Genomic DNA, 72,089 nt, shown 5'->3' on the forward strand with positions numbered 1-72,089 from the left:
CCTGTGAGTTATCTTTCTAGCCTCAAAACTTTGCTAGAAAGTAATAATATGTAGTTAATTTCCCCAAACAGTTAATGTATCTGAAATTGATGTTCCTGGCTCTAACCTGTACAGGTAACTAAAACACTAATGAATATTTTTGATAGACAAGTCAAGGTGTTGTCCAGGCTAAACCCTTTTGTTTGTTCTGATAGAGTTAGGCCATTGAATTAGTTGGATTTTCCTATCTGCTGAGTCACCATTCAATAGTTGGCTGAATGGCTCTATTCCAATTCGGACTAACCCAATAGGCCAATATTTTGAAAAATGCTATTTATTCAAACTTGCAGTGGGATCATGTTCATCTAGTAGTGTAAACAGTTCCAGTATATAGTATATTTAATCACCTACTAAAACACTTATCTCACTAAATTTTTATAGAACTATTTTCCGTTTTAACTGTCATGGCAACATCCTATGGGATTTTGGTGTCTGTAATTTAGTGAGGCCATGAGCTCTCTGGCTGAGAATTTTAAATACGATGTGTCCATAGCATATTGTATGAATATAGCACTATAACAATGCAGTGTGGTAACAGTCCTATGATCACAGTGTATGGAAGAGCTTAGTAATACACTGAGTCTACATATTATTGTTGGTATTGTTAGTTATTATTTACAATATTCCACAGCAATGATACAGTATACTGTGTGAAACTGCTGGTTCAGAAACTGTTTCTACTGATATCATGTAAGACAGAGCCCACTGAAGAAGTAGATTGGTCCATTAGGCGTCACCAAAAAAAAAAAAAAAAGGAAAATGCCTCTCCTGCATCAAAAAATAAGAAAATGGGAAAGTTATACTCGTGAAATGTACATATACTGATTTACAGATTCATACAAAAATAACTATCACCTTCCCAGTAAAATTCAGTATACTTCAACATAGTAAGAAGAAGCTGTGCCTGCTCAGACCACTTCCAGGGGTCAATAGTGGAAGAGCAACTTGAAGGCCAATGGTTTCTTTCTGTGTAGAATGCACCCTCCATCATTTCTCAGCTGAAAACTGGAATACATTTGACCAAGCAACATCAGAGTATGGTGAAGATGACAGGATTAACTTTGTTTTTTTGTTTTTTTGGGAGATGCCTTACAACAACCTTCTCCTTGTTGAATTGCATGAGTGCAAACTATGCTTGCAATTTGAATTCAGTTTGCAGTAATTAAAGGAAGCTGCAGATGAAGAAAGAAGGTGGGAAAGATTGGGGAGAGAAAAACTGGGAGATTGTAAAAAGCAGCGGAAAAGGTGAATGACAGAAGATTAATCAGGACTGTCCCTGTCAAACTGGAGCAGTTGGTAGTTAAATGTAACCTCAAATTTAATCAGACAGTCTTTCTAATAGAGCTGGGTGAGTAACTGTGGTCTTTCAAGTGGCTTTTGGCTTATAATTCACACATATCCAAATCAGTGGCTAGTGTACAAAGGGATACATAGCATCTTTGAGACTGAAATAAATAAATTTGAAACATAAGCTTTTGTAGACCATGAAAACTTATGCTGCAAACTTCTTTTTCTCAGTTATTAGGATCTCTTCATACGCACCGCTGGAATTGCCGAGTATTGCCGCAGATTGCTGCAATCATGGCAGCGCCCACCCAGGGGGTTGTGGGGACCTGGCACCCCATGCCCTGCACTATCACAGCTTTACCCCTACCTCATCACACAAGGGGAAACCTCAGGAAGCCAGCTAAACCCATTTTTCCCTATGGAAAGATGGGAAATCTCTCATCATACTCGCCAACTAGTTTTCAGTGACAGCTGGGGGGGGGGGGTGTTTTGGCACTTTTGCCATGGAGTTGCCCTGGAAGTACTTTTCTGATGTGTGATGGGAGCCAATGGGCTCCATGGCAAAACTGCAAAATATATATATATATAAAAAAACCCAAAAAACGCCACAACTGCCAATTTTTAGCCCATGTGTAGAGATCCTGAATCTCAAAGGTGCTACAAGATGTCTTTGCATACTGGTTCTGCTACAGTAGCTAGTGGTGATATATAGTCCAAAACATCTGGAGGACTACAGAGGATACATTCCATTATTATCCTTTGTACAATTGAGGAAATGGTCGTGTTAATAGGTAGAAAGGGACCTACAAAAATTATTTTCTGAGGCTCTACTCAAACTTGGGAATTATGGATACTGTGTTTGCCTTTAAAATAGTAACATTTGATTTTAAATATTCACTACATGGAATGAAATGCAAGTTTAGTCCTATCATATTACAAACAAATTGCTATCAGTTTTATGTGCTTAGTGTGTCCATTATCTGCTTCTCTTCATGTGTCATTCTTTTAAGACAAAGTTCTTGCTCTCCAGAGATCATTGGGTTCCAGGCCCCAGCATTCTTCACTTTTGCCTTTGGTCCTTAGGCCTGCTGGAAGCTGCTTTCCAAAAGATATCTCTGGTAAACCACAATTTGCTCATTCCTGTTTTAAAATAACAACACATAATCAGTTTTAGAGGAATTGCAAAAACCCAAAGGCTGGAAGACACCACAGTACTGGTCAGTCTGTAATTGTTCATAGCTTTCACTCATTGAGTTAATACTCTGTAAAATGTTGCAGGACAGTGCTTGCTGTGAGAAAGGGGAAATCTATAAATATAATTGTGATACCTTTTCTAAGTCAACCTAACACTCTACAAATGTCACATCTGTCATCACTTGTCTTATTTCGGTTTCACTGTATGAATGCACTAATGTCTGGCAAGCCTTGATGAAATACTGTCTCTGGGATGTTTTGGTAGGGAAAGCCATATCTCAAGGCAACAATTAAACTTTCCAATTGAATATACACTGAAAAAGCAAGCAGTGTAGGTGGGGAGAGGGAAACATCAAGTTGTCCTTGATTTATGTTGACCCGATTAATTTTAAAGCCTTTTCTTAAGCAAAGAGTACTCAGAGGTGAGTTTGCCAGTGTTTTCCTCTGGATATAGGCTATAATATCTGGCATTCCTTGACAATCATCCATTCAACCAGGCTTAGCCCATGTTAGCTTTAAAGATTAAATGGGAGGTGGTACAGATATCATGATAATAATCTGTATGTGCATGTGTGTGCTGCATATATGTATAGTATATATATGTATCACTGACCATTGTGTATACAGTAGAGTCTCACTTATCCAACATAAACGGGCCGGCAGAATGTTGGATAAGCGAATATGTTGGATAATAAGGAGGGATGAAGGAAAAGCCTATTAAACATCAAATTAGATTATGATTTTACAAATTAAGCACCCAAACATCATGTTATACAACAAATTTGACAGAAAAAGTAGTTCAATACACAGTAATGCTATGTAGTAATTACTGTATTTACAAATTTGGCACCAAAATATCACAATGTATTGAAAACATTGACTACAAATATGTGTTGGATAATCCAGAACGTTGGATAAGTGAATGTTGGATAAGTGAGACTCTACTGTATGTATTATCGGTACAATGGGGGAGCCAATATGGTGTAGCAGTTTGAGTGTTGGGCTATGACTTTGGAATCCAGGATTTGATTCTCTACTGGGCTATGGAAATCTACTGGCTGACCTTGGGCAAGTCACGCACTCTCAGTCCCAGAAAACTATGTGATAGGGTTCTCTTAGGTTCACTATATCTCCAGTGCCCAAAATGACTTGAACACATATAAGAACAACAACAATAACAAAAACAATGTAAATAAAATAATATTACAGTTACAACAGTATACCTAAACAGGTATATAATCTTATATCATCAAAGTTGTGACTTATAGTTGAAGACTTAATAATTTAATGGGAAGAAAATCCTTTTTATAGCATTCCAAACATGAAATACACTGTTCTGCAAAATCCACTGTTTAAAAGCTCTGCATGGAAAACTTTTATGCATTTTCCCAGTAATGTCACCTACACATTTTCATTTAAATTTTTTCATATAAAGTGAACAGAAAACAGAACACCCTAAATATTATTTTTCACTCACTGTACCTATAAATGTGGAAAATTACTTTACTTCCTAAGCACCACCATTCAGTGGGGTTTTGAGTCCATTCCCGGTTTTAGTCTGAACTAAAGGGTTTATTCCAGGTGCTAAGCCTATGATGTAATACAATGTAATAATAATTATAATTCACTATTATAGTTGTATATTTATATTACATGCAATATTACTAATAATATTGCGATATAGTTGTAAAATATAATATATTGTATGTATATATACTTGTAAACCGCCCTGAGTCCCCTTCGGGGTGAGAAGGGCGGTATATAAATGTCGCAAATAAATAAATAAATAAATAAATAGTTCAGGACACCATTTTAGATAGTTCCTATAGAGTAGAACCCAGAACTGATTTATTGCCTCTTATTGTTGTGTGCCTGCAAGGTGTTTTATTACTTATGACAACGCCATCATGGGAGTTTCTGGGCAGAATTTGTTTAGAAATTGTTTGCTCTTGTCTTCTTCTGAAGCTGAAAGAGTGTGACTTACCCAAGGCCATCCATGGCTGAGCAGGGATCATCTCCCAGTGCCATAGTTGAAAACTTAAACCACTACACTGTACTGGCTAGAATTACAGAATCATAAAACTATAGAAAAGTTCACAAGAGCTACTAGTTCAACCCCCTTTTGACCTGCAGAAATACACACTCCCCAAATCTGGACACCCAACCTCTGCTTCAAGACCTCCAGCTGCTATTGTACAGGTTAACAATAAAATACAATGGGCTGGACTTGAGCAAGCGTGTTAGTTCCACTCTGAAATCCAATTCAATGGCACCTAGAGCAAACTTCCCAAACCTTTTCTTCCAAAACAATGGAGGCTTCTGGTTCCCCAGAACTACTTTGTGATGTGCTTAATTTTCATGTTAATTATCCCACAGAGAGAGACGCAAGACATGTCAAAATGGGAAGAAAAGCAAAAGTTTTTCCCACCCATCCCACAAAATAATTCACTGTTAATGCAGCACCTACATTTCTCTGTCTGAATCTTTTTCAAGTTTCATCCTCTCAGAAGGAGAGACGATTTTATTGTTGCTGCTACTCCTCCTCCTACTACTACTACTATTACTACTACTACTACTACTACTACTACAATATCTGGCTTGTGCTCTGCATATTTCATCCATTTTTGTCAGAGAGAGAGAGAGAAGAAAATTTATAAGGTCTTCATTGATTCCCCAATAGAGCAAATAACATTTCCCTGAGATAAATCAATGCCCTTTCCAAATTTCCAAAAACTGGGACCAAACCAAACTTTCAGGACAGTGGATACCTCTACTGTACTTATATGTGACTTTTTCATAGAAATATCAATAATATCATATGAATGTCCACACAAACAGACCCCTTATTCCTATGACCTTCTAAATTATGTTTTTGAGAAAGAGAAAAACTGTGATGTGTGTCTGCTTAAAAACATACACACACACACACACACACACACACACACACACACACACGATACTGTGGATTCCATTGCACTGAACCTAATGCTATGCTAAATCCCTGAGTTTTATGGTGCAAGAAAATTCTCTGCTGCATCAAATTAAAAATGGCATGGGGTTTTGGCAGGAAAATATCACTCTATTATGAACATCACTGGACTTAGATGGTGAGCAGGGAATTTTGGTGACTTTAATGTGAGTATGTTGTAAATCTGCTCCACATTGTTCCACATCTAACTGCATCCTCCACTACACAGAAGACAGGATTTTAAGCAGAATCATGAGGAGTACGTATGGCAACCATGTTAACCTCCTGCTTGGTGCAAGGCATCAGTGCAATGCAACATGTGTGCTTTGTTGTACATTATATGGCCCACAATCCACAATACAGGATCAGGGGATTTAAAAAAATCCTTATGGTGCTCACATCTACTTAAGTTTGATCAAGTACATAAAGATGGGGGTTCGTATTGCTCCAAAGGCATAGTATTTAGTCAGTTCCCACTATTTAAAGAATGCCTCCAGAAAGTAGGCTATTCACACAGATAACCCATGGATGATCCATTTAGTAATCCAGCTTCCCACTCTCTTCTTCAGTCATTTAAATAGATAGTAACTTTTGTAGAGTTATATGTACTTACTGTTTACTTTGGGCTCTCTGGTAAATTATACAGATTGAGGCAACAGTCTCAGGCATCAGATGCTAGGAGCAATTCTCCAACTCTTCTTGCTGATTCATTATTTTCCTTCTCCAGCTAATATCTTCTGTTGCTGGAGAGAACTGTGTATCATGTCACATACTCTGGGATCTCTAAAGCCATTTGTCAGATCATGTGCTTTGAAGGATACTATCTCATTTGTTAAAGTAAGAGTCAATCAGTGTCACTGGGTTGGTGAAATTACTCCATGTATTAGTTCCACTTCGAAAGGAACTATCCAATGTGCTGAATTCTATCCCCCAAGTAGAAGCAACTGTATGTGTGAGAAATTTGTCTGCAGGCATCTTTTTGTTGTTCATTTTTTCAATTCTCCTTCCCAATATTTTAGGACAACATATACACCCTGCTGTTAAACATCACAACAACCATGTGAAATAGGTCAAGAGAAGTGATAGGAAACAGAATTGTGTGGCTGTCCTCCCATTTATTCTGAAAATATGTGTGAGTTTTTTTATATCCCATCAAAACACAAAGGAACTACTGGTGGTTTTTGTATGCTGATGGCTGTCTGGACATTGAAAGAGAGAAACAGAGAAACTATATGATTTTTTTTTTCTAATAGTGCTCTTTAACCTTGCATAAAATAATAAGTTGTTAGCTGATAGCACTTCATAAAGGGGAAAACATCTTGTTTTTTCCAGACCACCAGAGGTTAAGAAATACACTAACATATATTATTTTTTATTCTGTAACAGCAACATAATAAATAAATTTATGATTTCATATGGCCTTTACAAAAAGACAGAAAAGATATTGCACCAAGTTTAGGTACTGGCTATTTTGGCGGAATATTCGCTAAACAGATGAGACACTGTCTGTCAAAAGTTACCCCACCTATGTCCAACCGATGTCAGTCAAATCCTCTTTTATTCCCACTGAAATCAGTAGGACTTTAGGATTGCAATCCTATACACACGATACCTGGAAGAAAGACCCATTGAACCAGAAGGACTTGCTTCTGAGTAGACATGCATAGGATTGTACTCTATAGTGCTTAACTTGGTCTGGACAAAGCCTACAATATCTACCTTCTTTATATACATTTGTGGAGTTAAGGCAAAACCAGATGACACCTCACACACAACAGAAGGCTGGAGAAACAGACATAATTAAAAACAGGAGGGCAGAATTTCCATCTCTGACTAATGAATTAGCCGTGTCTAAGGAATGAATCCCTTTGAGTTGTTTTTTTTTTTTTAACAAAGTCGTTATTATCAATCATGTTAATTAAAGGTAAAGAACAAGCATATTTTTTCTATGGAGCAAAGCCATTCCACCGAGGTTTGCCAAAATGATCCCATTTAACCTTGGTAAACAATTTTTCCTTACCACAATAATCTCTTCTCATTACTAGAAAATACTTTCTGTAGAATATAAATTTGTTCAGTGTGCAAATAACATCCAGCCATGGCCCACAGACTTTCAGTAGGGTGATTTTCATTTGCTATTAACTAGCTGAAGGAGAACTTCTAAACGATTCACCCAATACACTCTATAAAGAAGAGTAATGAACTCAATCCTTTATCAATAACTATTATCTCTTCCTTCCCAACTGAACGGAATGAATTTATGTTAATTTTTAGAGTGAGGGAAACAAAGACATCATATAACTAATAGATCAATGAATAGTTCTTTGGCAGCTATGTATTAATCTTGATTGAAGACAGAACTCAAAGCTTCTTAAATTATAGACCTGGTTGCCAGTCTTTTAAAAAATATAATCAGGGTAGGGGGAGGTAATAATTATCCACATCTCCCAAAAATCCAACAGTCCAGTAAGGGAACTCGGAATAAATCTTGCAGGCAGCTTTATTCTGTAACATCAAGCATAGATATTTATTGTCTGCTTTAAAGTCTTAATCCAAACACACATACGTTGGTGCAATCCTAGAGGAGTTCGGATAGGGTCAAATGTCGGACAATAAAATCCATATTCACCCATGAGAAACCAAGAAAGAAAACATCAATCCAAAAGATGAGAAGATGATCTTCAAAGAACAGAAGTAATGACTGGTCCACACCTGGGCGAATGCCACAGGAAAACTGACCTTACAGGGGAAAAACCAGGAAGCCAGAAAATGTAGAGTACTGCCATCCACCAACCAGATTACCTTTCTCCAGTTTCAGGTAAACCTTGTCTTCCTTGTCTAGATAGAGTAAGACTCCATTTGTGGCCGCTTCACGAGTGACATCTTTGTCCCCGGCAAAAGCAGAAATGACTGGTTTTCCATTTAGCATCAGGTTAACCTGAAAAAAGAAAAGCACTGAAAAAGCTCAAGTTAACAAAGAACCATACAACATGAATGAATTTAGATCTGTCAGAAGTCTCCTGGTGCCTGGGGACTGCAGACTGTTTGCCACTCTTTCAACAGTAGTACTTTTAAAAATAGTAGTGATAAAAAATACAGTGCCTTCCATTTGAAATAAAGATGGACAGCACAAAAATGTATTAGTCTACAGGCTACCCACAATTTAGAAAATGTACTGGGTTTGGGGACAGCTCCCAGGATTCTGCCAATGGCAAGACCATCAGATCTGTTAATGTAGGGATTCTTGGATTTGTAATCTAAGAAAGGAAATTTTCTAAGCTCTCCATAAACAACAGGTTTTCACTTCATTTTGGTACCATCCATGTGTTGGCATGTCTTGGGATATTCTAGTTTAATTTAGAGTTTTTACCAGAGAAGCAATACTTTCACAAATTGCCAGAGTTAATCTGCCTTCCCCCGGTACAGACACAGAATGCTTTATAAGTTACTGGTGCACTGTTTATGCGTAACAGTCATGCTTAAAGCCCTATATTTACATGTGAGATCAAAATAGGGTAGGCAAATATATTTCAAAGGGATAGGGAGTCATAGTTCCAGATTTTTCCAGTCTATACTACCAATTTTCTTGAGTTAAGCAGGGAAGCAGAGATGGTGTATTGAGCTTTATTCAGTTGTACTCAGCAAATGTATTCAGCAAGGTCTACTTGCCCAACAGCACAGTATAAGAATGTACTGTATGGTGATACATTGAATACCAAGATCCCATTTTGCTTTATGTTTTTGACTATATACATGCCCATTTAAGGACATTCCTGAACAATAAAAGTGGGCAAATGAGGGAGAAACTCTAAATCGCTCTCAGTCAGTTTAAAGGTCTCTGCTAAAACAGGGGGTTTTAAAATTAAAAAATGATGAATAGATTACTAATCTGGTAGTCATCTTCCATGAACAATTTAGACAGTCTGGAAGATCCATTTTTTCCAATGTTGATAGTCTCTAGCCTGCATGATGTGTGATCCATCAAACCTAGCAAGCCAACAGGTAAGGCAAACCATTTACAGAAATCTGCCTGTATTTTCTAAAATATATTATCCCCTTCAGCTCTGGAGCTGCACAAAAATGGGAAAACAGGGGTGCATAAGGCCCTGACAGGTCACACTAATTAGTTAAAGACTGGAGTTCACAACAGCCTTTTGGAATAATAGGTGATGCTCTTCCAGATAATGATGGACTTCAAAGAGCTTTCTAATCCACACAAAGTTGATAAGTGTTTACTCTTCTGGAATCATAGAGCTTTTGTTTGAGTAGCTGATGCATTTAATAGGTAGCCAATGCAATATCAGGAGTGTGTGTTTTAGCATACATATATCATGTGACTTCTCATAGTTTGAGTATGGATGCCAGCATAATGTAATGAGTCATAGGTTATTGGATAAACTAACATCATTGTGACATGTCATCTTAAAATTCTTTAGCAAATGTTACAAAGGCTTTAGTTTTCCCTGGTTATCAGTTTTTAAGAGCCAGTTGTTTCTAAGAGGAAATAGTCTTTTTTTTTACAACAGTTTTCTGATCTTGTTATTAATACTTTGATTTTTGTGACGGGTATATTGTTAATTTTTTAAAAGTGTGGATTTAATTGATATGAGATATCTTTCATTTTGTACATGTATTGAAATGGTGGTATACTTTGATGTATGAATAAAATAAATTGAGATAATGAGAGATACTGTGCTCTTTCTCTTATGTTTCATATGATATGACAGAGTCACATCTGCAGGCCACACTTAACCATTCTTCAATTCTATTTCATCTAAATCATATCATTGTCACATTGGAAGGAACCTGAGCTTTTTGGTTAAATCTTTCACCAATGCAGTCAATCCACATTTAAAGTATCCTTGACAAATGGCCATCCAACCTCAGTTTGAAAATCTCCAGTAAAGGAGACTCATCACCCTCTTTTGAGTTTTTGATCCCTCCACTGTAAAATGTCTCTTATCATCAGAAAGTTTTTCCTAATTTTAAGTTGAAATTTCCTTCCATGTTGGCATAATTCTTTGATTTGAGCTCTACTTTCTATAACAATAGAAAACAAGCTTGCTCTGTTCTCACATGACAGACCTCGAAACATTTGAAGATAGTTCTCATATGTTCTTTCAGTTTTCCCTTTCCCAGGATAAACATTCCTAGAGGACATGAATATTCATAAGGCCTGGTATCCAGATTCTTGCAGTCATGGTGTGTATCCACATGGTACAATTATAGTAGTATAATACCATTTTAACAATCATGGTCTTCTCCTGTGGAATCCTGGGATCTATAATTTGATTTAATCATTTTTTTCTTTTAGTGAGAGTTCAGTCTTTATTGTCTCAATTAAAACATAACACTTAACAACCACCAAGAGGTTGGCAATTCCATAATCATAAATTCATAGGCATATGTCAGAAGTTGTAAAAATTACATTTTGGACCACAGCTCTCCAAATCTCTGGGGATTAGGGGAGTTGTAGTCCAAATACATAAGTTCTGTGCGGATCAGTCCTTATTTCCAACAGAAATTAGAACAGTTGCCTCCAAAAATACTTAGATTATACAATCTGAGATTATACAAGTGTAAATAGCGTCCGTCAGCTCACGCCCAGCAAAATTGTTCAAAATAATTCGATCTTTAACTACGGTTCCTACCAACCCAAAAAGTGATGATCAGGCCCCTTCAGCCGAGGCTTTTCAAAGCTATTTTGCTGACAAGATCTCCCTACTACGCCAGGACCTCCCCGCCACAATTGATACAGTGAGAGAACTTGAGACTCTGGCCACTTGCTGGGCCCACCCTCGACTGGTTCATCCCACTGGACGCAGAGGCTGTTGATAGGCTCATAGCTGCAGCTAGACCAACCACTTGCCAACCGGACTCTGTACCCGACAACTTTCATCAATGCCTCGAGGCTGTTACTGGATGGCTGCGTGCCAGCAGTTTGAGGGTGAATCCAGCAAAGACGGAGATCCTATGGCTGGGTCGACCGGGCAGTGGGGATATCCAGTTGCCTACCCTGGATGGCAAGGCGCTATGCCCGTCATCATTGGTAAAGAGTCTGGGAGTCCTGCTGACGATGGAAGCCCAGGTCTCCGCCATTAGTAGAACCGCCTTCTTTCACCTGCGGCAGGCTAGACGGCTGGCCCCCTATCTGTCAAGGGACGACCTAGCTACGGTGATCCAGGCCATGGTCATCTCAAGACTGGACTACTGTAATGCCCTCTACATTGGCCTTCCTTTGTCGGTGATCCGGACTCAAGTTGGTACAAAATGCAGCTGCTCGACTTCTTGCGGGAGTCCCGATGAGATGTCATATAACACCAATCTTACTGCTGCTGCACTGGTTACCAATTGAGCACTGGATCACTTTCAAAGTGATGGTGCTTACCTAAGGCCTTACAAGGTCTAGGGCCAATGTACCTGAGGAACCGCCTCACTCCCTACAAACCCCAGAGATCCCTCCGTTCTGAGGACCAAGATCTATTGGAAGTTCCCAGTTTTAAGACCTTGCGTCTAACAGCAACTAGACGTAGAGCTTTTACATCAGTGGCGCCATCACGCTGGAACACTCTGCCACCTGAAGTTCGTGCCTTGCGGGACTTATCAGTCTTCCGCAGGGCATGTAAGACACACCTGTTTCGGCAGGCTTTTGATCTCCGTTATTGCTGTTTTTAAATTGCTTAGATTTTAGCTTGTTTTGTAAGCCACTCCGAGCCCTGGGGGAGTGTTTTTAAGATGTTTTTTAAGATGTTTTAAAGATGTTTTTAAATTGTTCGATTTTAGCCTGCTCTTGTAAGCCACCCCGAGCCCTAGGGGAGTGGCGGCATATAAGTTTGAATAATAAATAAATAAATAAATAAAATCACCTGGATTCTGGCCAACATAGATATTTTTCTGAAAACTGGACCAGAAGGTTGGTGAATCAACAGAAACCAAAAGGATAGAAGTAGCAGCAAGGCAAGAATAAGCTATTCTACAGCAGCAGTGAGGAGTACATGGTGCTTTGGCTATTACTGACTTGTAGCTCCCATCACCTAAACAACTGGTTATACCATCTGGGGGTGATGTCAGCAGTAATCTGACAACATCTGGAATGCTGGATTTTCCTGTTCTAGAAGTAGAAAGACATAGAATCTAAAATCTTTACATTTGGAAAGGAACAGGTAGATAAAGATACCTCTGAGTCCAATACAAAGCAATTATAGATATACATTGTCGGCCTTTTTAAAAATGTCATAAGGATCTTGAATTGTTGCCGATATGTGAAGCCACTCTGAGTCCCACTCGGGGTTGAGAAGGGTAGGTAAAAAAAAGGTAAATAAATAAATAAATCTCAAAAAGCAATACAATATGATACAGAGAAGTAGAACTGTCACACTAGAGTAGCATAATGCAGCTTTGCCTGGTATAATACAATCAATGAATTATGGAGTTGAAAAGGATCTCAATAGTCATCTAAACCAGACCACCAGTGCACCACTGAAACATCCCCTGATCAATGAACATTGAGCTTCTCTTTAAAACCTCAATTCCAACAGATAGTCTGTAGCTTAATCTTTTGGATCCCTATTTGAAAGGATCAGATAATAGATGATCAAAAGGCCGTGGCTTGTGACCCTACCAAGCTGCTACAAACTGATATCATTGTGGAAGATGACCAACAAAGCATCTTGTGTCTTGGAATCAGGAAAAAAGATAAAGTGAAATGTCTACTACTAAATGAAAACTTGCACCATGTTCTGCAGGCAAATAAACAGCCCACTCTCAAATGGTTTATATGTACCCATATTTCAGATCCGAGGAGAAGAACATATGACCTTTTACATGCAAATTCTCACAATCCCTTATTTTTGACAATGTTGGGTGGGTTTCTGAGAGCTGAAGTCCAAATCATTTGGAAAACAAAAGATGCTAAAGCTTCTTTTGCTGCAGTGGGATCGTTATATCTTCCCATACCTAAAACAGCAATGTGTACAGAATACAACAGAGGATTCTAAAATCAAAACATCTAATCTAATCAAACTTTTCTGAGCTCTTCAGCAGGTAGAAATATGAGTAAATTCATTTTCATCTTCCACATGTTTTTCCCTTGGCCTTATATTGGGAATTCCTTTTTCAAATGGAAATCAAATAGGATGGAATAGCTCTGTCATTATTATGAACCAGGGGTGGCAACTATGCCAGAAGGAATTTATACCACACAATTGTACATGACTGAAGACCCACCTCTTCCAGCAGGCCTACCCAGTCAATTTGAAGTTGTAAATTTTAATCTGGATTTTAATAGTGGATTTTATTTTTCATTTTAACTCTGTGTATCTTGTTGTATGTCTTTTAATAGTATTTTATATTTTATTTTAATGACGTCATAGCCTACCTTGAGTCTCAGGGAGAGGTGGGTAATGTATTTTTATTGCTATTATTATTATTATTATTATTATTATTATTATTATTATTATTATTATTATTACCAACACATCCTTATGGCCACACTAGCCATTTTGGTGCAATGGATGTGACTTCACATCACTTCTGCTTATTATTTTAGGCTAGGGAGTGGCTGTGAGTTCTTTCAAACAAAGATGTGAAACTGCTGAATCAGATAGTTTTACTTTGGGGCATTTTCAGGTAAAATATCACCCCAAGTCCATTTTTTAAAAATTAGTTTTTGGAGCTTTGGAGGATCACCAAGGAGCTTTGAGAGTCATAAAAGTAAGCTTCAAGGGCCACAGATGACCCATGGTCTTACTTCCTCCATCCCTGTTCAGCTAATCCATGCATATTCAGGGGACCAGATAATAATAATAATTTAATTTCTCATCCGCCTCTCCTCGTGGCTTGAAGTAAGTTAAAACATCACTAAAAACACATAATCATGTAAAACATTTTATAAGACACACATATTAAAACATACAGTATTTCTACAAAATACATATTAAAATGCTCAGAAGAAAGATTAAAACAAAGGACATGTGTTTAAAATTCATCATTAAAACTGGCTGGGTAGACCTGCTGGAAGAGGTAGTTCTTTAGATGAGTTTTAAATTCCAACAGCTCATTTAGCTGTTTGTGCTATTCCAGGAGGTAATTCCACAGTCTTGGGGTGGCTGATGAAAAGGTCCTCTGGTGATGGTGGCCAGTCAGGTTCTGGCAAGCTTGAGTAGCCGCAAATGACCTCACTGTCTTCTCTCACAGCTCTCCACCCCACCCCAACCATGATTTCAGAAACATCTGCAGAGACTAGGAAGGAGCTGATGGGGACATCTGAGATTATATCTTCCTCTCTAAAGTTGGAGTTTGATCCAGGGAGATGAGTTCTCAGAACCATGGGATGGCCTGCTTAAGCTGTATCATGACCTCTTTTACTAAGGAGCAATAAACTCAGAGACCTACAAGATAAGAAGCTGGTAGCAAGGAACTGAGTGGTGATTTTGTATCAAATTAGTTCTTGGTCTCATACAAAGCTCAAAAATAATTGAACTTTGAGAAAATAGTGATAATAGCAACCAATTGGGATTGGAAAACTGCCCACAAAGTCCAACAGAGTCATATTTAATGTTTAGATGACATTTATTTATTTATTTATTTATTTATTTATTTAAAATGAGGAAATTAATTAGAAATAAAATAAAATATATAGCCAAGCCATCTAGGGAGCATGACCTTCAAATAAAATGTACACAACTGGTTAGGAAAGGCACACAAAATGCCCCAAAGATGTTGATGTGTTTGTATGTATATAACAGTCAGATATAAAAGACAAGAAGGTAAGTCTTTCCTGATTTAGAATATATAAAAAAGCACAAACTTAGACAATCCAATTGTGAAAAATACAGATATCAAAAAGGAGTCTGAAGAAGCAATGTCTAAGGAATATCAGCTAATGTCAAGATAAAAATGAAACACGTCAGAAGCATGAACCCAGACAGACGAGTAATAGGCCTGTTAGATGATAAAGTGACAATAAATGGGACAAAATAGACTGCCATTTGGTATAGATGTTGTTGCTGTCTCCTACATTACAGAATCTGGTAAGAACTTGAATTAGAAGTCCTCTTAGGTCTCTTCCAACTCTATAATTTGTTGAATTGTTTGTATCTCTCTTGACTGCAGAAGATGAAGAGTCACATGACCTCATCTGAACTATCTGTGAAATGATAATAGCCTTCATTGAGACCATAAACTCTCACAGCCTTGTCATGGAATTTGGTTCTAAAACTTTGGGACTTGAAATGTTTTGATTTTCAGCTCTCAGAAGCTCCAGCTATCAAGGTCAAGGATTCTGAGAACTGAAGATCAAATGATAAGAAACAACTGTCATAACAAAATACATTAAGGACCTCTTCACATGGGGCATTTTTGCCCCATTTTGCTACTTTTGATCACACAACGCATGGCAGGCCTCACCCACATTCCTCCCAAAGTGGAGGAAAGTGTAGTTTGGTAGCTCCACAATTTCCTCCCCTTTTGCTGTGTGATGGCAGAAAGGGCAGCAGGGCAACATGTGTTGCTACCCTTTCAGCCATCTGATGAGGGGAGGGAAAGGATGTCAAAACACCCTCTCCTGTCTCCTCCAGGTCATCTCTGAAAGAGTCATGTGAAGAGGTCATCTCTTCACATGAATGCGATTTCCTGCTTCTTGGCAGGGAGTTGGACTGGATGGTCCATGAGGTCTCTTCCAACTCTACTATTCTATGATTCTATGATTCTATGATCTGCCATCTCTACTTTTCAGCTAGGCTTGGACCGTCCTTTCTCTTCAGAGAATTCTATGAAGAAGAGCTATAACATCTCTGAAAGTATGAAAGTGTCTTCTGACAAACTCCATGCCTTGAATTTTATTCATGACAATGTGTTGGAAGGGGAGAGTTAACCTTTTCTTCTCTAGCTGAATTTCTGACCAAGATCATCTTCCCTCACAAAGCCATTCATGACAAGGGAAAAGGAATGTCATTGACAATGGATAATTCTCTTTGACAGCATTTTAAATTCAGGCTAGGGATCGCATCACATGGATGAGGTTGAGCATAGTGATTTGCCAGCCTCTATGGTGAAGCCGGGCATCACCAGGGTGTCAGTGGGGCAATCCCAGCACCCCGGCCGGCAGCTGATGCATTTCCCATCACACATGGAGAAGTGTTACTGTGCGGCTGATGCCCACAGTAGCCCCGTTGTTCCTTACAGAACACAGGGAGGCTTTCCATTTGGCTGTGGGAGCGTTCTTCCACTCTGTCACCCCAACTCACCCACGAAGTCCCACTGGAAATTACCTTATGTCGTCTGATGGGTGGCATGGGTCTCCATGGGTGAACTGGGGCAGAAGCATCCTAGGACACATTTTTGTCCAGTGTGAAAAGGCTGTAAAGCCTCAAGATAGTGATATCATGAAAGCTATCAGCCCTTCTTAGACTAGTAGCCTCTTAATGACTTGGTAGTCATCATATGACATTACTGGACTGAATATCACAATATTGTCAGAAGGGTAGTTTTTCTCAAAGTTATTTTCTTTTGGGTTGATAGTAATGTCTTCAAATGTTTAGTCACCCTCAGCTGACTTAAGAGATATATCTCAATCTTTCAGAAGGGAAATTACTTGTAGAAAGACCAGGAAACCACCAAGTATGGTGTCATAGAGAAGAGTGTGTGGTCATCTGGGGAACCTCAAAGGGGCCTCAGGATGACCATATTTGTTCTCAACAGCTGAAGTTCCCAGCCTCATTTTAGGGCCAAACCAGGAAAACAGTGAATGGAAGAGTTCACTTAACAATTTCAACTCTTGTCATTTTCAGTTCAATTTTTTCCCCTTAAATATGTTGTTCCCCTTTCTCTTGCAAAGGATAGGAAAGTATAGCTTAGCTTGGCCACAAAGTTTTCAGAGAAACAAATATAATTTCTGGAAAGGACTGATCAACTTCTTCTCCAACTACCACCATGATACAATTATTATTTTGCTCTCTTTCACAGCCTCCATATTTTGCTTTGCAAATATTTAAAAACACTAAGCAGAAGGAGACAGAACTCCATGTTACATCTAGCTTGGCTCTAGCATCAGTCATCTCCAAGATGTATGTATAGAGTACTCTTGGTTTTTAGTTGCTGCAATCCAGCCCCATGTAATTATAGTACCAGTAATTGATGCAGTTCCTTCACTGAAACCATGAATGGATAACCCTTGGTCTCCTGCTATTTTGGATTCAGAATTTCAGAATTTCAATCCAATAGTGAAAGTTATATCATAGTCAAAAACATGTGGAAAGCCAAGCATTTCACAACCATTCAAACAGGAATTACAGGAGCAGTCAAGAACCTTATCACAGGGAGCTCTCACCCTACTATGCAAATATGCTCATTCAACTTTTCCTTAGTGTGTTCATTTCTCCACACATTCTCACATCCTTATCTAAGTTAACCTTGCTATTTTCTTCAAATGAAGCAATTGCATGAATGCAGTGTGGGCATACTGCAGCTGGCATTTATTGTGCCTTTGACCATGTTGTCATTGTATTTAATACATTGTCTGTAATGACACAAAAGTGGAAGCAAAAGGGCATTTTTAATCTTGTGCAATAGAACACAATGACATTTTAGTGACTGGAAAGCTTTTCAACTTAGCATCTCCTAGAACATCAGCAAATCTGAGAGGCCATTGTTCATTGCCATGGGCCAAAACAAACCAAGGCAGTTACTGCCATTTTGTGCTGTCTGAATGTTCAAAACTACATGATACCATCTGCATTTTAGCTAGAACCAATTGTCACAGTGTGTTTAAATGAAAGGTGGTGTGAAAGCTGCACTGCATTTTTAATATATAAGAGAATTCCTGCTGGGCCAGGTAAAATGTTTATCTATGGCAAAGATAGGAACTTCATTCAGTATGGAAGCCAAATTCAATTTCAGATCAGTGCTTGGTAACTATATTCTAGCATTATGCAATCTCAAAAGCAAAACAAGGACACATTTTATTTTAAAGCTCTTACTACCAGGAACCAAGCCATGGGAGAGACAGCTCAATCTTTTAGAATGGGAAAATTTATACAAAAATTGGAAAACCAGATGTTAGTCTTGTGGAAAATGGGAATGACTCTCCAACAAAACATAGAGGATCATACTGTATTTTTATTTGGACACAGGCCAGCCTCTGATCTATAACCTTTTTCTCCCTGTCACCAACTAGATAAACCACAGAAGTCTATGGTTTTCCACAATTCAATGGTCTGAAAACTGATGGGGACCAAATATTCAGACTGCTTTACATGAATTCTGTTTCAAATACATTACCTATCTCCTTGCTTCCAAACCTGCTTCCAAACCTTGAGCTATAAAGTCTTCAGTGATGATAAACAGACCACCTACATCCACATGAACCTGAACATCAAGTTCAGTTCCAAACACCTTGTTGGTGTGCCACCAACATTGAGCTGGTGAGTACAAGAATCAAAGCCTTTCCAGTGCTAGCACAAATTTATTTATTTATTAAATATTTATGTACTTTATGTACTTATGCACTTTGGCTACCCTGTGAAAGCTTAAAAGGGATGAATCCAGTCTAACCTCCTTGGATAGGAAGTTTTACAGTCAGAGGACTTCTACACATAAAACCCTGTTACATAAACCCACCAATCTGACTTCAGAAAGTGTAAAGATCTGCAACTATACCTTCTCTGAAGATCTCAAATTTCTGGCAAGCTCACATGGGGGGAGGCAGCCCCAAGATTTTTAGGACTTTGTAGGTCAACACAAACACCTTGAATTGAGCTTGGAAGCAAAAGGTAAGGCGCTGTAATTTTTGCAAGGCTATGGTCTTTGAAGTGAAAACCTGACACCAATCTGGTTGCTGCATTTTGCCATAGCTGCTGCTTATAAAAACATTTCAAGGGCAGTCCCACGTAGACTGAATTGCAGTAGTCTAATTCAGAAGTAATGCATTAAACTATTGTGACTAGATTGGGCTTTCTGAGAGTTTTTCATTATATTTCTTCACCCCTCTTTTCATGAAATGGTTTTATTTTGATAAACAGCTTATAATACACAGAAAACTCTTAAGAGGGCTCTGGGCTCTGCCTGCTTTATTTTAAAAGTGTGGAAAGCTCCTTTTGAAAAGTAATTCATTCTATACCTCTCTAGAAAACACAAAAACTTCAATATCATTTATATTACAAAAATCAGTGACTTGTTATGACTTGTTATTTTTTTTGCTGATTTTTAATTCCATCAAAATAAGAAAATTATATGAAACTAGGGGGAATCTCTTAAATGCTCCAATAAATCACTTTAGGACCCCAAAGATAAGAAAGAAATGCTGCTTATTGCACAAGAAACTAATATTTCAACTGAATATTGCATTATTTGCAAATGAAATTTGTTATGCCCTTGTTACCTCCCCAGAGTAATATGCTTCAGGTAACATTGCTACTTTTAATGCATTACTTTCAAACTCGCGTTATTTATTCCAGGTGCCACGTACTCATGTGTATGCTGATACTGAGCATGAAATTTCCATTTATCTGTCATGACTTATCCACAAAGAATTTGTCAAACTGATTTTTTTTTAAGTCCATTCAGGCCTTTAGTCATTGTTGCACGTCATGGAAGACAATTTTGTGAGTTAATTCTATGTTCTGCTTAGCACAATAATGTCATTTTATCAGTTCTTGGTTTCTTCCCAGAAACTTTCTGTGGGTGACTCAAACTTCTAAAACTATGATGAATTTCACACTTAACTCCATTGGATGGTTATGATTCAGTCCAAACTAGAAATCTTCAGCAATTCTATTCTTGCATAAGGTGATGAATAATCATCGTAGTTTACTTCCTTCCTGGGGAGAAAAAGAATATTCCTCCACAGGATATATTTGCTCCCTGAATTTGAGCATCCTAAAGCAATTCAGGAGGGATTATTCTGCATAGAAAAACCTATTGATTTTTGCTCAAAGAAAACCCGATTTCACACAAAAAGTGTCTTCCTGCACAGAGATTTTTAAATACAGGAAGAAAACTGCAATAATCTTGCTGTTCAATTATACTTCCTAATGAAGTTTCTTTTCTAATTGTTGGGAACATTTTGTTTTGACACAGGAATGAATACGAATATATATTCTTTCTATTCCTAATCCAAACTATGTTTTATTACAACAGTGATAAACAAGTGTATTGAATCCATGGCCAGTTTTCTGCCTGAGACACTCTGGAGCCAACAAATTCCTCTGACAAAAGAGAAAATAGAATGAGATATATTTGAAAGCACACTTCTGGCTTGGAATGATTTATTATTTTGTTTTGTTAAATAGCACAAGAATCTAGAAAAAGCAGGTCACCCTGCAAAGAAATGTGTGCTCTAAAGAATCTGGACAAAAACAGCCTTGTGCTTATTCACCCCTGACCAATGTCAATCCCCAATATTTTATGTTTTCATGTCATAGTTTTAGAAAATGGCCATTGTGATTAAGGTCAGTATTGGATCAGGCCAAACATCTAATATCTAATCCATATCAATAATAATAATAATAATAATAATAATAATAATAATAATAATAATAATAATAATAATAAACTTTATTTATATTGCACCCTATCTCCCCAAGGGGACTCAGGGCAGATTCCAGCAAACAAAAAAAGCAAACATTCCATACCTTGATACAACCATAGATACACATACAAAATAAACCAACAGCTACGACAAAATTATAACATACAAGTTAGAATTAAATAATAACATGGCCTGTCAATTAAATTATATCTAACAAAAAACATTAACATCAATTTTTAAAAAACACCAAAGGTTTTTCTTTATATATTTTCTTTATGTATTTATTTATTTATTTATTTACAGTATTTATATTCCGCCCTTCTCACCCCGAAGGGGACTCAGGGCGGATCACATTATAACACACATAGGGCAAACATTCGATGCCCATAAACACATCAATGAAAGCATGGGGTCAAAACTATTACAAATCATGTTAACAAGCTGGAACATATTCAGAGAAGGCTGACTTAAGGTAATGAAAAGGTCTAGAAAACATGACTTATGAGGAATAGATCTGGGGCACTAGATATGTTTGACTTGAAGACTGAGAGGTGTCATGATAGCCATTTTTAATCGCTAAAGAAATGTCATGTAGAAAATAGAGCAAGCTGTTTTCTGCTTTTTTCAGAGACTACAATATTAACTAGAGTAGTCAAAGCACAAGAAAAGAGACTCTGCCTAAACATTAGGAAGAATATATTTACTGTATTTACTTTGCCTTCTTTGGAGGACTTCAGAGAATGGATCCACACTGTCATATAATGCAGTTTCAGAATACAGATTAACTGCATTGAACTGGATAATGTGAGATTGTGCTCATAGATACAGTCTCTGAGACAGAGTAACAAATAAATTGCATAATGTACTCAGGAGGTAGGCATTGTTTATCATGAACATACCAGGTTATATTGAGATATTGTACATAACACTGATTTAAATACCTCACTGAAATCTATCTGAATTTATTGCAATGAGTTTTAGCTACTTTTGCAGTTTCTTACTGCTATATTTTAATAAAGTAATTTTAAGAAATGTGATACATTTTCCAACTCATCAGCATTGTTCCATTCAAACAATTTCTGTTTTCCATACTTATTTTTCATCACTAGCCATTTATACAAAGAAGGAAGGAAAGAAATACAAAAAAAAAATATTTTCATAGATTTTTGGATCAACGTACCTGGATTGTTTGGCTCTGATAGACTTTAATTACATGAAAATTAAAACTGTAAATTCCTTTTCTTGGTGCTACAAAGACAGACTCCAATGTAAAGAAATTTCCCACATTGACTAGGATCTACAAATTAAAGGGAGAAAAAAAGAGTTAGTGGAGGTATTTGGTATTCTGGAAAAGAAAAGTATGATTTTTCTACCAACACAAGATATATTATCAGATTTGTTGAAATTTATCCCCACATTTGTTAGCATTAATATATGAAACACAAAGTGATAATTTCCTAATGCAGAATATAGTTATTTTAACAAGATTATACTGGCCTTGAAATGTCTTGTTAAGGCTAAAGTTGTATGCATTCTTAATGCAGACAAAGGCTCACTGTTATGGATTACTTTTGAGTATGTCTGTATGCATATTTTGGATGGATTTTGTATTTGTGTTATTCATTTTCTTCCCCCAAAGCTTTTACTGAGCTGAAGCACATGAGTCACCTTTTCACAGTGAGCAGAGTTGCCTATGTATCTCAAAATCCATTGGTCACACAATTCTTGAAGCACTCTGGTGACACAAGCCTCACTAAAGTAGCCACACAGCCACAAAAATAATATGCTGAACATCATACACTGCATCAGCAAATCTGTCAGTAGCGCAAAGGTGTGATGTTACACCAGCACTTCAGTGAAGCAACGCAATGCCTCTGGCAATGCTGGATCATATCTCAAATCTGGTTCAAATATGCAGGCTGAGGTAAGGCACGCAACTGAAAAATCACAAACCACAGATCTTCAAATGTGACACATTTGCTAGCTAGCAGGATGTATTGTCTCTGAAGCACAGATCTAAATCAGATGGATCCCAAAGTGAACAAAAGCACTAGTCTTCTGTCTGCGCATTCACCAGTAAACACATACCATAATCACATACATATCTGACCAATAAATGTGTATTTTTAGATTCCATAATGTTTACACAGCCTGTATGTACACTTCATCTAGGATTGCCAAGTGAAATAAGGAACAGGACCCTTGTACCTTTAATAGTTATGTAGACTTACAGAATGACGACAGCATACCATCTCTTAATAAATCTTGCCAAGAAAACATTATGCCATAACTCACAGTCTGACTTGAAGGCACATAACAACAAGAAAGGGAAAATTCAGTGCGTGTAGCCTGTGTGACAAGGAAAACATACTCATATTCCCTCTTTTACACAGTTATTAAAGATACATAATCCATATTTCACCTGGCAACCTTCATTTTTTGCACTTATATATCTATAAAGAAATAGGACTATAGCCTCAGAGGCATCATTCCAATTTTATGTGTATTGTTGTTGATGCAATTTATTATATTTGTACCTTCCAAGGAGATGGTTTGTGGTCTTCTTACATCCTCACTGCAACTCTAAGTAGCTCAGGCCGAGGGATAGTGACTGATCCAAAGGAAGCTTCATGGCCAAGTGACAAATTGAACCTAAATCTCCCAAGTCCTTGTCCATCATTCTGACTACAATACCACACTGGCTGCATGGTAATTTCCCACTTTGCATATGGCATTTCTACATTTGTACCATGTGAGTATTCCTTTTCCTACCAGTGCTCTGATCAAGTAGTTTCCTGTGAGTTTAGTGACAGATATATTTATTCCAAACCTCCAGGTAGAAGTGGTTTCTCATGAAGGGGATGTCTCTGCATTTATGAAAGGACCTGTCCTTTCTATCAAAGTGGATGGGAGAACCTGTTTGTACCATTCTGTGGCATCTCCATGAAACAAGCAAAGGGATCTTTAGAGTCAACGTGAACAGTTATCATCTGCGGGTGGGGCAATGTAAATCCTTCAATATCTCTTTCAGTCATGTATCCTCGCTTTCCTATAGCTCACTGTGGGAATCCCACATACTAGGCTGGTTTGTTCTTACAATAAATAAGTACAGTACACAGAAGGTCAGGCTTGTTTAAGCACTATTGATTGAGATTGAATTTATTCATCAGTCCTAAACACAGCCCTTAAAAATTAGCCTCACTGAATTTAAGTGGAAGTATACTTCCGAATAAATGACTTGTGGCTATATTCTTTAACTGGACAATTAAGTCTATTGATTTCTATGGGTCTCAAGCATATCTTACCCCATGCAAGGAATTGCTTTTGATTTTTAAATCCCTTACTGTTTGGGTCCTACTTAACATGGGGAATATTATCTTCGTTCATTGTCTTCCTGTGCTGTTTTGCCCACAAATGAAAGTCTGTTTTTATTAAGATGTGGTGTGTATCCGCACTGGAGATTTCTAGCAGCCATGACCTCCTCCTATGGAATCCTGGGATCTGCAGTTTTGTGAGGAACTTTGAGTTCTCTGGTGTAGTCCCTTGAGATAGCAGCCTTAGATTACGTTTGGCATAGAATCTTAGAAGAATACAGACCTTTCAGATTTTACACACACCTTTCTAAGAGTGACCTTCTTATTAGTACTAGAAGAGTCTTTCCCCTCACTCAACATATAACTATATGCTAGTCAATGAAAACTTATGCTACCAATCTCATTACCTCAGTCTCTAAAATGCTACTAGAATCATAGAGTTAGAAGAGACCACATGGACCAACTAGTATACTACCTGTCATGCAGGAAAAGCACAATTAAAGTACCTCCAACAGATGGCCTTTCAGCCTCTGTTTAAATGCCTCCAAGGAAGGAAGTTCAACCACACTATGAGGGAAAGAGTTCCACCTTTGAACAACTCATACTGTCAGGAAGTTCTTCCTAATGTTCAGGTGGGATCTCTTTTCCTGTAATTTGAACCCATTGCTCTGAGTCCTAGTCTCCAGAGCAGCAAAAAACAAGTCTGCTCCATCTTCCTTATGGCAGTCTTTCAAATATTTAAACATGGCCATCGCGTCTCTTTTCAACCTTCTCTTCTGTGGGCAAAACATACCCAGCTTTTCAAGATGCTCCTCATAGGGCATGGTCTCCAGAATTTTAATCATTTTATTTGCCTTCCTCTAGACACCTTCTAGCTTGTCAATATCCCTCTTAAATTGTGGTGCCCAGGATTGGACACAGCATTCCAGACTTCCCTTGATCTAGACACTATACACCTTTTGATGCAGCCTAAAATCCCATTTCCTTTTGTAGCTGTTTGCATCACACTGTTGGCTCATGTCCAACTTGTTGTCCATGAAGACACCAGGAACTTTTTCACATGGATTGTTGTTGAGCCAGGCATCACCCATTCTGTATCTTTGTATTTTATTTTTTCTGCCTAAGCGTGGTATCTTACATTTGTCCTTGTCGAAATTCATTTTGTTAGTTTTGGCCCAGCTCTCTAATCTGTTAAAGATCCTGTCCTCTGGAGTATTATCTATCCCTCCTAATTTAGTGTAATCTGCAAACTTGATAACCATGCCCACTAAACCTTCATCCACATCATTAATAAAGATGTTGAACAGAACTGGGCCCAGCATCCCACCCTGTGGCACTCCACTAGTCACTTTTTTCCAGGATGAAGTGGAACCATTGGTGAGCACCCTTTGGGTTTGGTCGCTTAACCAATTACAGATCCATGTAGCAGTAGTATTATCTAGCCCACATTTGACTAGTTTGCTTGAAAGAAGATCATGGGAAACCTTGTCAAAGGTCTTACTGTAATCAAGATATGCTAGATCCACTTTGCAAAGCTTGCAACCCTCAAAAAAAGGTATAAGATTATTCTGGCATGACTTGTTTTTGAAAAATCCATATTGACATTTAGTAATTACAGAATTCCTTTCTAAGTGATTGTAGACTGCTTCCTTAATGATCTGCCCCAGAATCTTTCCTGGTATTGATGTCAGGCTGGCTGGGTGGTAATTGTTTGGGTCCTCTTTTTTCCCTTCTTGAAGATAGGAACATTTGCCCTCCTCCAGTCTGCTGGGACTTCTCCTGTTCTCTAAGAATTCTCAAAGATTATTGCCAGTGGTTCTGAAATGACTAGCTCCTTCAATACTCTTGGATGTAGTTCATCTGGTCCTGGTGACTTGAATTCATTTAGTATATCGTGTTTCCCCAAAAATAAGACAGTATCTTATATTAATTTTTCTTCCGAAGATGTGCTTGGTCTTATTTTCAGGGGATGTCTTATTTTTCCATGAAGAAGAAATCACATTTATTGTTGGACCAAAAATGAACATTTATTATATACTGTACAGTACTTGTTATCACGAACCAGCATAACCAGACAAATTGTGAAATCTTATCAAGAATTTCTTGTTACTACCATTATTTCCATGTACATCAATCTATGGCATGTACATTCACCGATCCTGCATGCTCTGGTGTTCTGTTTGGCAGACATGCTTCCAAACAAAAACTTTGCTAGGTCTTACTTTCAGGGGAGGCCTTATATTTATCAATTCAGTAAAACCTCTACTAGGTTTTATTTTCAGGGGATGTCTTATTTTCGGGAAATCAGGGTAGCCAGGTATTCCTGAACTACTCCTTTACCTATCTTGGGTTGCATTTCCCCTATTACCTCGTCCACTTCGTATTGCTCAGGTTGAACACCAATCTCCTTTTGGGAGTAGACTGAAGCAACAAAGGTGTTGAGCAGCTTTGCCTTTTCCCTTTCCCCAGCACCTTCTCCACTAGATCCTTTGAATACTGATATTCCAGAATAATATGTCTATGTCATTGAATTCTACATCTAACCATCACCTAATAATGTTTTGTTTTCTTGAACCGATTCTGGATGTTCTCCTGAACAGATGTTTTATAGTGTTTTATTCTGTTTGTATTGTATTGTTGGGTATTATTATTCTTATCATTATGTTATGTACATTGTTGTTTGGAGAGCCTGATGATCACCAGTTAGGTCAGGGGGGGGGGGGGAAGAGAAGACATTATTTGAACTGCACCCAGGGTACCTGGCACAACATCTCTCTTCCACAGAGAGAATGAGAAATGACTCCCACAGCTGACTATTGCTTTTTTCTGACTAGTTTTTCCATATCCCCAGATCAATGCATCCTTCTTAGTCAAGTTACTTTACTGACTCATGGTTGAATGTGTCCAATATATTTAGGGAAATAGAATTAAAATGCATTAACCCCTAACTGCTTGGGATCTTTAATATTGTTTCAATAAGATGATTTGGGACTCAGCCTAAGAAGGAAAAAGGAGAACCCTTTAATGAAAAGTAGCAGCCCTTACTGGGCCTTTAATGAACAATGGGGAGAAGCAGAAAAGACTCCCCTCTGTTCCTTGGGATTCTCATATTGCAAAATACTTACTCACCTGTCCTTTTTTGTTTGGAACAAAATTATTCTAAAATAAGGTCCCGTTTTCAGATTCATTTAAAGGATTCAATTCACCCTATCAGCATTTGGAATCTGGCACCTTATATTGCTTTATTTTGGAACAGTGATCATTCACACAGAAAAGACATCTAGCAAAAAGCCATCCTCTTTTGCCCCATTGATACAGATCTTCAAATTTTAATTCCTAAATTAAGAGGTACCTGAGTGAAATTATAAATTCATATCCTACTGCTTTAGCTCTGGAGTTTTTTTGACTAAAACTTCCAGAATCACTCACTCAGCAGAGATAGTGGTCAACTATCTTTGTTGAAAATCTCTGCATAACTAACAGCCTTTGAGCTTCTTTTTTTTAAAAAAAGTCAGCCAAATAAGGCATGTACAGCAACGTATCTTCTTTTGTGAGAGAACTTTTCTTTACATTTTGTTAATGGTTTATTTTAATTCAAAGTAAAAGAAGTGATGAAATTTGCCCCCAATTAATATTCTAGGACAGTATCTGCTAAATTCTTTAGGTGGAGTACAAACTGTCAGGTTTCTTTGCTTCAATTATAGGACATTCAATTTCCTATAATCAATCACAAATTATTTTTTTATTTTTTTAATGAAGACATTTGTGAATTATGGTAAATTCTCATCAGGCTGAACAAAATTACCACCAAACTATCCTGGCCAAACTCAATAGGATCATTTCTGTCCACCATGAAGAGGATTATGTTCTACTTGCCTACCAAGTAGATGTTCAATATGAAAATCTCTCAGGAAATAAGACATGGCAATCTTAATTCAGCACCAGAAATGTGGCTTAATGTATACATGAACTCAAACTGGGGCAAATCTCCAACTGATGTTTTCCTCCACAGTGGACCTTTATTTAAAACATCTCAAGTTCATTATAATGTTTTTATGGTAAAAGCTCAAAAATTTTGGGAAGTTCTTGCCAAAATATGGACTAAACAATATTCTTACCTATTTTCAGCTGAATTTTGTTCTGCACAATTATCAAAGGGAAACATTGTCCCTATTACACTTAGCTAGCTACCACTTGACAACCTGCAGACTTTGATCTCTTCATTCTTTAATTTGGTTATTTTGTAGTCATGCTGGCCACATGACCTTGGAGGTGTCTACGGACAACGCCGGCTCTTCGGCTTAGAAATGGAGATGAGCACCAACCCCCAGAGTCAGACATGACTGGACTTAAACGTCAGGGTAAACCTTTACCTTTTTATCTAGTATTGCCATCATTCATCCTAGACAGTTGACATGTGTGGATGGGTGGATGGTTCGTGAGCTTTGGAAAGCTCTTCCATAAATGAACTAAATAAAAGTATCACAATGAATGAAATCTTCTCCTTCAATTCCTAAGTAATGTCACCTCTCTATATTCCTTTTTTTGTTTTTTAAATATTTCCCATGGTTTAACCACTTATCTGACAATGAAATCATAGCAGCTAGATTTAGCTCACATCTAGGACAGAAGAAACAGGTACAGTTCCATCATGCCCAGGTCAGAAAAAGATGACAGTCCATCTTTCCATCACAACTGGATTTCCTGTGGTCTTGGAGGTTAAGACAAAAGAAGTAGGCACAACTCCATCATGCTTAGGTCCAGAAACAGTTGAAAAGCCCTCCATCCATCCCTGCTGTCATTTCCCTGGCCTCAGAAGGGGAAGAAGAAGAGATAGGCCCAGATGCAGGAGAAAGACTCTACATCCATCTCAGCTGGATCTACTGTGGCCTTAGAGATTGAGAAGAAGAGGTGGGGACATAGCTGCATTATACCTAGTCCCAGAAGCAGATACAAGGTCTTATTTCCATTCAAACTGCCACTGTCCAGGCCTTAGAGCAGTGGTTCTCAACCTGTGAGTCCCCAGGTTTTTTGGCCTACAACTCCCAGCCAGTTTACCAGCTGCTGGGATTTCTGGGAGTTGAAGACCAAAACATCTGGGGACCCAAAGGTTGAGGATCACTGCCTTAGAGGGAGAGAAGAACAAGTATATGCTGGGCTTAATCCCCTCAGCCAATGGCATTTTCTTTTTCTTGTGTGTACTTTTATTTAGATTGTAAGCCAGAGTGTGAAGAACTAGTACATTAACTATTAGTAAGTCACTGTTGTGGTTGATGAGCATTCTAAATGAGTGCATACATGCATGAATGAGTTGATTTCTTCCTAATTCTGACTATTCCTTTCTTCCCATCTCCTTCCGTTGCTTCTTTAGTCAAATATGCAGTCCTATTTTCACTAACCTAGAAGTAAACCCTATTGAATGCAATGAGGTTTACTTCCACGTGGGCATGTATAGAATTGTGTTGTCAATGTGCAATATCAGTTTAATATTTCAGAACTGTAACATATCTTTGTTCAGAAACAGCTATGAATGAGCCAGTGCTTGGTTCTGATCTCACCTCTGCTACAAACCCATCAGATCAGTGCAGGCAAACTGGTCCTTCCCATCTGCAATATGGGGTGATAATGCTTGGATACAAAGGAATTTGAATTTAGTGTAATCCTCTCTGTTTTAATGCATTTTTGCATGACTTTACAATTGCATTCTATTTTTCTTTTATTGTATCTTATGATCAGTTTTAGAGGTTCATTCAGTGAATTGCCCTCTCACATTTTCACAAAAATCCACTAGGACATGGGAAAATATTCAATTAAATAATTAATTAAAATAATATTTAATCTACAATACTATCTTTTTTCTCCCAGCTAAGCACAGAATACATTGATGCAATTATAATAATCAACACTTGTGCCTGGGTGTGAGGCCCAGTCAATACAAGATCATATGTGGAAAACTGGAAAGGTATCATGCCTTGAAAGCTGCTCCCGTTCTCCAGAGAGCATGCTGTGCTGGAAGGTCCATTGATATGACCCAGTCCAAGGCAGTTTCATCACATTTTATAATCTGAAGAAGTCCAGAGGGAATACTTGCAAGAGTCCTTCCTTGATCATTCTTGGGAAGCAGCTTATATTTCATATGCACAACACTACTGTCTGCATACAATGCAAATCCGAATCTCAACTGCATGTTTTCACTGGCAAGTTGCTTTAGACAACAATCCTATATAAATTCACTTAATCAAGGAATCTGAGTAGCTCTTTTTCTGAGTAGGCATGCATAGGGGTACACTATAAGGCACAGTTATTACTGCAAGCTAACAGAGAAAATCAATAGGACTTCAATCCAAAGATTTGCGTTTTTGGGTCTCTTCATGTGGAGACTGACCTCTGTTTTTATGTCAGCAGCAGAAAGAAATATCTTTTACCTGGAGGAAGTTGTGTGTTCTGGCTTGCCTTTATCAGAATGGAGTGAGTGTGAAGACAAGATATATGAATGCAGATGAGTGGGTAGCCTCTCACAGCAACAAAGGACATTAAGGAAGTAGTAGGAAGAGAAGCAATTAGTTATGTGTCATTTTGGGGGATTCACAGCTGGTGGGAGAAAGCATGCATTTTTGAATATTAAGGACTTGTAATATGTGCTTGAAGGGGAGCTTGCATTATGTCTTGCACTCTTTCCCCAGCTGTCTGATGTTTCAACCATGTCCAAGTCTCTTACACATCCACCTGTCTCCTGTCCTCTTGAAAAGGTTAATGGTAGTGTGACTGAGTGAGCTACAAGATTCCCAGAAGTCTTTGTAGTCACAAAGGATATGTTGAAGATCTATCATCCTCCCCGAAAATATGCTTTGAAAGACTAAAGAGTAACTTATAGAGTTTAATTAAACCAACGGGGTAATATTTGCAAAAGCAGGGTCTTCTACCTGCTGTTATGTGTAATGAGGAGTGATAAGAGAAAATAGCTGATGGCAGGGTAATGCACAATTCCCAAGTAGATGCATCCATTGCAAACTGGAGCTGACACAACACAATTGCAGCACCTCTCTCTTTCCACTTTCACCACTTACCCCATGCTGCTACATATGGATCTAACCCAGCCAAAAATATACCTTTAGAGATTCCCTACATTTCAGTGGGAAAGATTTGCATACACACTTTAAATTCCCATAGAAGTATATTGTTACAGGTGTGTACACTAGATGGAGTGTATTTTATTTCTCCTACTGTAAAAGAGATCACTCATATTTATCAAAGACTTATTTAAAATGACAGGAAACAGTCTTATTTTAGTGAGAAAATAAATCGTCATATCTTTTTTATCCACAGATTTATCATATCTTTGGATAAAATAATATTTCACAAGAGTGTGAGAAGTCTTTCCCATACTGAAAAATTCTGCAGTGATGCTACTAAGGTGTGATGTATCTTTCACAGGACACTCCCTTTTTAGCTAGTTTTAACCTGGCTTTCTTTGCTAATTATATTCATGCTATATTCACATTTTATTTTTGCCATTGTGACAGCAGTAGAATAAATAGATAGAAAGCTTTGAGATGTACCTAATCCCATTTATGAATATGGACATCTTACAGAATGAAAAAAAAAAATGAAGGCTGAGGGAAAATGAATGCAAACTCAATGGAAATCTTCCAGGGAGTTTGAAATTATCAGCACACATTATGCCCTGATATTCAACACAGATTGGATTGTTAAACTATTTCCCCACAGAAATGTGAAATCATCTCTGAAAGACCGCAGTCCTTTACACACTCATTTTATAAGTAACACTAACTTGGACTCAAGGGATTAATATCTGGGTAAATATTCTCAAGTGCAGGCTAAAAGGGCAAAGAAACAATGTAACTTCTATGTTCTTCTGCTGCCACAGCGTCCAATTATGTTCAAATGAGCTGCATCATCCTTCATTAGCCTCGGATACCAAGAAACATCAAAAATCATTAGAACGTGGACTAATGGTAGGAGTCATTTGTAAATATCTAACTGTTGAAACTTACATTACACACTGTGAGCCTTTAATACAGAGCAGAATTGCAGGAATCAAAATCAATACATTATAAAAACAAGAAGTTTGAGATTTCAGAACAAAGCCATCCTCCGGCTTCTGGTTACAAGCTTATGATTAATTCAGCCCCAGGACTTTCCATGTCTGCCAAATGCAGTAAAGTCAGGTGGATCTTAAACTTCACTAAAAAGGCAAGAGAGTGCTGGGCTTTTACAAAATGAGTCCATCAACCAAGACTTTCTACCATCCCTTTGTATGTTTCAGCCCATTGCTTCCAAAGCAGCAGGAAGGAGTTCACAGATCAGCTCCCACTTGTTGATCCGTGCTTATTTCCACCAGCATCCTCCCCACCTGTCCCTATAGCAGGCATGGGCAAACTTCGGCCCTCCAGGTGTTTTGGACTTCAACTCTCACCGGCTGTTAGGAATTGTGGGAGTTGAAGTCCAAAACACCTGGAGGGCCAAAGTTTGCCCATGCCTGAGTTAAGGGATACAGAACTCCTGCAAAAACAAAAGAAAAAACCCATAACCATGAACTCAATGTATAGCAGGAGAAGTGGGTTCCTCGGGCTTGTAAAACAGGCTACTGGACAATTTCCCAGGGAAGGGAAAGCACAAGGAATGCATGTTTGAGGAATTGCAGTTATTCCATGTTAGGAATTGTGGGAGTTGAAGTCTAAAACACCTGGAGGGCTGAAGTTTGCCCATTCCTGCACTATAGGGACTCTAAAATGACCCCAACACTGATATCCATCACCATCATCATCATCAAAGTTCCCTATGTATTCAAACATTAAATCAAAACCATAACTAAAAGGAAGATACTCTTCCTTTGTGTTGTCGAAGGCTTCCATGGCCGGGATCACAAGGTTGTTATATGTTTTCCGGGCTGTATGGCCATGTTCCAGAAGTATTCTCTCCTGACGTTTCACCCACATCTATGGCAGGCATCCTCAGAGGTTGTGAGGTATGTCAGACTACACAGAGAAGCCACTGAAATTCACAAGCATGTGGACAACTTCAACAGAAAAGAGGAAACCATGAAAATGAACAAAACCTGGCTACCAGTATTAAAAAAAACTCAAAAATCAGAACAGTAAATAAGAAGCAACAGTCTGAAAGCAGAAGAGTTCCAAGCACAGCTAATGACTCTGAACAAAGGATGCCCCCAGGCAGAAATAGCCAGGAGATGAACCTTTCCAATGCTAATTAAGGTGATTAACTGCAACTTTCCAACTGCCAAAGAGTTCTTCTCACACCCTGGACTTTCCACACATATATATAAACCTTCCTCGCAGGGCTGTAGCCAGAAAAAATTTTCGGGAGGGGTTTTGAAAATTTTGGAGGGGGGGGGGGTTGAACCCCTGACCCACCCACCCCCACCCCCCGGGTTCAGACCTGTCAATATCTCCTTGAGATAGTGCCTGGAGGGACTCTTAATTTTTTGTGTCTCATAGACTTAGCATGGGGATTTGGTTAACCAGTTAAAATTCATGATCAAACTAGGGTTTTTTTTAACCTGAAAAATTTCGGGGGGGGGGGGGGGTTGAACCCCTAACACACACACACACACACACACCGCTACAGGCCTGCTTCCTTTTTTAGTTTCTCCATACCACACAACCTCTGAGGATGCCTGCCATAGATGTGGGCGAAACGTCAGGAGAGAATACTTCTGGAACATGGCCACACAGCCCGGAAAACATACAACGACTCTTCCTTTCTTTACCTGATCGAAGTAGATAATCCTGGTTTTGTTACTCATCTCCGAAGGTTCGTGGTTGGTACTCCTGACGGCGGAGAAGGCCACCTTGGAGTTGGCAGCCCGGACGGAGATGCCCAGGGGCGAGGAGGACGAGCCCTTGGCATCGCTGGTGGGGTTGGAGTCGCAAACCACCAGGCATTTCCCTTCCAGGACGATGGGCTCGGTGTCGTTCTGCGCCCGGGCGGGGAGGGCGGGCAGCGTCAGGGCCAAGAGGACGGTGGGCACCACGGACAGCGCCCTGCGGGGGAGGCCCATGGCTCCGCACCAGGACAGCGGCGGCGGGACTGCCCGACGAGGCGCGCTCTCCCCGCCTCCTTCGCCTTCCCCGAGCCCACACAAGGGGGGCGAGCTCTCTCCGTCACCCCCAGCACTCAGAGACCCTCCTTCCTACCGCTCCTTCCCCGGCTCCTTCCCAGCATCTCCAGAGTCGCAAAGTCCGTCTTTCTTGTCTCCTCCGTCGGCGAGAAAGCGCTCGGAAAGATCCTCCCAGCCCCACGCGGGACCTCTTCTCCGTCCGAGCTCCCCGCTCCACATCCAGAAAGACCAGAACGGGGGTGAATTATTGATGAAAGGGAGACACTGAGAAGGGAAGAGCAGCGGACGCAGTTGACGCCGCTGAGATCCGCTCCATCGCCCGATCCCGTCTGGTGTTATCTGGTCCCGCTTCCTCCCGTGGTCTTCTCCGCACCGGCTCGCCCTCCAGACTGGCTCAGCGGCAGCCACGCGTGGGCTTCCTTGGCCAGGAGGCTCCCTCGCAAAGGAGGCGGAGGAGGAGGAGGAAGAGGAGGAGGAGGAGGAGGAGGAGTGCCCTCGCGCTTCGCCACGGTCCCACCGCCCAGCGTCATGGCCCACGGGAGCCCGCCCAGCCCATCTCGCCCTCTCCGCCCTCCCCGCGCCCCACCAACTTGGCACAGCCCCCTCTCTTTGCCTCCAGAAACCCGCCTGGGTTGAGCAACTCCTAGCAAGCAACCCTCCCGAAGCAGAACTTTGTTTTCCAAAAGACCGGGAAAGAGGGAGCGTTTGCCTCCAGGAAGCCCTTCTCGGTCTGTTTTGGTTGCCTGCGCCTGAGCCTCGGGAGATTTCGGTCCTAAATCCTAACCCAATAGGTCCATGAGATTGCGATGAAAACACAACAGCCAGCCCTGTTAACCCTTTCCGAATGGCGGGATAATGGAGACTGGAGAAGAGACTGGAATAATGTGAGAGAAGAACGGTCTCATAGTATCATGGCAGCACTGAGTTGGAAGCCACCCCAAGGGCCACCCAGTTCCTGCCCTGCGAAAACACACCATCAAAGCACTCCCGACAGATGGGCAGCCAGCCCAGTACATAACAGCAACCCTTCTACTCAACTCTCTGTCCACAGATATATAATCCTCCCTTGCTTAGTTTCCAATATACCTCACAACCTCTGAGGATGCCTGCCATAGATGTGGGTGAAACGTCAGGAGAGAATACTTCTAGAACATGGCCATACAGCCCGGAAATCAAACAACAACTCTCTGTCCATTGTTTACATGAAGCACCGCAGAGCTGGGTTGCTGTGAATTTTGCTGTGAGTGGAGCCAAGCGGCTGCTGTTAGCTCCAGCTCCTGCCAACCTAGCAGTTCGAAAACATGCCAATGTGAGTAGATCAATAGGTACTGCTCCGGTGGGAAGGTAACGGCGCTCCATGCAGTCATGCCAGCCACATGACCTTGGAGGTGTCTACGGACAACGCCGCCTCTTCGGCTTAGAAATGGAGATGAGCACCAACCCCAAGAGTCAGACATGACTGGACTTAATGTCAGAAGAAACCTTTACCTTACTATGGCCATGTTTCGGAAACATTCTCTCCTGATGTTTCACCCACATCTATGGTAAGCATCCTCAGAGATTGTGAGGTATATTGGAAACTAAGCAAGGGAGGTTTGTATATCTGTGGAAGGTCCAGGGTGGAAGAAAGAATTCTTGTCTCTTGGAGGCAGGTGTGAATGCTGCAATTAATCACCTTGATTAGCATTGAAAAGCCTTGCAGCTTCAAGGCCTGGCTGATTCCCATCTGGGGGAATCCTTTGTTGGAAGATTTCCCAAGAGTTTTTTCTCCCACCCTGGACCTTCCACAGATATATAAACCTCCCTTGCTTAGTTTCCAATATGCATCACAACCTCTGAGGATGCCTGCCATAGATGTGGGCAAAACATCAGGAGAGAATGCTTCTGGAACATGGCCATACAGCCCAGGCAATCATAGCAACCCAGTGATTCTGGCCATGAAAGCCTTCGACAACACATCAACACAGAGCTCTTCAGATAAAGTAATAGAAAGCTACTTCTATATTTCTTCCCCACTTTTGTCATAGGCTTGGTCATATACTCTATTGCACTGTCTAGTGGTTCCCTTTGAAAATGTTACCGACAGAGACACCAGTTCATTCCTTAATGCATGCCGCGTGAAAGGCAAGAGATGCTGAAGAAATCTGACAATAGCAATATAAATGCTTGCATTTCAAGGCTGTTCCCCACCCACACCTACCCGTCTGTGTTTTTCATTCTTTCTATGCAAGATCCTTCCAGCCATTGACATAAATAAGGTTAACATCTGTTTAAGTCTTTGAAAGAGGCAACAGGGAGCGTTCCTGTATTCAAGTATTTGTATCTTAAGATTCTCCAGGTGACTGACAATATGTATTAGAAAGATAACGTAATAATATCAACGGTAGTTTAAAATCAGCAAAATTCAAAACAATTCACCAGCAGCAGATTCAAAATTAAATGAATAAGAATAACAGTGAAAACAATATTTTTGTCTTTGCATTCTAAGCAACCATCAATAAGCTTATAACAAAGAAAAGTTCCACAGATGAGAAGTCACACCTGAAAAGGTCCTCCTGCTTTTGCTACCAAAAGTAGCCCAACAGGACTTAGATCTTAATAGTAAGGCAGATTCACATGGGAGAAGGAAGGATGCGGGAACAAAGCTTAGGCTGTTTAGGGCTTCATAAATCAATTGATTTTCTTTAAACGTATATCAAAAAATTTATTTAAAACATCTAGTGACCAAATTTGGGGGAAATACATATTTTGTTACTGAAATACCCATGCTAGTTGCTGGTAAATGGGTGGCAATGAATTTGAATGGGTTGGTGGATCTACTTTGGTTTAGTCTGAACCCTAAAGGAGCTATTCAAGGTGTTGAAAAAAATCATTACAGCAGTTACAACAAGCTTGCATCCCTGGAGTGTGTGAGAGTACAACTTTTTGTGAGCTCCAAGCAACTCTGGAATTGGCTGTGCTGTTTGGGATAATAGCAATGCATTTGGAGGATGCAAGTTTTGAAAATCTTGTGTTTTACCATGAATGTAAAAGGTTTATATTACTACTAGGACATAGAATAGTGTATATTTTTTTCATAGCTTGCAATCATAGAATTATAAAGCTGGAAGAGACCACATGGGCCATCCAGTCCAATCCCTTGCCATGCAGGAAAAGCACAATCAAAGTATCCTCAACAGATGGCCATCCAATCTCTGTTTAAAACCCTCCAAAGAAGGAGCTTTGACTACACTTCAAGGCAGAGAGTTCCACTATTGATAGCTCTTGTGATCAGGGAGTTTTTCCTAATGTTCAGATGGAATATTCTTTTCTGTAATTTGAGCTTGATTTTTAGTATCACAGAAAGCACAATAAATGGTTCACTGCCTCATTGTGAGAATGTGTATGTTTTTCACCAATAATGAAAAAAGGAAGGCGATTGATTGTGTTCCTATCTAGTCTTCCTCCTTGTTGGTAGAGAATGGAAACAATGTCTAGGGGGACTCTTACACCTATCTGAGTCTTAGATAGAGCGATCCTGGCTTGGTGGAACCTGCCAGTATCCCCTGGAGCAATATTGAGGTCCTTTATCTTATACCATCTTTTAATGTCTTTTCATCTCACTCAAATTCTTTTGCAAGCAGTTTCCCACTTGAGCAACTGGATTCTTTATCCACATTCCTTACAATTCCACATCATGTGAAACATCAGCAATGGCTTCTAACTTTCTAGTAGCACCAGTCAAGACCTTACTTGCAATTATATAATAGACTTTTTAGTTTTCTGATGAGTTTATTTTCTATTGGCACTTGCAGACAGGCTCTTGCCAAGGGTAAAAATCCAGCCCAACAGAGAGGCAATGTCCCAAACTCCATCCATTCATATTATTGCTGAGAGGTAGAAGAATCACCATTGTTATGTCAGTCTGTGGAATCAACAGTCTAAGCTGATTTGATCTAGTGGTTAATACAAATTTCATGCTGCAATCTTGTGCGCACATTCATGGAATGGGTGTGTGCTCCCATCAGTTCAGTGGAAGTAGTTTCTTCATATATTGCTAGTACTGGGCTTTATGGAGAGAAAAAGAAACATACATTATTGAACATACCAGGGTTCAATACCCCACTTGGCCATAGAAATCCACTAGGCTGAGTCACACATTCTCAGCCTCAGAAAATCCCAAATCAGTTCACCTTAGGTTTGCCATAAGTCAGAAATGACTTGAAGGCACACAACAAAATTAATCTAATCAATTGATTTCCCGCCATCTTTGCATCGTTTAAATAAATGTAAGACAATTATAATTGTGGTAAATAGTGCACTGAGACACCAGATTAGGGGTATTTTCCTTTTGCATCTGCAAATTGCAAACAAATTAAGGGGTGAAACTTTCCAGTTTCTCTTTCCAGTTCATTTCTCCCCTTCAGTGCTTATGTACATAGCTTATTATTGTAAATCAGAAAAATGTGCATACAGATGCAAAAAAAAGAATAAACAGACTCAAGTGGTAGCAATTTAAATTCTTTTAATAATAATTGTTTTTCATAGCATTGTTTCAAAGTCCTAATTAATCATGCAAATGATTAACGAGTTCCATCAGGGCACAACATTATCTATCAGTTACCCAGAAGTGTGATTCAAATGTACAAATCCTGCAAGACAATATATCCCCTCGCTTCCTAGCTCATGTAGTGATACTGCAGTAAGTGAATTATCTTGATCTACCACAGCTAGCAGAGTATAGAAAAACAATTCAGCAAATGATAGCCTGCTGTAGAAGCATAAACACTCACTTTTTACATCAAAATATGCAAGGCATATTCTGAATATGAAATCAACTGCTTTGGGAATTGCTCTGCTAGGTCACCTAGTTTTGACTTACACTCTGATATTTTTAAGCAGACTAATTTCTATCAGATATCTGGGCTGCATCAACATGAATATAGTGTGTAGATCAGGGGAGATAAGAGTACCACTCTAGTCTGTGTTGGAGCTGTTTGAAAGTGGAATACACTGCCTTGAGGTGTGACAGAGTCGCCTTCTCTTCAGGTTTTAAAACAGAGACTGGATGTCCATCTGTTGGGAATGCTTTGATTGTATTTTCCTGCATGGCAGGGAATTTGACTAGATGGCTTTTATGGTCTCTCCAACTGTATAATTCCCCCTAATGTCTGCCTGGTAATTTGCAAATGGGTGAGGCACCAGCAGAGAATGCTGAAGTCCTTGCAAAACTACTGCTCCCATTATTCCATATCCTTGAGCCATAGCAGTAAAAATGTCAAACTGCCTTAATCCACAGTGTAGATGTACCCAAAAATAAACAGGGTAACAAAAGAAGTTCCTGGCATAAAGTGTCAGAAGGAAGGCAAGGAAGGAATCTGGAGGAGATTGATATAAAATGTTGCACTTCAGAGGATAGTATACACAAAGCAATACATCTATGGCTAGATGGATTTCTGATGCATTTCCATACTTTGTAATTTCTTGGCTTGGGTTAAGCCCCTGCTGTTAATAACCACTAGACACGCAACATATTTGCTTCCTTTTGGGATCTTCTATTCCAGAAGGGCAGCAGACGCTCAGTCTACTTATCAAGACAACTAACTGTGAAATTACCTGTCTTGATAAGTGGCTCATAGAAATCTAATGAATTCACAGCCAGAGGCTGAGATCCATATAAAAAATAATTTAATAAGTTTTCAGAAAAAGATCTGTTCTGTTTGGAATTTTGAATGTGTGTGAAGAGGGGAAACCTATCAACTTTAGAACTGATGCCCAAGACAACATCCTTCAAAGCCAAGAGTTAAGGAGGACCGTGTAATACTTTGTAGTCTATATGCATGGTGGGAAGTGGAGACCACTGTTCTTGCAATAATGCCACAACACACACTCACTGCATGGAAGAACATGTGAAAAAAGCTCAGATATTGAGCATCTGGGTATTACTGCTCTTCACAACTGGTTCTCCACAGATAGTCATGTTCAGATCAGTTTTTGGTGTTGCAAAGAAAAGTTCTCTAAAATGTATCTACATTGCATGTTTATAGTACTCTAATCCCACTTTAACACCTATAGAATTTTGGGAATGGTAGTTTGGCTGCTATAAACACTTTTTTACATTCCTCTGAAGTATGATATTAATAAAGAACTATGTATTTCACCAAATTATGAATCTGAGAATCCCATCCAATAGAGACATGATAGATAAAATGTGTTAAATGGTGCAGCATATCCTCCTGATGGCATCTGTTGAAACAGTTGAACAATAGGAAGCAAATGACAAAGTAATTGACTAAATAACATAATAACATTTATGTTGTTAATAATATCACCCATTTTGAAAATACAATCTCTCGCATAAAAGCTGACTTAAATGCTGTCATTGGAGCAAAGGCCAATAACAAGGTATCCAGCAACTCTGTAAGTGGGATTACACTGAATCAGTTTCAATTGGGGCATGTAAGGAAGACAACCTGCCTTTTTGATCCCTGTTCATCTTGGCTGGTTGTCCAGGGAGGAGATGTAATGCGATCTCAAATACAACAAATTATTAATGCATTTCTCAGGGAGGGAAACTTTCCATCCTGATTAAAAGAAGAAGTAGTTAGACCGCTAATGGAAAAACCCTGCCTGGATCCCCTGGACCTTAATCATTACAGACCAGTGTCCAACCTTCCTTTTTTGGGCAAGGTGATTGAGAAGGCAGTTGCCCTCCAACTCTAGGCAGTCTTGGATGATGCAGACTTCCTTGACCCATTTCAAATTGGCTTCAGAGGAGGATACGGGGTTCAGACTGCTGTGGTCACCTTAGTGGATTATCTCCATCTCAACACTGACAAGGGGTTCGTGTCCCTGTTGGTGCTTCTAGACTTCTCAGCAAGCTTCTATATCATTGACCATGGTATCCTTCTGGAATGCCTGGAGGACCTGGAGGGTCATAACTCTCAGGCAGGTTCCAGGTGGTGGCACTTGGGGACAATTGCTCCTCAAAAAAGTAGCTGTTATGTGCTGTCCCACAAGGTGCCATTCTATCCTCAATGCTCTTTAATATTTATATGACGCCATTGGGAGAGATTGTCTGTAGGCAGTATGCTGATGACACTCAAATATATTTCTCCCAAACGTCTTTGCCTAAGGATAGTGTGTCTCCTCTGAATGAATGCCTGGAGGAGGTAATGGGCTGGATGAGGAAAAACAAATGGAAACTGAATTCAGACAAAACAGAGGTGCTTGCCATCAAGGGTCCTTATCTGTGGATGGAAGTATCTCAACCAATTTTAGATGGGGTTACACTCCCCCTGAAAGACTGTGTTTACAGCTTGGGAGTGCTCTGGAACCAGTCTCTCCTAATCTCAGCCCAGGTAGATGTAAATGTCAGGAGTGCTTACTACTGGCTTCCTCTGATATGCCAGCTGCACTTCTTCATAGATTTGGAGGACCTGAAGATGGCAGTGCATGCACTGGTAACCTCAAGGTTGGACTTCTGAATGCGCTTTACATTGGGCTACTTTTGTACCAAATTTTGAAATTCCAGTTGGTTCAAAATAAAGCAGCCAGATTGCTTACAGGAACATCCAGGAGTGAGCATATTGCACTTATCCTAAAGTCACTCCACTGGCTTCCAATTATTTTCTGGGCAAAGTACAAGGTGTTGGCTTTGACCTTTAAAACCCTACATGGTTTGGTTCCAGGTTACCTAAAGGATCACCTTCTCCCATACAATCCGTCCTGCACACTTTGTTCTTCTGGGGGGAATTTGTTCCAACCAGCCAAAACCAGACTGGCAACCATCATCCAGAGGACCTTTTCATCAGCCGCCAGAAATGACCTGCCAGAAGATCTCCAACAGCTAAATGAGCTGTTGGAATTTTAAAACCATGTAAAGACCTATATCTTCTGGCAGGCCTAACCAGACAGTCCTTAAACACGAATTTTAAATGTGTGTCTTTTGTTTAATCTCTGTTTTGTGTATTTTAATATGTATTTTATATAGATACATTTTGGTGCATAACTTTTATAGAAGTATGTTTTAATATGTGTTTTTGAGGTGTTTTTGCTGTGCTTAATTGTTTTAATTGTTAACTGTAACCCGCCTTGAGCCATAAAATTATTATTATTATTTTATTTTATGACACAGCAAACAAGATAGATATGCTGGATTTCATATCACAAAATCACAAGTCGAACACTTCCCAAGTGTCTAGGACTGTGTGATGTATTTTCGGATGATGCGCACAGATCCCAGCAGAGTGGCCTTTTGCAGTTGGCAGATTGTAATTTTGTCAATGTCTATTGTTTCCAAATGCCGGCTGAGATCTTTTGGCACAACACCCAATGTGCCGATCACCACCGGGACCACCTGCACTGGTTTGTTGTTGTTGTTGTTGTTGTTGTTGTTGTTGTAATATTAACTGGAGATATTAGGCTTTGTGTTCCAGACATACAAGATCCAATGTTTTCTACATAATTTATTTATTATTTATTTAATTTATATACCACTCAATGCATGCATTTCCACTATGCAACAATCAAATAACAGAATGGTGCCTTTTATTTTAAGCTTTCTCCAAGAAATTGTCCTGTTTTCTTCTATGATATTATATTTAAAAATAGCTTTGTGTTCATAGTGTTCAGTATATTTTATAAACCACTAGATAACAATTTGAAAAATTAATCACATAATTAGAATTTTAAACTCCCTTCCTTTGGAAAAAATATTGATTTCCATGGACAATTCTTGACAAAGGGGCTTAAAGTTTGCAACCTGCATCTTCCAATAAAGTAAACTTTCCAAACTTGCCCTCCCTTGTCCTCCTAATTTGTTCCTTAGGGACCTTAACAATTCTGCTTATTTGAGGGTAACACAAACCTTAGTTATATTCCCTTTCCCTAGCAAGTACTTCCTTTCATTCCATTGTATTTCTTCTCTCAATTTGAAAGTTTCTGGAGTCCCTGATTTTTAAAAACTTTCTTTAAGAAGTATATATCTTCACAATGTATCGATGGGATGAATAACTAGGCTTTTAAATAAGTTTTCTTTTTAGCACTGCACATGGAAAGATGCATATCAGTCCTTGGAAGGAATAGCCACAGCCAGAACTACTCTTGTGTAATATCTTTGAGTAAAGCCTAAGAAGCTCCAAGAAGCTCAATCTCCCAATAAATAGCTATCATGTGCATTGTACAATGTGAGCTGTAAGTCCTGTATTTCTGTTTTCTCTCATCTAAAAGTCTCTTAGGATAACTTTAGTCAATCAGGGCTGTAGCCGGGGGGGGGGCATGTTAAGGGTTCTAACCCCCCCCCCCCCACACACACACACACACAAAAGCCTGGTTTACTTATGAATTTTAATTGGTTAACCAATTTATAAGTAAACCAGTGTTTTTTAACCTGACACATTTCAAAGTTTTTTTTTAACTTTTATCACACACACCCCCAGGCTACAGCCCTGGTTAAAGTATTAGTTGGTTCTGCCTCATCTCCTTTATCACCACCACCCTTTAGGAACTTAAAGATAATGGACTTCATTGCACAACTGTCATCTCACTGCATTTATGTGATCACAAATCTTGGCAACTTTACCTACCCTTTTCATAATGCTTTTTGTGTGTGTGTGTCAGGAGTGACTTGAGAAACTGCAAGTCGCTTCTGGAGTGAGAGAAATGGCCGTCTGCAAGGACGTTACCCAGGGGACACCCAGATGTTTTGATGTTTTACCATCTTTGTGGGAGGCTTATCTCATGTCCCTGCACGGAGCTGGAGCTGATAGAGGGAGCTCACCCACACTCTCCCCGGGTGGGATTCGAACCTGGCAGCTTGCAGGTCAGCAGCCCAACCTTCAAGTCACAAGGCTTTAACCCACTACTCCATCAGGGCTCCTTTATAATGCTGCAACTATGACACTTCTGGTGGCGCAGTGTGTTAAAGCGCTGAGCTGCTGAACTTGCAGACCGAAAGGTCCCAGGTTCAAATCCCGGGAGCGGAATGAGCGCCCACTGTTAGCCCCAGCTCCTGCCAACCTAGCAGTTCGAAAACATGCAAATGTGAGTAGATCAATAGGTACCGCTCCAGCGGGAAGATAACGGTGCTCCATGCAGTCATGCCGGCCACATGACCTTGGAGGTGTCTACGGACAACACTGGCTCTTCGGCTTAGAAATGGAGATGAGCACCAACCCCCAGAGTCAGACATGACTGGACTTAACGTCAGGGGAAAACCTTTACCTTTACCTATGACACTTCTCTGTGGTCCCACAGGATGATTTCCTCTTGTAGAGGTAATTCTACCCTTCTGCAGGTCAGTATGTTTCTTAAATATTTTTAAAGAAATTTGCAGTTTTATGAAGTCTAGTTTTATTTTATTTTTATTTTTTTTAAAACCACCTTTAATTACTGGAAGAGGTTGTGGGAGAGAGAGAGAGGGAGAGTAAAACAGTGCTAACTCTTGATGTCAATTCTCTATCAGAATGCTGATACAGAAGCAAATCGAGCAAATCATATGGGATCATGATGTGATCAGAGACTATTGGTGGGTTTTGTCCATCAATTACGGGGAACAGGCTTCTCACAGGAAAGTGACAGACTGTCAATAAGTTGCACCCAGTGTTGCGTGATAGGGACTATCACCAAAGTCCTCTTTCTATGTTGGTTTGCCACCTCTGTTCAATAAAGTCTAATAACTAAATTAAGTTGTATTTTGCATTTCCTGACAGCTATTACACTAGAGCTAATAAACAGATATACCTAGAACAGAACTGTATTTGAAGCTTTAATGGAGAACATCTCATAGAAACTGAAGAATTGTATCTAGCCATGACCCCCTTTGATTTGGCCAAATATCCTTTCTTTAGGTTTCCTTGGTGGTGGAATGTACCACTCAAGACCCGTTCCTAAGTGTGATTCAGTACTTGAGCTGAAAACATTCTTCCATAATAAAACATAACTTCATTGGGTCTATAAACCATTTTTATGTAAACCAAAGACTGTCAAAAGTGTGCCCTGGCTGAAAAAAGCAGGAAGTCAATTTCTATAAGTCATCTTCTAACTTTGAAGCACAGATGAAGAGTGTGGTGGGGGTACAATCTATTTAAAAATCATGTTAATGCTCTAGGAGGATTGCAGAAACTGCAATTAACAGTTTTTTGCCAAGAAAAAGAGATAAAATGGGGCCTCAGAAACTACCCTAGGGCTGCGTAATGCATATGGCTCCAAGGACTCACTTAGTCCACTCTGATGTACCTGGTGGTAGATGATTATTCAATATATTCTTCTCCCCTCTTCAGGGGCAGCCATTGGTGTGAGTAAACAACCGACAGTATATTATTAGTGTGATGTATCATATATTATCATGAATAGGAAGGATTGAAGCACACAATTTTGGCAGGTGTATGTGCCATGCATTTTCAGGTGGGTCTGTACGCTCTTACTGACAGAATATATATCTGTCAAAGCTAAAATTCAGCACATTTTCTACTTTGGCTTGAACTTCAAGGAGAATTTCATCTCCTCAAGCCAAAGTGATGAGTGGCTGATATCATTGGACAGATGGTGTCATTGTCAAAGCAAATGTTGTTCATTAGACTTCATTTCTGAATGCTTGCATATATGTAGTTTACTCAGTAAATGTGAGTCAGTAATGGGCAATGTCAATATAGAATGTTTACAAAACAGGGATGAATTAGTTTATTTGGGATGGATCCCAAACAAGAAACTATGGCACAGCATTTTATCAGATTATGTTGCCAAGTTGCTTGTAGTTATACAACAACATTGCTGATATTTGTGTATGTCTGTCCTATATAATATTATTGCTCAAACTGGAATGTTGTCTGATTCAATAAAGAGAAAGTTTCGACCATTGTCTGAAAGGAAATCTCCATTCAATCCTCAAGTCAACCTCAAAGGAAAATTATAGAAATCTAATTACTAAATAATACTGACTATTCAATCTTGAATATTTCTACAGTATAGGAACAAGTGATCAAACACCAAGCTTGAATGCCCCCAGGCAAACTGTGTTCCAGTCTGACATCCTACTGCTTGCAAACAATACTTTATGGACAGGGAAATCAAATTGATAGGGATGGTCACCTTTGGGGCTGCATAACCAACTCAATATGCAAGAGGAGAATGAACAAAGCTTAAGAGTTTTTCTGCCCACAAGCCACTGAAAAACACAAAGCTAATTTCATTCTGTGATGGAGGGCCTGCTTGCCACTTCTGTCTTTAGAAAAAGAGCTCTTGTTCTTTGGAGAAAGCTTCTGTTTTGAATCTTAAAGATCAGGTGAGGAAATATTGCTGAAATATCTTGCCAAGCTTTAGTCCATTTTCAGTGGAAACCTCTGAAATCATTGCCCTTCTCAGTCAAAGGGTGGACCTACACAGTAGAATTAACACAGTGTAACCTCCATGAATCAATGCTATTGAATCATGGGAGCTGCAGTTTTACAAGGCCTTTAGCCTTCTCTGGCTAAGAGTGCTTGTTTCCCAATTACAATTTACATAATTCCATAGCATTAAGCCATAGTTAAAGTGGTACCAAACTGCATTCATTCTACAATCAAGATGCACCCTTGGTCTCAGTCTCACATTGACTACCCAGAAGCTAAGGGGAATCATAATATTGTAGCTTTCCTCTCAGATTTCTGGTTCTGACTCAAAGAATTTTGGTCAGCTAGTCCTTTTGAAAGATTTCTGCTAAGATCTCCCTTTTTTCACACTGCTCTGACAAAATGGATATTGCTCCCCATTGGGATTGTCTGTACTTGCCAAACACCTGAAGTGGCCCTGAAGTCATTACTGGATTGTACATGATGCCCAGGGACTTCTGGTTGTTCACACAAGATAAATTGATTTAGCCCTACACTAAGGAAAGTCTGGGGAAAACTTCCAATGATGTGTGATGGTGGCGGGTCGGACTCCCTGAGAGCTCTCGGGGAGCCAGCCTCAGCAGACGATCAGGTAGAGTGAATCACTCCCACCTTTCCAGCAAAACATTGACAGCAGAGTGGCTCTGATGCAACCTGGTCTACTGTCCACATGAACCAGCATGAGATCTCCTTTTCCCATTCAACAATGAAGAGAAAAGGGGATGGATTGGGCCCATGTCACTGTTACCACTACAGGACAACCACACAGGTGACTCTGCTGATAGCAGCAGAGAGATGCCAGCAATGGCCAAGAACTCTACAAGATAATTCTACAGATCCTGGAGAATGATAAAAAGGCAAATCATGGGCCCTAGAACAAATCAAGCCAGAACTCACTCTTGATACTAAGGTGATTTAATTGAGACTGTCATACTTTGATGATATCATAAGAAGGCATGACTCACTAGAAAAGAAAATAATGATTGGTAAGGAAGAAGGTTGTAGAAAAAAGGAACACCTCATAACAGATGGATTTTTTAATCCATGAAGTCATGAAGTCACAGCCCTCAGTCTGCAAGATCTGAGCAGTTGTTGATAAGGTAACTTGAAGATCTTTCATTCATATGGTCACCATAAGTAAAAAATCAAGCTGATGACAATTAGTAGCAAGGAAGATGGAGCAACAGATTTAAACTGCAGAAAAGGAGATTACACCTAAATGTTAGGAAGAACTTCATGGTGATAATAGTGGAATATACTGCCTTGGAGTGAAGTAGAATCTCCTTCTGTGGAGGTTTTTAAACAGAGCCTGGATGGCCATCTGTCAGGAGTGCTTTGATTATGTATTTGTGCATGACTGGGGATTAGCCTGGGTAGCCCTTGTAGTCTCTTCCAACTCTATAATTTTATGATTCTAGTTATTTGTTTCACCTCTCTACTCTTCACCATTTATTAAGTTCTCCTATAATAATTACTATTCCCCACATTAACTATTGTTTATGTTTTAATTATTGTCTGTTCAATACATTTCCTTCATTGGATGCAGCTCTTGAGATAAATCTGTCTCAGATGGACTACTGGAGTGGTTAATATGAGACCTTGGAGCAAGGGCATGGATCATGTGACTGTACAGATCGCAACTTCCAGTATTCCTTAACATTGCTTATTCTATCTAGGGCTGCTGGGACTGCTGGGACTTGTAGTCCAACAACATCTAGCAAGTTTCATGATTCCCATTATTGCATTATAAAGACATATTACCTCATCAGATGGGTTCCTTTCCCCATCGCACACCACTTGCTCTCCTCTTTCCCAATGGAGCCCATTACATGACACACACATACTTCTGGCTCCGTTGGGAAAGGGGAGAGCAAGCGGACTATGCCGCCGCCGCCGCAGCAACATAAGAAACTTCCCATGTTGCCTTCAGTACAATGAGAGGAAGCTGTGCGTCAAAGCTTCCCCCCATGTGATGGGGTCCCCGGTAAGTCACGCAGGACATGGAGTGACAGGTTCTCCATACACCCCTCCAGGATCTTATGGATTCACCATGATGCATGGCAAATCTATGGACCTTTGTGATGAGATCCTATACTCAGAATATCAATGATTTTGTAATATGCTCTTAAATAACACCTGGTAATAATAAATAATGTTTCAATGCTTGGAAAACTACCATTTCTATCTTTTGAAAGAATGAGAGGTAAGAAGAAACCAGTTTAGGCAAATTTAAGTTACCTGAATATTCATTTTAACTTGCAGTGTAAAAGTGAGCCCCCAGATGGCGTAGTGGACTAAGTGACTTGAAGGTTGGGTTGCTGACCTGAAAGCTGCCAGGTTCGAATCCCACCTGGGGAGAGTGCGGATGAGCTCCCTCTATCAGCTCCAACTCCATGCGGGGACATGAGAGAAGCCTCCCACAAGGATGGTAAAACATCAAAACATCCGGGCGTCCCCTGGGCAACGTCCTTGCAGATGGCCAATTCTCTCACTCCAGAAGCGACTCAAGTTGCTCCTGACACGAAAAGAAAGAAGTGTAAAAGTGCCCTTAAAAAATAATCCTGAAGCTACTTAACATAAATGCCATGTTTATTTTAGTTTTTACCCTCCATTCAATGACATTTAGGGCAGTGATTGCTCGTGAATTTTCACCATTTCTTTTACACTCATAATAAGTCTGTGAGCCAGGTCATTTGGAAAGAAGACGACTCACCTGAAATTACCCAGAAAGCATTTTTATCTCATTGGAACAAAGATTTTAGTTCTCTAGCAGGAGAGAAATAATCTCCATACTCTCCCCTCCAAAAAATAACCCTCGATTTTCTCGGATCTTTTATTTTCCCCATCAAATCACAATGGCAAGAATGGGGAAAGCTGCCAGCTTCATTTTCTCCTGAACCTAATTTTTTTGAAACACCCAAGTTCTTCCATTCTAGAAGAAATTACCTTTTTTTTCAAATCTTAGAATTTTTCATAAAAATAAAGAGAAAGAAAATTATCCCTGTTTATACTGGCCAAATTCAAAAAATCCAGCTGTGGTTAACATAGGGCCATGTTGTACTGTCTACGGCTTAGGTGTGAAAGACAAGAAGATTCAGGAAGAGTGGAGCTGGATCTATACTGCCTTATATCTCAAGACCTCATCCCAGATTATGTAATTTGAACTGAATTATATGAGTCTACACTGCCAGATAATCTGGGACAATCAGATAATCTGGGATCAGATCCTGGGATATAGGGCAGTGTAGATCCAGCCTAAGAGATTCGGATGTAAGTGTACCTCTTTCTGGGTTCTGGGAGGTCAATTGGAAATTTATATTTCAAACACATTCATAATTTGAACCCATAGTTTAACAATACAACAAATTGTATTCTATGGTCACAAATACATTTAATGCAGTTTGATAACACTTTAACTATCATAAACTCAGTGCTATGGAATCATGGGAGATATTTTCTCTCAAGGAATCTCTATGTCTTCCAGCACAACTCTACAGAGATTCCTGGAGACACCATATCAAATCCATGAATAATCAAGTCCACAAAAATGAAAGTGTGACTGTACCATATAAAAATTGACAGTTTTGATTGATCTAAAAGAGAGCTGATGTCCAACAGCCTGTAACGCATACAATCAGACGGAATCTATTATTTGGGGGTTTGTATCATGGCTGCCAGATGTTGCGTATTTTTGCTGTCCCAAGAAGGAAGTCAAATGGACTTAGATTTAAATAGGGCTAGGAGAATATACTTTTTGGTGGGGAATGTGCCATTTCTAAACTCTGGTATGAAATTATATGAAGGGGCAGTAATAACCCAATTTGCAAGAATTCCAAGAATTTGCAGCACTTTATCAGTCACCTCGTGTTTACAATATTTATATGGTGCACCTTACCCAGTCTACTTTTACAATCTCTCCATTTTAATCCATGTTTTTATTAGTTCTTGTTTTTATTGGGTAATGTTCAAATTTTTTAATTGTGCATGTTTTTGTCTATTGCTGTGTTTTATACTGCCAGTGTTTTTATTTGGGCTTGGCCCCATGTAAGCCGCCCTGAGTCCCCTTTGGGGAGATAGAGGCGGGGTATAAAAATAAAGTTATTATTATTATTATTATTATTATTATTATTATTATTATTAATTGAATACATAACTAAGAGTTCCATAATGGAAAAAAGATAGGAGATCAAGCCTGTGATCGTCTTTAACACTAGCGGAGTGAATTCACAGGTTACAGTTGATCTGGAACCAGTTCTCCCAAGGACTGCAGGATTTGGTGAGCATCTGTGAGTAAGACTCATTGGTAGTCGACCTAAATAAATATTCTTCAATTGAATCATTGCTCATAACAGAGATTATGTTGCTGGATATTATTATTTTCTCTTTTTTTTAAAAAGAAAGAAAAATGAGATTGCTTTTGGCATCATGCTTCTCATTTTTGTAATTTGTCCTACATCTATAGGTGTTTGCAAACGAGTCGCCCGATAAATCTTGCACATTTTGTGAGAAGTGCTACTTGCAAATTACAAAAATCTATTTATAGGGATTTGTTTCAGGTTTTCTCTTAGACCATAACACAACACAGACTTCTTCAACTCCTTTTTGAAAATTCAGATGCAATCCGAGCATTTGTTTTTGCCCATGACAATAAGTAACAATCAAACTGAGAAATACAACAGTTCCATATTAATATGGCATCTGGAATTAGACTTAGCTGGAATGTAAATAACCTTCAGTAGAAGTTGAGCCTACACTACTACACAGAAGAAAGATGAGACATGATGCAAGCAAAACTACAAATAAAAGAAGATTGCATCCTAGGATTCATCTACACTGTGTAATTAATGCAGTTTGACACCACTTTAATTACCATGGCTCAATGTTTTGGAATCCTAGGAATTGTAGTTTAGAATGGTTCCAGCACTTTTCGGCAAAGAATGCTAAAGACCTTATAAAACTACAACTGCCATGATTCCATAGGATTAAGCCATGACAGTTATAGTGGTGTCTAATTGCATTAGTTCTACGATGTAGGTGTGCCCTAAAATGTGTATTCAAACATTACCAGTTGTTCTGATGCACTCAAAACAACAGCGCAAAAGCGAAATTCTTCTGAAGGTAAACTGTAAACTGTAGTTCTGATATTTCAGAAAGAATCAATGCCCCCCAGTGAGCTATGTCAATGGACCAATTCACACATAAACGAAACTTGCCCAATAGAGTTTCCTTTTAAAAGTCACCAGTTTTCCATGTTAGTTCTTTCACGCTTCAGACATCCCTCCTTCCTGAGGATGGGACCTCATTTGACTTTTTACACAAAACTTCAGCCTGGCAATGACAGACCAAAGCTACCAGGGTTTTATTTCACGCCATTCGGACCAGAGTCAAAATCTCCTTTGTAGTATTTCTGCGTTGTTTCCGGCATCACTCACCACATGGTTAGTTCGTTGCATTTATACCACTAAGGCTGCCCCACTGTAGTTAGTTGCCACTATAATTATTGAGAAATAACTATTTTTTCCCATTTCTCAAAAGTAAGAAAAATAGTTACTTAGTGTTGCAGTTTTCAAAAACTCTCAATGCTACAAATGATAGAACAATTTTCTTTTTACAAGCTATTTACTTTCACATCACTTCCTTTTATGATCCATCTACTTCCACATCACTTCAAAATCTCAAACAGTGCACAAGACAGCACTTGAAACATGTAATACTTTTTCTCCACCATCTAGTACAACTACCTCTCCAAAACAACAAAAGTAACTGAAAAGTTATAGTTTCTCACAAAGGTTGTATCAACAGATGGCAAAATTATAACAGCTTGACATCACATTAACTGCCATGACTCAATGCTATGAAATTCTGGGATTTGTAGTTTTGTGAAATATTTACCCATTTCTATCAGAGAGTTCTGGTGCCAGAATGAACTACAAATCCCAGGATTCCACAAGCAGGAGCTATGACAATTGAAGTGGTGCCAGTCTGGTTTAATTTCACAGCCTGAATAGAAGATATACCACAGTAATAATCTTAAGTTATGTATTTTTATTGTGAGAAGGAGGAATTAGGTAACATTATTGGTAACAAGAACTTGAGACACTTCGTGTATGGAATTCAACTCTCAAAATCCTCAAGCCGTTATAAGAAAACTTGTTTCCCCACACCAGTTTTCCTGAGTGAATGGCAGGGAGTTTCTGGGTCTGACTTTTACAAGTCCAACTCCCTTATGAAGAGACAGCATTAGAGACTGAAGTTAGTTTGAAAAATATGTTTTGGACATAGGAGAAGATAATAATAGTGGAAAGGTTTTCTATACTTTAAAAAAGTAAGTAGGGTGAACTGGGAACCCCACCACCATTTTTCTGGGTGGGGGTGGGGGTGGGGGGGGGGGAACCCTGGATTTCTGCCTCCACAACTGACTGTATTAAAACTCTTTCTTTCTGTACCCAAAAATGTGTGTGTTTTTGGTAGCTACAAGTTATTATCCACCAGTTTCAACAAAAATGTAGAGAGGTATTCACCTTTATTACTTGTAATTTTCATTGGTAGCAATATCTTTTAAAACTTAAAGACAATGGTGGTTGGTGATTTTTATGTCAGCAGAGCAGTGAATCTCTGAATTTTTCAAGGACCCATCTAAAGTGCTGTATCTGTTTGGCAGATTAGGTTAAAAGCATTAACTACCTTCTTAAAAATTCAGAAACTAAACCCAAATCAGAGGCCCCATCTGCAATGTCATATAATGCAGTTTCATAATACAGTTTAACTGCATCAGACTGTATTATATGAGTTTATGCTGCTATACAATGCAATTAAACTGCATTGTGAAACTGCACTATATGGCAGTGTAGATGGGGCCAGAGTCTCTGTCCAATTGTCATAGAAACCACTAGCTACCACTGCTTAAATCTGATATAGGACTATTGGTCTGTAGTTGAATGACATCCTCTCTCTGTCTTGCTATACTTCCCTCTATTTCTCTCTGATGATTTTCCAGACACCAACATTAAGATTTAACATTGTTAATGATTTACTGATTGCATGTGATTTACATATTTATATATTACCACTTTGGGATGGGATTTGTTCTGAGAAATGCTGCTTTCAGTTTTGTGAGTGCAGTGACACTATTCCACTACCACACTCACATGCACATAATGTTTCTGTTAATGCACCTATTACAATTGTAGAGTTTATTTCCCCAAAAAACTTTTGAAAAATGAATTATAGGTGGCAACACATTGTTGGTTATGCACCAATCAAAACTATCAAAATGTATCAAATCATTTGGGTACAAGGCTTGGAAAATTGCATTTTATAGCAGAAGAATGCATATCCCCAACAATTTTTTTTATTGATTCCTGTGAAATTTGTTCAGATGAATCCGTTGGCTTCTGCAAACAAGCTCCACAACTGTAACAAGACATTTTGTGTTTCACGTTGCTGCTGATCAGGTCTTTAACAATTAGTTTGAAGAACATTTTGGAACAGAGGGGAATCTCTGTGGACATCTTGGGCCACCAACCAATAATATAATATAATATAACATAATATAATATAATAATAACACAATATAATAGCTCATTCCTTTGTTCCATCATCAACAGTAGAGATACGCCTTGCCAGCAGCCAAAGGATTTGACTGGGGGCAAGCAATTAAAGCCCCCATGAAGAGACCAGTGATAAGGATTTGACTAGTGTTTTACACTAGTCTCAGTAGGAGGGAGGGGCCTGGGCAGAGGGTTAAGCAGCAGGCCCCTCCCTCCTGTTTCCGTTATTCATCCAGTGGCCCACCCACACATCCTCGGCACATTATGAGTTAATGCTGGTCACCTATGGAGGACGGGTATTTTTTTTCCCTCTCCTAAAGGGGTTTTTTTCCCATCTACTCCGGGCTGTGGCGCAGGCTGGAAAGCAAGCCAGCTGCAACAAATCAACAAATCACTCTGACCAAGAGGTCATGACTTCGAGGCCTGCGTCTTGTCTCTGTCTCTGTTCTATGTCATGGCATTGAATGTTTGCCTTTATGTGTGCAATGTGATCCGCCCTGAGTCCCCTTCAGGGTGAGAAGGTCGGAATATAAATGCTGTAAATGAATAAATAAATACTCCAAATTGTGTCATTGGAGGAAGGATCTGCTCCATCTCTTGGATTTGAACTATTGGGGAAAAGTAGTCTGGTATCCCTGTTTGCTTTGGTTTTCTCTTCCTTCTACTTGGAGAGGGAGAGGACATTAGCAGTGAGTGGGTCTTATAATTGTTTTTATAAGACTGTCTCGTTTTAACTACCATGGCTCTTGTGATATACACCGCAGCACTATCTACTTTTACCCTATAGTGAGAGATGAAGTTGTTAGTCTAAGTTCTAGCAGTTAGTTGGACCTATTTGGTCCCCACCGTATCAGCTCAAACAACTCCTAGTGTAGAAGCAGCCGTACCTTTAGCCTTCTCCTCTGGTTGCCTCTGCTACCTGCGCTACTAATGAAGTTTCCAGTGGCAAGAAATAGGGGAGAACATTATTGGTGTTCTTCTTGGCACCCTCTAGGTAAAGGTAAAATTTTCCCCCTGACATTAAGTCTAGCCGTGTCCGACTCTGGGGGTTGGTGCTCATCCCCACTTCTAAGCCGAAGAGCTGGTGTTGTCCGTAGACATCTCCTAATTCATGCAGCCGGCATGACTGCATGGAGTGGCGTTACCTTCCTGCTGGAGTGGTATCTATTGATCTGCTCACATATGCATGTTTTCGAACAGCTAGGTTGGAAGAAACTGGGGCTAAGAGTCTGCTCCCCGGATTCAGAGCACCAATCTTTTGGTCAGCAAATTTAGCAGTTCAGCAGTTTAACCTACTGCGTCACCAGGGGCTCCTCTATATAGAGACAAAGGGGGATACCCAGGATGGCACCAACAAGTTGCGGGGATTGGGGGCAGTTTGGGATGTTTCCCCTTGGGGCTGAACTGGGGGGATCTTGCTGTCTTTTATAGACTGTTGGGGCTTGGGAGAGAGTGCCCCTGGAATGGCCTTCTAGTAATGACCATCCAGGTCAGCAAGCCATTAAGTGGACTGCCCCTGAGGTCAGGTGTTCACCCAGAGGTGGCCAAAGAAGTAGTCATTGTGTGATACCTGGCCTCTGTCAGGACCTATTTCTTTGTTGCTCCCTCCAGATTAGTTTAATGCTCCCGGTTGCAGTTTTAAATAGGTCAATAAACGGCCCTTTGTTCCATATTTTGTTGTCTGGTCTCTTACTGCACGGTGTTAATTCAAATGCTAGCCATTTTTCCTCCAAATGTGTATAAATTGTGTCTTGCAGCTTTCGTGTTGGCTCAGAAACAAGCTTTTAACATTCACCACTGTCACATCTATGCTCACTTCTCATTGCAGTGATCTTTTCCAGATAATGTTAGCATCTTTGTTATTAATACTATTATTTATGTGGAAAAAATAGCTGACACCTTACAGCAGGAAGAAAATGTTTCATCTTATGAAAAAAAGTGATGATTTTTTAAAGCAAAGCTATGGAAGGTTTTTCCAACATTTACTAGCCCTTGGCAACCTTTAAACTAAGGCAAGGCTCCATATCTCTGTTGCTCCAGCCCTAATAAATTGACAGAACTTTCTGTAACTAAGGCATTTAGTGTCTAAGCAAATAATAAGCATCCATATGCATAGACTTACAGAACTTTTTCAGTAACAGGCAACATTTTTGTCAATAAGAACAGGCGAGGGTATTATTTCTCTCCATTCATATCCATGAATCATTTTTGTTCAATAACACATTTTTATGAAACAGATGAGGAGTATATTGTTCAAAGCATCTTGACTAATGTATATGATGTGGTCATGGATGAATAAAGGTTACACCACCCCCAGGTCTGCATTAAATATCATAGGCATGATGTAGACAGAGTTAAAGCAATTTTAACTTCCATTGATTTCAGAAGAGGTGAGAGTGTGTGCTTAAATCAATAAGCCACAGCAATACTTAACTTGGTTTGGATCACACAGAATACAGGAAATCAAAGGAGCTTAGTGACTTTTTCAGCAATGTATGTGTGTTTTGTTTACACTAGGCATGGGAAAAATCTTTCAGTTTTCTTTCACTTGCATTTTTGAAATTAAAACATTTTTGTCCCAAATACAAAGAAATGTGCAAAATGTGATTAATTCCTCAAAAGCAAATTCTTACCCACTTGCACTGATTAAATTTTGTACATACAGATATAGATAGCATGGGAATGATCATGTTGTTATTTGCCTGCTATCTATGCATTCAACTTATCCACTCAGAATACAGGTGGACAACAGGGAACTATGCACATGCACAGCAGGAAACAAAGGCAAATATCTGAATATTCAAATATATGCAGGTCTTGTGGGAAATCCCTCTTCCAAAAAAGAGCAGCCAAGCCATGGCTATTAGAGATGTGTGCGGAAAAAAAAAAATCCTTCATTTGCTTTGTGCTATTGTTTCATTTTGACCTTTCATCTACACAAAACGAATGACGACATTTTCGTAGGAAATGAGGGGTGAGACAAAAATGAAAGCTCCACAGTCATCATGATTGCTTTCGTTTTCCTTCCATTTTGGTCTGTAACAATAAGCAGGTACTGACAGAGGACTGCTTTCCTATTACAGCTGATGTGTACCAATGGGTGTTAATAATAATATTAATACAAATAATGATAGCTACTCTGGGTCTCTAAACTGAGTCTGGGGGAGGAGTACCTCCCCATTACATCTGATGTGAGCATATATATATATATATATATATATATATATATATATATATATGTGTGTGTGTGTGTGTGTGTGTGTGTGTCGATAGCTACTCGATATATATATATATATATATATATATATATATATATATATATATATATATATCTCGATAGCTACTCTGGGATTCTAAGCTGAGTCTGGGAGAGGAGTGCCTCCCCATTCTATCTGATGTGTGCCAATGGGTGTTAATAATAATATTAATAATAATAACAATAGTATTCTGGGGAAGATCCAAACGGTTTAAAAGTTGATGGGCTAAAAGGGGTTGAAATGCCCTATGTGTATGGCAATTTTCACCCCTCTGGCACAAAAAACGAGGGGGGTAAGCCTCAGAAGCCCTCCCATTGCCGCCAATGGCATGGAAATTTTTGTGTATTTTGTTAACCAGAGGAAAATTTGTGTCATATAGACGGCTCATTTTCATTAGTGGGAACCAAATATGAAAATGAGACAACACAAATGAAACTACACAAAACAAACAGCAATTCCATCCAAAATCGCAACACTAATGGCTATGTGGTACATGTTGATGTCAAGCCAAGACACATACACCCCCTTCAACAAAATCTTTGTTTGGACCATGGCGGGAGATTCAATACTCATTGACTGGGAGCCCCGAGTTCTGATAGCTTGCTGGAGGAAGACTTGCAGCAGCTACCAACTCCAGAGGAATTGTCTCCAAACCCTCTTTATGAATTATAAAATAATGTCCCTTTGCCCTCATACTTGCTTCACTGTAGCCTTTATTGACTTCTTTTTGCTTTCCTTTTTACTTTCACAGCCTGCCCTGGTTACCATGAGGCCCCTCAGTCCCAAGCAGGGCTTCTTCCCCCCTCCCTTTCCATGCCTCCTTTGCATGTCCCAACCCTGGGTCAGTTCCCATACCTAAGGATCCCAGCATCCGGAACCAGATGCCCCCAGTATCCACAGATTAGGCAATGCCAAGATCCCTTATGTATATGTGTGTGTGTTTTAATATTTTACATTTTATAATTTTCTAAAATATCTTTGGAGACATGAAGCCATGCTACAAACTTGGTTACCTTTCACCGACACTCTGTGACCTGGAATTCCCCTTGTGTCTTCCTGGTCTCCAATTTAATAAAGGACTTAAGCACCCATCATCTTTGGAATCAATCCATCTCTATTGATTCCAGGCTGAATTGACTGCACAAAGGATGACCAGACCCTGAATTGGGCTAACCTTCTTTTGTGTGGCCAAATGGACACAAAAGACTCATAATCACCTGACACTCTTCCTGGAGTTTGGAAAGTCCTACCAATGTTTCTCTTGAATGCCATTTCTCCTTTCCCAGGAATGGATTCCTTAATCCCATCATTCTGGATGAACATGGGCAGTGTGAGTGCCAGACTCACCCGATGGGTCACTCATTAAACAATGACCAAAGCCATAACCCTCAGGGATCTGATGGCCCCGGTTTGTTAGTCTCGAAGTTGAGACACTGTAATCCATTCATAAAACTATATTCTCCTTTGTTTTTCTTGACCATCCCACCCTCTGCCTGCCATTCCAATTCAGCCAGAATCTGAATCGGAAGCAGGGAAAGCTCTCTGATTGACTGCCGTGTGACACAGCTCCTCCACATGGAGGGAATCCTTCTAGCTGCAAGTGACACCAGAGCCAGTGCCACCAATCAGCATCATGCTGGCCCCAGCTGGGCATGCATGCAAAAAATAAAAGACTGAACTGTATAAGATGTGTGTTTTACCTGTACAAGTATGTCAGCTTCTTTGAGTGGCTTACACTGGCTGTCATGCTTTTTGGTGAACTTGGTGGCTCCTGCTTCAACTGGTGAGACTTCTTTGATTGGGAACTTTGGGTTTTAGTTTTAAGTCTCACCAGGCACCAACTCAGTTTCCACGTTCCGGATCTCACTATTCGTGAACTGCCCTAAATTGCTCAATAACAATATGAATAGTTGATAGGAACCTTGTGTAACCTTCCGTCCTAACTTCAGTTTGGAATAAATTCTTTGTGTATAGCAGTGAAAGATTAAAAGGAAGGCATGTATAAATAGTGGAGCTAGAACACAACGCTTATGTTAATTTTTCCTAAATGTTACAGGTTAAGGAGGATATCAAAGAAGAAGAAGAAGAAAAGAGGCAGCACTAACATTATTAAACAAACAGTGATCCAAATTGAGATCATTAAGAACATTTCAAGTATCTTAAGCTTTGAATTGAGATGGATAGATTGGTCAGTTTCAATTCAAATTTGGAATTGTCTGAAACTTAAGTTCTTTTTTATATGGAAAAAATTGATTTGGGTAATAATAATAATAATAATAATAATAATAATAATAATAATAATAATGGCAGAACACCGTTAATCAGATGATTCATTGGAACTTGTGCCACAAATACCATCTGCCTGAGACCAAGAACTGGTGGTATCACAAGCTGCAAAAAGTTACAGAGAATGAACATATCAAGCTACTCTGGGACTTCCAAATTCAGACAGACAGAGTTTTGGAGCACAATACTCCTGACCTCACAATCGTGTTAAAAAACAAAGTATGGATTGTCGATGTTGCAATCTCAGGTGACAGCAGGATAAACAACTGGAAAAGCTGACACGATATGAGGATTTAAAGATCAAATTGCAAAGACTCTGGCACAAGCCAGTCAAGGTGGTCCCAGTGGTGATCGGCACACTGGGTGCAGTGCCTAAAGACCTTGGCCTGCACTTACAATAGGCAATGACAAAATTACCACCTGCCAGCTGCAGAAGGCCACCTTACTGCACGCATTATTCGCCTATACATCATACAGTCCAAGACACTTGGGAAGTGTCCGACGTGTGATCCAATATAACAACCAGCAGAGCGTCTGCTGGGGACTCATCTTGTTGTGTTTCAAATAATAATAATAATAACCACTTTATTTTTGTAACCCACCTCCATCTCCCCTAAGGGACTCGGGGCAGCTAACATGGAGCCAAGCCCAGGTAATTACAATAGAACAAAATAAAAAAACATACATAACACACATCATCAGCAGGTAAAAATACAACAAAGTAAAAACACAATTATACACAGTAGCATGGTAAAACAGTAAAATCATAATAATAGCATAGTAAATCATAGTTTAAAAACAAATCAGGAATTAAATGAATATTTACGTAAACCAGTGCTCTCAAAACCTTTCAAGCAGGGGGCCACGGTCTCTCAGACTGTTGGGGTGACAGACTTTAGTTGTACACATGTGCACTGACCATAGCACATACCTGCTGCTGCACACACACACATCCCTCCACCACTGTCAAAAACCCACCATCACATACACGCACTCGCTTGCACTGCATGTGTGCATAGCAGTAGCAGCAGGAACTGGGAAAACTACCTTATCATGTCAGATATGGCCCACGGGCCCTTGTTTGAGAACTTCTGCTCTAAGAACTCTTGGGCTCTTTGGCTACTGACATTTTAATTGCATCTTTCAGTGCACTGACTAGGGGCCCTTCTACACTGCCCTATAATCCTGTTCAAAGCAGAAAATCTTGATTTTATATGGCATTGCAGAAAAGGCATAGGAGAGTATTATAGGTCATACCTGCTCATACATTACATTGCTGTTAGAAGCGCTGACATTCTCACCACTTTTTTACATTGTAGTAGGTGGGGTTCTTCAGATTTAAGCTGTTGCCAGGTTATCAAGCATACATACACTCAGGCCCCTTCCACACAGCTGTATAAAATCCACATTGAACTGAACTCAGATAACCAAGGTCAAAGCAGATATTGTGGATTATCTGCCTTGATATTCTGGGTTATATGGCTGTGTGGACGGGCCCACAGACTCTTAATACAGCTTACTTCCTGCATCTTACGCAATATATGTTACACCAGGTTACAGGTTGTGATTCATATGGTAGTTTCATTCCTACAAGGTTGGCAGCTGAACAAGACTGCAATATAGAAATATATGGATACAATTTTAGACACAAGAAGGTGAAAGAGAATAGCATCAAAACATAATACAGGCTGTCCCCTGAGTTACAAATATCCAACTTACAAAGGACTCATAGTTAAGAGAAGGGGTGAGACAAGAGGAAATGAGAGAAATCTACCCTTTGGAAGAGAAATTTACTCCTGAAAGGGTTATTATCATGGGGAAAGGGGGTCTCAAGTGAAGCTTTATCACCACTCCTTGTTTCCACAATAAGCCAAAATATTTTAAATCCAATTATCACAGGGACAGAAAGTGAGGTGGAATCTTTTGAGCAGGGGCACAGACAGCAAAACAAACTCTACAGGGGTGTTAACCCTTCCCTATGCAATCCAAAGGTAAACATTATATACCTTTGGCTGGATTTACACTTAAAAACCGTGTCTGTTCGGACTTACATACAAATTCAACAAACCTACAGAACCTATCTTGTTCATAACTTAGGGACTGTCTGTAGTTGGATTCCCAAATGTCAGGATCTGGCCCCTCTCCTCCAAAAACTAATGTACTGAAAAGGGGGGGAAATGTATGCTCACATTCATTGCTTATCCTGCTTTGGAGAAACTGATGTAGATTCTCCAACAAATACTATTTTATATCCCTTTTTTTTTTTGCTCTGTAATTGGTTTGTTTTTCATATTGGAATGACATGCTCTCAGTAATTGTGGGTGATACTCTATGACTGTGATTAATGGCCCCCAGGACATCCCAAGGGGTTATCCCTAGATCTTGGGCTTGGTCTATAAAATCTCAGGGTATGGGATGCTCCAAGCAACTGACAACTCTATCTTTTCTACAAGCTCAAGGAAAACAGGAGGGGAGCATGGTGTTTGTATTCCAACTGCATTATTTCTTTTTAAATAGCTGCATTATATTTGCAGTCTCTAAGCTTTATAATGCACAGCCTTGACTTTATAGCAAGGAAGTACTTTCGGTTTTAAGATAAAAGCCATCTCTATTGCTTGGCCTCAATGTCAGAAGAAAGTGAGCCTAACAATAAACAGTAAATTATTGCCTTCTGCATTTATCAGAGTAAACCCAAACACTCAACATAATGTTACATTCCTTTCCCTCCCTCTACCTCCTTCTTTACTCTCTTGGTGCTGCACATTAGCTCTCACTGGTGTCCATTTTTAATTTGCAATCACCACCAGAAAGCTTCTTTTGACCCTCATCTGCCTCCCAAGGGGAAGAAATAGTTGTATGTCATCTCTTCAGTGACACACCTTAAATTGTAGGAAAGCTTCAGCAAGGCATTGATGTTCACAACATGTGGCTTTCCTGGGGACTTTGTGTCAACTCAGTGACCTGAAGCTGCGTGATCTGCATTGCTCTGAATATATGAAGAGGCTGGTGAGCATTTCATTGGCAGATGACAAAAAGGAATTTCTATAGCCCCATGATCTCTATGTCTTTTATGCCTTTTCACAGGTCCTTATTACCACAAAGCAGCAGATATATAACAACATGCCAACTGGCTGCACAATAAGGAAAGCTTGTTATAAAAACAGGGGGGGGGAAGCTATTTTTAAAAAAGAGACCTCCAGATCGTCTCGATCTAACCCAGAGGAAGAAGGGGAAGTAGAAGAAGAAAATGATCATGACCATAACTTATGCTGTTTGGGGACATGGGGATGTGGATTCCATGGAAATAGCAAGTGTGTTCATTGTAGTTTTACATGATTCACATATAAATGAAGAGCATTCTGTTTTGCAGGACTTAAAAGGCCCCGGAAAAATGTGGGCCTATGGAATTCCACTTAAATTTGATGATAAGTGATATCTAGGAAGAAGTAGGAGCACAAAAAAAAAAGCCGGGGGAAGGAGAGGTTGTTGGAGTTAAAAGGCATGATCTTCAATAAAGATATACCTTTGTGACCTGATACGAAGGAAGCATTTAAATGTGTGCTTATTTTCTTTTGATTCCAGTGCCCTCCAAAATGCAGACCTCTCTTCATAAATGTTGTTTCGGCTTCTTTGAGGAGCAGGGAATATATGAGTAGAATTATCCATTCTTCTTTTTGGTAAATGGCTGCCACCAAAAACGGTACCTTATGGTAATTTTCTTATATCTCTTGCTCATTACATTTAAACATATTTATCTATGTGTGATGGTAGAGGTGAGCCAAAGACATGCCAGAAATATGGGCAGAAGTTAAATCTGGATTTTCTGGCAGATCTTAAATAGGTTGCCAAGGGTTTATTATTCCCAATTGTTTATCAAAAAATAACGTTCAAAATTAACCTTTTCTCGCATGAAAATTATTTAGTGTACTCAGAATTGCATTGTTTACTTATAAAGGTCAACTCAGGAATATGGTGAGGAAACAGTATTGTTTAGGTCTGGCAAGTGTCCAGTTAAATCTATACAGGAAATTATAGGGAAAAGCAGGCAAATATCAAAAATCATAAAGGGCTTCAGCTGGAAGCAAAAATGTGGTCCAGGAAGCCTAAGGTCCAAATTATCCAGAAATATTAGTTTAGGGTGTATGTCAAATGTCACAAATCAACAAAGCCAGAAGTGTTAGAAAGCATTGCTTGGACATTTCAGAGCTGTTTGTCTGTAGCAACCAAATGGTTTTAGCTGAGCTGATTTATAGCTAACAGTAAATCAGCCTAGTTGGCCTTATTAGTTCAGCATCTTCCTTTTTAAAAGGAGCAAGGCATTTCCTGACCCTTTGCTGCCAGTATTTTTATTTATGACACTCTACAGTGTGAAGTGCCGTTGTATCCTCCATGTATTTTGTGGGGTGATGTACCTCTGTTTTTTCTCAGCTCTGCTGAGATTCAGTTCATCAGGGCAGTATGTGGGGGGAGTTTTTTCCCTGCCTACTTTTGTTGTCATTGTCATTGCTGCTAACCTTATTCTTTTTTATTTTTCTCCCCATTTATTTCACTGGATATAGAAATAATTAACTCAGACTGACATAGTTTTTCTCATTTGTTGGAAAAAAGTGATTTTGACCCAGGAGATCCAAGGCTTCTTCAATTTGCCTCCAACAAATCTTAACTCCACCATGATTCATAATAACATTGGAGCTCCAATAGTGGGGGGACAATGGTAGTGGCGCTCTAACCATCCATACAAGGAGGCTTTCACATGTAAACCTCCTCCAGACTTCATAACCTCATCATACACCTGCCGTCAAAGTTGCATTGTTGGATTTATTGCATATGGCTTCTTTGTGGTTGTTTTGTTGCTTGCATTTTAAAGTTGTTATCATATTCTGTATTTCTGTGACTCTTTAGGGTAGAGACATAAATAAATCTTCATATTTCACAATTGCAAGCAAGAATGGGAAATTTCCAAAGGTTTGTGTCTGCTGGATGAGATTATCTTTAGAAAGAGAGTGATGATTTTAATGTTTTGAAACTTTTTTATGACACAATTGCAAATACAGTCCCTTCCTGAAAGTTTTTTTAATGTAAGCATTACACATTTCTTCACAAAATGTTCTTGTTGTTGTTAGTTTTGCTATTACTGATGAAAATAGGGAGGGGTAAGTAAGTACTGGTCTTTTTGCTCTCAGACAGGAGTGAAAAATCCTGCAGCAGTTGAGAATGTTTCTCTATGAGGGTGTCTCAGTTTGTATTGGGAATAAACACATTTGCCAAAGTTGTGACATTTGCTTTTCATCCTTAATGTAATTACACAGGCTGCATGAAAGCAAAGACCTTCAGGAGGCTGCTTTGGGATATTGCTGTTCTCTCCCCAAAGAAACCAGCCACGTTGTGTTGCAAATATCATAAATAGGGATGTTAGCAAAACCCTCCATAAAATTTGCTGGTATCAAATTTTCCTTGTTCCAAAGGGGCAGATCTCTGTGACTCCTGTTTCAACGGGAACTGTGGCCAGATGGGAAGGATCCCCTGCCCTTGAAATTCAGAGAGAGATTTACATATATGCCTGCGGTAAATTATGTGTTAGACTGATAAGGATGCAAACGAGAAAGAAAGGGGGAAAAATACATTTTTGCTTATACAAATGTGTCTATGTGGTTTTGTACTGATATATTGAAGAAAGATGCATATCATTTTGCATATTATTTTTCACCCCAAAACTGTGTATGATGGAGCAAAACATGAGAAAGTGTGTGTGTGTTTTTTTATTTGTTTGTTTGTTTGTTTCTTCATTGACATATATGGTGATGAGACACCTGGTGGAGATTATGCTTGATTCATGTGTTACTACTTATGACATCAGGGCATGGATTGGTAGTGACTAACATTTAACTATCTCTACCCCACTCCTGAACTTTGGGTATTAAGCTCCATGCATTTGATCTCCCAAATATGTAGTGCAGACTTTGTGGGTTGCCTTGAAGCAAATAGGAATTTTGGCCTTCCATTTCAACTACATCAGGTGAGGAGTGCTTTTTGCATACCTTGTATTGCATCATGACAGACATGTTCTGCAGTAATTAGAAGGGATTCTGTTGTATAATAACCACCACATTGGCAGGTCAGTGCAGAAATTGTTAGGTCGCAAAAAGAATAAGAGGCACCCAAATGTGCTTGTTGGGTGAAGAGCATATCACTTAAGGCTGCCAGACAGGGAGGTGTGGGGGGAAATGGCCTTTGCAGATTGGGACAAGCTGTCCTTTTAAAACCAAGATGTTTTAGAAGGGGTGCAATCTGTAAGTGGCCTTTTTATGCGGCTGGTCAGGGGCAAGTTAGGATTAATGTTTTGGGTTTTAGGCTAAGGATTGCTTCTGCATAACAGGGTGAGGGTTTAGGTTTACAGAGAGCTTCAAGGTTATCTTAGGAAGCATCCAGACAGTGTCTAAAATGCATGCTCTCCCGTGTTTTTTCCTGGAGTGTCCAAACAACACCCCTGGTAAAAATGAATTCATTCATGACAAAAGCAGGAAAACCCTGCTCTATCCCAAAGTAATTTGACAGCTGGAAAGAGGACGCTGTGTGGGTTGGGCCCAGGGATCACATTGTGTGACTTCCAGTGCCCATCCACACAACTGTCTCGGGTTTTCTGGGCACCTGGAGCCCAAGAAACCCAAGGCAACTTCCACCTCCCCCCCCCCCCAAAAAAAAACCCTTTAAAAAGAAAATAACTTACCCGGCCACCATTGCTGTGCTGCCAGAGCTCTCATAATTTCTATGTGCCAGGAGAAGGGGAAAAGAAGGAAAATCCCTCCTCTCCCCCCCCCCCCTTCTCTTGGCATGTCATTTCTACGTGCCAGGAGAGCTCTGGTAGCATGGTAATGGCAGCCAAATAAGTTATTTTCTTTTTAAAGACTTTTCTGGGGGCGTTGTTTTGTGTCTGGCTGCCTGTCAGCAGGTCAGGGAGGGCCTCTGGAACCCCTCCCTCAGGAAAGCGATACTGTTGGGTCAGTGTACAGTGTCCAATTCTGGCCCAATCAGGTTTTAAAAACACAATTGGGCCTGCATTAAAATCCTGTCTGAAACCGCCCTTATTCCACATTACTGATAGCCCCACATCTGTGTAAGCAGTAAGCAAAATATGGGCAGTTAACCCATTTTATATGTTTTACTCTTCCTTCAGAGTAAGTGTGAATACATACTACCCTCTTATCTCATTGGAGAGATGGCAAGATATAATTTTATTTTAAAAGTTAGAAAAGGCAGGGAGAGAAAGGGGAAATAAGGTAGGGAGAGAAGACAGAAATAAGCATTTATGATATTCTTTCTCAGTCAATACGGAGTAACACCTTTTTTCACTTTCAAGGTCATTCAATGCAAAATAACTTCTGTTTTCATTTGCAAGTCTCACTGGCAATCTGGTGTCCTTCCATTAATTATACCATTATTAAAACTAACACCCAAGCTAGGAAATGGATGAGGGAAAATAGAATTGCTTTAGACAGATTAGGCTAGTTAGACATGAAGTGCATTGTTAAGATTCTATGCAGCTAACTTCTCTTCCCCTTCTTTCACTTCTTTTCCTGACATTTTGCCTTCCTTGTCAACACAGCTGTTGCAGCAGATTATTCCAATTGTGTATCATTCTGAAATAGTCACTAGCCATGAAAGGAATATCTCAAATTATGTAGAAAAAAGAGAATGTGTGTCTCTGAACTATAACTCCACAGTCATGAAAACTGGACTCTGTAACTTAATATAGTTATCACAGATATGTTTGTTATAAAAATGAATGAATTTTAATGTATTGCCTCTGAAATTTTTTGTTGTGCTTGTTACCTCACTAAATTTTCTGCTGGCAAAAGTAAAAAAACACACAATGTGATCTGATTGCTCAAGTGACTTGTCAAAGGGTGAGTCTACATTAAAAGGGAAATGCAGGATCACCAAGAAATCACTTCTGGCTGTTCTCATAATGTTCTCTGGTTTCTGGTTTGTATTGTGTGTTTTTCAGTATTTAATTGACTTTGCCCTGCTTTAGGCAAAGTTGGGGGATACTTTGAAGTTGATTGGAAAGTTTGGGGTACCCAACAGCTTCAGGCCCAGGCATGTAGCCGGGGGGGCTTCAGCCCCCCCCCCCCAAATTCTCAGGGTGGTCCGCGAGAAGGCCTTACTAGTATTATTTAAACTGTTATGTTTCTTCATATCATGATGTGATCACCATGCTCAATATATCCCATATGCATGGAGGTATTGGGATAACGATACAAAAGGTTTGCTAGGGTAGATCCTCTCTCACTCAGACTCAGCACCCCACCCCCCACCCCGAATAAAATTCCTTGCTGCGGGCCTGTTCAGGCCAGTCTGAACAATGGGGCTGAGTCCAATTTGGTACAAAAGGGGATTAATTGTGCCTATGTCACCACCACTGCTGCTCCCAGACAGTCACAAAGCTTCATCTAAGGAGAGAATACTTCTGGAACATGGTCACACAGCCCAAAAGACATACAACAACCCTTCATCTAAGCTCCTGGGCTTTTTGAATACCCCATTCTGACATCAATGGAAGTGCTCACATCAACCAGGAAGAAGAAGGAGAGATCCCCTCCCCTTTCTTCATACTCACATAGTGCTGATGTCAGAATGGGGTGACTGGAACAGTCAGAAATGCAGATGGAGGTCCTTGGCTAGTTAGAAGTTACATTGGTGATACAGAAAGGTGGGTGAGGATCCAGTGTGGTTGGTGTGGTCTTGGCCTGACTGGACCATATGGACACCAACACAGCACTGCAGTGGGTTCACCTGGTGAATCTAGTAGCCTCTGAGCCTAGATGTCACGACCCAGGCTGCAGAGCACCAATAACCATACACAGAGGCCAGAATCTATCTAATATCTTTATTGAGGAAATATATAAAGTTAATAAAAGCAAGTGTAGAAAATAGTTCAGAAGTAGATCTTTCAGGAAAGGTCAAAATTAGTCCAGAGAAACAATGTCCAATATGAGATATATTTTTTTTTAATAATAGTTTTTATTGTGCTTTTATCTATTATTACAGTGAAAGCGAGGAAAACAGTTGTGTGAAGACAGTGGGGTGAAAGTAGAGACCAGAGACCAAAAAAGCATAAGAAGATAACACCAGCAAAGGAAAGATAAATAAATAATAAACTTAAAAAAAAGGTGTAAAAAAAAATTAAAAAAGAGAGAAAAAATAATAATAATAAAAAGACACAAAAAAAAATGTGGATGACTTCCCATTGACCTCTTGAGGGTTTCAAAATCTTGTAGTCTGTTTTCATCTCAGGTATTAACAGTCTTGTAGTTTTGGTGTATATCACATACCAATTAAGTCTATTGTTAAATTATATCCTTCTTTCTGAATGAAGTCTCTGAAGCCCAGCCAGTCTGTTTTTTCTTTGACTTCTCTTAGTCTTTGAGTTAACATGTCCATTTGTATTATATCAAACAATTTTAGAATCCAATCGTTGATGGACGGTACCTCCTTTTGCTTCCATATTCTGGCTACAACTAGTCTTGCTGCGGTTCCAATAAGAAATAGTAATTTGTCTTGATTCTTGTTTGTTTTTACATTTGATATTCCTAATAGATAAGTCTCTGGTGATAGAGGAAACTTGAGTCCTAGTATTGATTGTGATGCCTTGTGGACTTTTTTCCAGTATTCTTTGATTTTCTTACATTTCCACCATTGGTGTAAGAAGGTTCCTACTTCTTTGTTACATTTCCAGCATTTATTCGTATTATGTTTGTTAAAATTTGCTAGTTTGACAGGGGTGAGGTACCATCTAAAAAACATCTTATACCAATTTTCTTGGATTTCTGTGGCTATGGTGTATTTTATTTTTTTATTCCAGATTTCCTCCCACTGGTTTATGTTTATGCTGTGGCCTATATCTTGGGCCCACTTTACCTGACAGTGTTTAATTTGTTCCTCCTCTGTTGACCATTCTAATAACATCTGGTATAATATCCTAATAATTTTTTTTCCTTTTTGCATTATAGTTTCCCAAGGGCCTTGATTTTGTGAAAATCCCTTTTCTGTATCCTCTTTATAGCACTGTTTTATTTGATAGTATTGAAACCATGTTATTTTTGGAAATTCTTTTTTAAGTTCATCATGTGTCTTTATATTAAAGTTTTGGTTGTTTGATTTTCTCAAAATTTGTTTGTATGTTAGCCAATTTTCTGTCGCTAATTCCCTTTTGTGTTTGGCTTCTATTGGGGATATCCAACATGGAGTTCTTGCGTACAGTCTGTCTTTATATTTTTCCCACACCCTTATTAGAGATGCTCGAATATAATGATTACCGAAATTTTTCTCAGTTTTCCTTTTGTTGTACCATAAATAATTGTGCCATCCTGAGCGCAGGTCATGGCCCTCTAATTCCAGTAGTTTTACATTCTTTAGTGTGGCCCATTCCTTGACCCAAGACAGGGTACAGGCTTCGTAATATGTTTGAAAGTCAGGTAGGCCTAGCCCTCCCCTTTTTTTGTCATCTGTCAATATTTTTAGCCTAATTCTTGGTTTTTTGTTTTGCCATATAAATTTTGTGATTTCCCTATTCCATTTTTTAAAAAGGAAGTTATTTCTAATTATTGGAATTGTCTGGTAAAGAAACAGTATTTGTGGCAGGATTGACATTTTAATAATAGCTATTCTTCCTAGTATCGAGAAGTTTTTATATTTCCATTTCTCCAAATCTCTTTTTATTTTTAGCCAAAGTTGCTCATAGTTGTTTTTTAGCAGTTTTGCATTACTCGGTGTTAAAGTCACCCCTAGATATTTCACTTTATTTTCTATTCTTATTCCTGTTTTTAGCTGTATCGATTCTTTTGTGTTTCTGTCCACATTTTTAGTTAATATTTTTGTTTTTTGTTTATTTAGTTTAAAGCCAGCTACTTTGCCGAAATTTTCTATTTTATCTATCCAATTGGTTATGCTATCTTTTGGGTTTTCAATTATGCATACTACATCGTCCGCATAGACCCTTAATTTAAAGTTATGTTTTCTAATTTTTAACCCTTCAAGATATTTATCGTCATTAATTGCTCTTTGATTAATCTGGTCTAGTATAACTTTTATTTCTTTGTTTCTATTTCTGTTCCTTCTTATATTTTGTTGCATGAGATGTCCTCTCATGACTGCTTTCATCGCATCCCATTGTGTTTCTTTTGTAGTCTCATTTCCTTTATTTATATCCAAATATTCTTTTAATATCTTCCTATTATATTCAATATCCTTTCCTTTTTTCAGCAGATTTTCATTGAGTCTCCATCTAAAGTTGTTTTTGGTACCCTGTAATGTGCATTCCAAAGCACAATGATCTGAGTGGGTTCTAGGGTGTATTTTTATTTTTTTTGTTCTAGTAGTAAGGGTTCTGGTCATCCATATCATATCTATGCGTGACCATACTTCGTGCCTCCCTGAGTAAAAAGTATAGTCTTTCTCATCTTCATTATGGTGTCTCCATATGTCAATCAGATTTAGTGTCTCAAAATATTTTAGGAATTTCTTGGGTAATAGACTGGAATTTGTCCCTTTATCTTGTTTTTGTATATTAGTTTTTCTTGATTTATCTTTATCTATATCGACTACCGCATTAAAATCTCCCACTACTATTAATTCATCGAATTCTTGTTTTTCAATATTATTTTTTAAATCTTTCATAAATTTCATTTTCGGACCATTGGGGCAATAAATATTGCAAAATAATATCTTTTGATTCTTTATTTCCAAAATTACACCCACAAATCTTCCATCCTCGTCTTTAAAAGCTTGCTTCACCGGTATCCAATCTTGAACATAGATAACTACTCCTCTTTTTTTGACGTCTGCGGCTGCAAAAAATTCTTTCCCTAAACGTGTTTGGACTAGATATTTAGAATGTTTTTTGGCTATGTGCGTTTCTTGTAACGCTATCAATTCATATTTTTTTTGTCTCAGATCATTAAAAATCCTCCTTCTTTTATTTGGGGAATTGATCCCATTTATATTATTAGAGAAGATTTTTATATCTTTATTCATTGGTGTTGTCTTGCATCTCCCATTGAATTAACTCCTGAGGGATCACCAGCTGATAGTTTTCAGGAGAAAATTCCCTCAATCTCTTTGCCTCTCTTTCTTTCTTAGTAATGTTGCCTGGATATTCTTCCTCTTCTTCCTCTGGCATGTCCTTCCCTTCTTTATCCTCTTCTTCACCTGAATTTTGAT

General features: G+C 39.2%; 1 protein-coding gene across 1 annotated transcript; it reads right to left on the minus strand.

Moving 5' to 3' along the window:
• Positions 1–6,839: 6,839 nt before the first annotated feature.
• Positions 6,840–35,203, minus strand: cbln4 (cerebellin 4 precursor). The gene is made up of 3 exons (XM_003223732.4): positions 34,080–35,203; positions 22,195–22,311; positions 6,840–8,426 (listed from the first exon to the last, which is right to left on the minus strand). The coding sequence occupies exons 1-3, from the start codon at positions 34,368–34,370 to the stop codon at positions 8,229–8,231; spliced, it is 606 nt and encodes a 201-aa protein (XP_003223780.1). The 5' UTR covers positions 34,371–35,203; the 3' UTR covers positions 6,840–8,228.
• Between the last annotated feature and the right edge of the window lie 36,886 nt (positions 35,204–72,089).

This window comes from Anolis carolinensis, chromosome 4 (assembly GCF_035594765.1).
Source record: "Anolis carolinensis isolate JA03-04 chromosome 4, rAnoCar3.1.pri, whole genome shotgun sequence".
NCBI lineage: Eukaryota > Metazoa > Chordata > Lepidosauria > Squamata > Dactyloidae > Anolis > Anolis carolinensis.

What these genes read in the sequence shown, in the direction of transcription:
- cbln4 (XM_003223732.4), bottom strand. Translation starts at nt 34,370, where the DNA reads ATGGGCCTCCCCCGCAGGGCGCTGTCCGTGGTGCCCACCGTCCTCTTG. An exon ending in GGATTATCTACTTCGATCAG is followed by an intron (nt 22,312 to 34,079) that starts GTAAAGAAAGGA and finishes TTTAATTTGTAG; the next exon opens with ATCCTAGTCAATGTGGGAAA. An exon ending in ATCAGAGCCAAACAATCCAG is followed by an intron (nt 8,427 to 22,194) that starts GTACGTTGATCC and finishes TTCTTTTTTCAG; the next exon opens with GTTAACCTGATGCTAAATGG.